Below are 72,089 nucleotides of genomic sequence, written 5' to 3'. Positions count from 1 at the left end.
AGCACCCCAGTGAATTATCCAAAAAACCATTCATTATGATCAAGTGTGATTGCTACTAGGAATGGAAGGATAGTTCAACTTTGGGAAAACAATGAGCATCATCACATTCGAAAACAAAACATCCAAAACCACAAAGTCAATACAAAATTTAATTAGAAGTATAGAACTAGTGGGACCAGAATTCTTGGAAAAATAAAAATTAGTTAGACATGCTTATCAATGGACTACGATTACTTGAGAAGAAACTAAATGGAAAAGAAATAAGTTTTGTTATAGAATCAAGGAGCTCATAAAACCTTTCCCACAGAGCAAACTTTCCACAAACAAGGGGTGGGGACATCTGAGGCCTGAACCTCAGTCATGTAGGCCAAGGAAGGAAGGACAAATACAAAGCAGAGCTGAATGGAGAAATGCTCCATTTTATTCACCATTGAAAAGGGAGGGAAGGAGAAAAAGGGGAGGGGAAGTTAGAGGGAAGATAGATTAAGTCAGGGATTAGTCCCTGTACAAGAATATAATTCTTTTTGAGGTGGTAAAGTAAATCAGTGGGATTACCTATAAATGGTGGGAGAATGCATGACTAAGGGCCACAAATAGCATACTATTTCTGAGGAACAGTGTTGAAACAGCTGGTCTCTACCACTTAGACACAAGGCTCTGGTGCATAAGAGAAATATGTTTTAGGACATAGGCACGTGGATTTTTGTGGATTTGCTTTTATTTGTATTTTCCAGTGGATATGGAGCAGGTGAAAAAAATGAGAAGATGGATCTTAGATACAAATGTGTATATGTATCTGTGTGTACACATATATGTATACATGCATATGGATAATGATCAACTAATTCCTGAGAACTCAAGATGACTGTTGTCTACCCCTTATTTATATGACCAATGACAAATAACATTTACCTTGAATATACACATGTGAACACAAATGCACATAAATGCACATGTGGGCACATACCCACAATACACACGTTTTTGTATCATCCCATGGCAACTCTGATCAATGCAATGGTCAGTGAATTCCTGAGTCCTGTTGATGACACACTGCCCACTTCTTGATAGAGAAGTGACATTCAGAGCACACATGGAGCTAATATTCTTTCAATATGAAAATAAGAGATTTTTAGCTTGATTACATACATTTTTGTGAAAGGGGGTTAGTTTGTCTTGCTTTCTCAATGGGAGAGCAAAGCATAAAGAAAAGAGAAGGTTAAACTTTGGGAGGTACGGGGGCGATGGCGGGCCCAAAGAGAGCAGACCTGATCCCAGTGGGCCAGAGATTCACCATGAAGTGGTGGACCTGGACAATCTGTTGTAATGGGAAGGGCACCAATTTAGGGGGGATGTGTGGTGTGTGTCTCAGTGCCCGAGATACTAAGAGCTCAAGAAATCAGCTGGTCACATAGAAGGAAACGGCAGTATTGTTCCTATTGTATTGCCCTGATTCCCCTTTTTGTAAAGAAATGACCCCCACAAGAGGCCCTGCCAGCTTCCCAGCCCATCCTCCATATAGATGGAAATGCCTGTAACCTGTAATGTTGGTCGGGTCTGGGGATGGACTGCACTCACCTGAGGAGGAGGTCCCGGGCTCCCAGTGCAAGTAGCAAAGCAACCATAATGACTCCTTTTGTCAAGTTCCTCCTTCTGGCCCCCCGTTTTTATACTGGGTCCTGTTGTTCCCACCCTTGTAAGACCCACAAAGTAGAAATAGTCAAACCTCTTACTGGGAGAAGTCGCACCTAATCACAGGGGGCTTTAATTCCAAGTCTCTTTGAAAACCAAGAGAAAGCCAGAAACCCCCAGGAAGATCCCTCCCTTTTCCTCTGCATGGAAAAGCCCAGCTTCCCCCCTCCATCTTCTTAGTCCCACACTGAGCGCCTTGATGTTCTTAGTCTGGGCAACGGCTATTTGGGGCTCTCACATTAAAACTTCTAATTTCACTCCACTTTGGGGGTCTGCCTTTGACCCAATCCCTGCTTTGGCCAGGTTCGGGTCCTCAGACGATGAAGATGGAGAGGAGAAGCATCCCAGAGGAGGAGAGGCCTTTCCCCTCTTTCCCTATGTGGGGGGCCAGGCTGCAGGGATTCAGGGAGTGAGGTCCTCCAGGAGGTACAAAGGCCCTGGGCCTGTCCTCAGGGGAGAGACTCTACCCTACAGAAGAATGCAGGGAGGGTCAGGATTGGAAAGGAAGGTGGGCTGAAGAGGAAGACTACTCCCCTCCCTTTTTTACTTCTCTCCTCTCCCCAAAGGGCTTTGAGATCCCAGATGGGATAAGACCAGTCAGAACCTCCCCCCACTTAATCCTCTGCCCCACCTGTGTCCCCCTCTCCCCAACTACCCCACACATCATCCTTCAGAGGACAGACCGCTTGCTGTAGGAAGGAGGAGAGCCAGGGGACTGGGGCATGGGGTGGGCTCTGGCATGAAGCCAATGATGACCCCTGGAAGCCTGAGCCCGAGGGACAAAATCCTGCCTGGGATTCAACTCTGAGAAGAAAGGGCTGGGGAACTAGGAGGCTTGGGGAGCAGGGGTAGGGTCTGGGAGGGAGGACAGACCTATGTAGGTCATGGCAGGAGGTCAGGGCCACTCAAGTGCTCCAGGGAAACAGCTGAGCCTGGGAAAACAGGAGGAATACCTAGGAGCTGCGGAGGACTGCTGGGACCCTCTCAGAGTTTAGGATTGGAGTCTCTAAAAGGAAAATGGAGACAGGGAGCCCCAAGACGGGGATCTGAAGGGGAACCAGCCAAAAAGCTAGAGGTTCAGAGAAGGGGGAACAGGAAAAGCTTTGGTAACTGTGTTCAAGGTGAGGTTTAGGGTAGGAAGGCAGGACTCTTGGATCCTTAAAGGGGGGGGGGGTCTGAAGGCAAGACAGCTGAATTTCACACATGATTTTAGCCAAAAAGCTGAGAAACCAGGAAAGGGAATCTCTAATCATGAGGGGGGCAGGGGATGGGACCCCTGGGCCCTGATCACAAGGCTGAAATCCGGACTCCTGGATTTCTCTGGGCAAAGTCTGAAGTCGGGAAACGTGTGACCCAAACCTGAGAAAGGATTGAGAGTGTGGAAAAGGTTCCAGCAGGAAGGCTTGATAGAAAGGTAGACCTTGGTAGACTTGGTGGACATCCACCACAAGGTCAGGAAAAAGAGGCCCCAATTTCGAGGAAATATTAGGGGGAAAGAGGGGGATGGGGAAATGCTGAGTCAAACTTACCTGGGACCTGCAAGCACGGGTCTGGCTTCTAGAAGACAGAGGTCTCAGGTGGACCAGAAGGCAGAGATCCCAGCTCAAAGGTTTCCTGCTTCCCAGCAGCTCACTCTGACAGGGTCTTCCTAGTCCCAAGAGCTCCGCCCTTTCCCTTCCCCAGGATAGATGGGCTCTTTCTTCCAATCAAACCCAGAGCCAAGACTTTAGTACTCTCACAATCTCTCCTACCTAAGCCCCGCCCCCCATCACTCTAGGATCCTTTCTTCGGCCCTAAACTCCTTTCAAACTCCTCCCCAGGACTCAAATTCCCCCTGGCCACCACTCCCAGGCTGGTTATCTGGGAGAGCTCCTCCTCCCCACGGCCTCCCCCAGCTCCTTCCCTCTCAGACTCAGCCCCCATCCTCCAGAGCAGAGAGACCGCCCTGCTAAACCTGCCTCCCCAGACCGAGCCAAAGTGAGGGACCCCATTGCTTGTGCAGGCAGCAGCCAGGGGCTCTGGGGAAGCTGGGGATGCTCCGCGCAGTTTGTCACTGTTAATCCGGATCGGATTTGGACTGTTTTTAAACCTTTACTGAGGGACCAGATCTTAAAGCAAAATATCCTGAAACTTCATCATTAAAACAATATGATGAGAAACTGCAAGAATAAAAATTAAAGGCATTTGGATAAGAATGACTCTGTTCTATTTTGAATGTGATCATTCTAGTGTAACAAATTGAGGGATGGAAGAAGCGAATTTTGTATATAAGATAATTCAGAAACGCACAGAACAGGACTGGTCCTGTTTAGGGAGTGTGTTTCACGCTTTAAATCTGCAATGTTGTTTGGGATGTCCCGACTTCGATTTTGCTGCTATTGGGATGTTTGGGGAACCACTGCATGAGAAATACAAGAATTTTTTAAATGGTTTCTAGATGGCGATACAGTTTAATTCATAGTTTCATGGTATTGAGATCACAAAAGGAAACTTCTAAGAATACCATTGTGAGAAAGTGTCATTCCAATGTTTAAAAACTCTTCCACACTCCCCTGGGTATATTTTGAGGAAAATCCCTCAATAATGTTATTCCAGTCAAGTGGCATTAGCAATGGGTGTTATGATGGGGAAATATCACTTGTATGTATGTTTTATGAGACGATTCAGGCCAGTTGCAATGATATTGTGATGACGAGAGCCATCTACAGCCAGAGAGAGAACTGTGGGAATTGAGTGTGGATCACAATGTAGCACAATATAGCAGACCTAGCCAGAGAGAGAGAGTGGGAAGAAGAGAAAAAGTGTCAGAAAGATGTGACGAGAAAGTGAGAGAAAAAGAATGAGAAAGAAGGAAACAGAGAGAGAAGAGAGAGTCTCAAAGGTACATATAGAGAGAGGCAGAGAGAACAAGCCATCATAAGCCAGAGGGAGGAGAGAGTGAATGTGCCTGAAGGAGAGAGAGCCAGTGAGTGAAACAGAATGAAAGAGAAAAGGAAACTGCAAGAGAGAGAGGTACAAAGAGAGCCAGAATGACAGACCGACAGAAACACAGGGAGAGGGGCAGTCAGAGAGTGAGAGAGATGGAATAAGAAACAGAGAAAGAGTCAAAGAAAGGGAGAAAAGGAGGGAGGAAGGGAGAGAGAGAAGACAGGGAGGGAGGAACAATGAGAGAGAGAGAGAGAGAGTGAGAGAGAGAGAGAGAGAGAGAGAGAGAGAGAGAGAGAGAGAGAGAGAGAGAGAGAGAGAGAGAGAGAGAGAGAGAAGAGACAGAGACAAAGACAGATGTGAGAAAGAGACAAGTGACAGAGAGACAGAAACAAAGAGTGATGGGAGCCAAATAATAAGACAGTGAGAAAGAGAAATGAAAAGAGTGATTTAAAAAGATAGAAAGATGCACAGAGAAAGAGAGACAGATTTGGCTAGAGTAAGGAGGTCAGAAAGAGCAGTGCAAGAGATCAGCAGACAAAGAAAATGCCAGAGGGGAAGAAAGCCAGAGTGTGAAAAAGAGAAGGTAAAAGAATCAAAAAAACAGATATAAACAGAAAACAAGAGTGGGGTGTTATGGGCCAGAACTTGGGGCAAACAGACAGAAAAAGACAGTGACAGAGAGAAAGAGCATAGACAGAGACAAACGGAATCAGAGTGACTGACAGGACTGACAGATGGGGAAAGCCAGAAAGTAAAACAGAGTGAGAAAGAGACAAAGATAAAGAGTGATTCCAAGAGACACGAATGATTAAGAGATAGAGAGAAAATGAGATAGAGAGAATAGAGGCAGAGAAAGAGACTGCAAGTCAGAGTGAGTCAGAGAGCAAAAAAAAGGAGATGTGAATGGAGATAGACAGAGAGAGAGAGCATGAAAAAATCCATTGTGAAAGAGTAAGAAAAAGACAAAGATAACTGAGTTTTAAGCTTGGCTTTGCCACTTGATGTCTATGGGATGTTCAGCAAGACATTTAACCTCATCTGAGGTTAAATGACATCTGAGACCTTTCATCTTTAAAAGGAGTCCAGTGGATAAGGTGATGTCTAAGTCCCCTTCCAGTTGTAATCCCATGATTTCATATTAAGCAAATGCAGTTTGCCTGCAATTTGTATTGTCTGACTTTGGAGGTATATCAAAAAGCCGTGTTCTTATTGCAGAGACATGTTTTAAAATGGAAATTATTTTTAAATTTACTTGGCTATTTCTGAGGAGGAGGGATATACCCTTTAAAAATATCTCAGTTGGGTTATTCACAGAACACCAACTCCAAAGGAAACAGAAAAAACAAAGTTTCCATAATCCTCAATTTCTTCCTCTAAAATAAAAGGTTTTACCTAAGAGGGCCCAAAACAGAAGCTCAGATCCAAGGTGGAGCCAAGTACTGATAGCAGTATCTGAGCCAGCAAAGGACAAGGAACAGAATGACTGAAAAAATCATGATATATGAATGCAATGGAATCCTCTTATTCAGTGACAAATGAAATGTACATGAGAGAAATATAAGAAAGACCTAGGGATATAGTTCTAAATATACATATATGGTGAAACATGCATACGCACATATAAATGTACATTATAAAATATATGTGAATATACACATATAACAGGGAACACACATATGGAAGTACCTGCATGTATACATACATATGGGAATGTGTATATATGTGCATGTGTGAATATATAATTGAATAATACATATACACACAACACATAAATGTGGAAAATTTGTATGAACCAATTTAGAATGAAAATGGGGACCAAATGAACATTATGCAGAATGAATATAACAGAAAGGCAATCAAACATTGAGTCATCAGCCTCAGACACTAATTAGCCATGTAATCCTGGGCAAGTCACTGAACCAAACCAAGCACTAAGTAATCAAAATCCACAACTGTCCTAGAAAACAGATAATGAAGCCCACATCCCTCCTCACAGAGGAGCAATAGGGATCCTATCTATATTTTCGGCAGCAGAACACTACTTAAACTGTCAGATGCAGGTATAGTATCCAGTGTTTTTGCTGAACTGTGTCTGGTTTTTTTTTGTTTGTTTGTTTGTTTTTGTTTGATTTTTTTAATGAGAGAATTTACCCTAAATTTGCGCCTTGGGGAAAGATTGGAAGAGAACAGGCTATAAAGACAAAAAACTTCAGCAAATATATATTTAAATAAATAACTGAAATTGGTAGGGTTATACTACATTGATCCTGTGCTCTCTTCTAGGCTCTTAAATTTCCAAGTTTTTACTTAAACAACAAATGCAAACCCTCAGGGAATTTTATGTGCTGTGGTGAATAGTGCGAAGTTCTCTGTCAGAACATTATATCAGAAATCTGAAAGAGGAATGCAGCAGACCAAATAGAGGATCATAAATACAGAGCCTACCCCTACCCCTAACCCTGCCTTCCTTCCTGTGGATGCCCTACAATTTATCCACATCTTGTGGTCACAGAGGTTGATACAAGTTTCAGATCTGGTACTGATCCCTCCTTAGTCAGATAGCTTCTGGTCTCAGGAAACTCCCACAGATCAAACTAGGGAGAAAATAGAGAATACGATCCCTCCTCAATTCTCAGCTGATTGATAATCTCGTCAGTAATAATCTGATCAATCAAGAACCACCCCTTCCTACCTAAGAGCCAGACAATTAGCATATCTTTGATTGAAAGCTGGATGAAAGATTCTCCGGGCCGGTTTCTCGGCTGAATTCCCTTAGAATTTAAGCCCCCTTTGTAAGGAAGTTACTTACAATAAAGCTTTGCCTCTTGACAAGGAGATGGGTTCCATCCAGCACATTCCCTGCACCAGTGGTCTGAGTTAAGCACCACGCCTAAATTTGAAAACCAGAAAGCCCTTAAAAATTAAAGGAGACTACTATAGGTTGGTTCTCCCAAAGCCCCGACAGCTGTGAATCATACCCACCTGAAGGAATTGCAAATCTGCCTTTATTGAGGCAGAAGTTGCTTGTGAATTGGGAATGAAATAAAGGGGAGGCAAGAGGAAAGAGAAGGAAGGCCAGAGAACACAACTGCCTCTCAGTCTCCTCGTAGTGTTATCAACCTGTCAGATGAAGGGATCTATTCTGCTTTGAGAATTAGATCCCCAGCAGCCAATAGCTCCTAAAACATCCAGAAGCCTCTAGCAGGTTGCCCCAGTAACAGGTCTGGGACGCCAAACATTTTGGGTATCCCATTCCCAACCTAACGCTTGGTGGCCTGATCCTTATCAATTTAAGACTCCCATTTATTTTTTTTTTTACCCACAATCCTAAATGGGGTCACCCTAAGCCACTGTGAGACTGTCTGGGTTGTCACGTGCTCCATGCATAGCAAGTTTTCTTTGACCGGGGACACCCAGATTGGGAAACTCTTGCAATTTTCAACAAAGTTCCTAGAGAACCTTTGCCACCCTCTTCTCTGAGATGCCAGAGAAGACAAGTGCTATAGGACAGTTTTAGGTACTATTGTATGACTTTTGGCAAAGATGGGACAGTCCAATTTCATGTCCTTCTGTGTGTGTCTGCGACTCTGTGAAGAACATCTGTGTGAAGTTAATTCTGTGAGCTAGATTAAAATTGCCAAAAAAATTTACTGAAACTTTTCATTTGCGGGGATTGTTAGCAAGATCAAGAGCCCAAGTGCCTCTTTTTGTTAACTCTTCTTATCTCAGAACTGTAGGCAAATTCAAATTCTGTCTCCCCTGCGGAAATAGGGGAAATCTCTCCATATTGGTTACATTCCTAAGGTTTCTCTCTGGGTAGTAAGAGGTGTTCTTTGCCTAAAGGCCTTTCCACACTGGTTGCATTCATGGGGTTTCTCTCCAGAGAGGACTCTGATGGAAAGATCTCCCCTTAGCCTAAAAGGGGCCTCAGGCTTATAAGAAAATGTTGCTTAACTAAATTAAGGGAAGTGTTAAGTTCAAACTGGGTCCCACCCCCCACTTCATGAGACCCTAGACTTTCCAAGAAATGTGTGTCTAACAAAGTCAGGACACCATCGCAAAACATGCTAACAGGTTCTGTTGTGTGCTCACTCTCGTCCAGACGCTTCCCCATTGTAAACCAGAAACTGTCAGCGATTTCCAAAAATTTGTAACCACAGGGCTGTACCAGGATGTGGCAAATGGGCTTAAAAGTGTACCTCACCAAAGGTTCGGGGCTGATCTCTACTAGCCTGTCTAGTGGGGTCAGTCACCGGCCGGCTAATAAATGATGCTTTAAATTGAATAATCTGGTCAGAGCTGTCTATCTCATGTCAGTCCATTTCATATACATTGGTCTCTTTACATCTTCTAGAAGTCCTTATGGACTTAACTTTTTATCTCAGATCATCTTAACCTCTATTTGTTAGAATTGTTTGGTGTTCTAGATTTTCTCCTCCATAAAAAGATGGGACCCTGCAAGTGACTCAATCTACTTCCATGGTCAGCAGGAAGTACTTTCAGAACATGGGATCATGCCTCCTGCTCCCGGAGGACTTTGAGCCACATTTGTTTAAAGCGGGAGTATTGGAACTGATTGGTGAATGGACACCAAGTTATCCTTCTCTGGATGGATTTCCTGTTACAATGTATTTGGGATTTAGAATAGCACATATTTTCACATCTCAGACATATCAGAGTCCAAGATGTTTTTAAGCTCCTCAGAGATATTTACAGCATATTTTAAAATAACTGCAGATACTGTTTTAAGGATTGGCACTAGAATATAAATAATGAATGTATTAGGATATATTGTAAAATGTTACAATTGTATTTTATTTCAATGTCTTACAAATTCACAACTTTTGGTTGTTATTATGTGATGTCTAATAAGATTAATCACAATTAGTACAAGTCAGGAGGTGAACAAGTTTAAGAGAACATCAAGGAAAATTAGAAAATTGTAGTAGTAGAAGAGATTTGTGGGATTACTCACTGATGGAATTCTAGCAAATTATCAATTATTACAACACTTGCTGTTTCAGCTGTAGCTCTTACAAAAACTATTCAGACTGTTCAATTTGCAGATAAATTAGTAAAAAGTATATTATAAGCTTTTTAGAACAAATTAATGAAGATTAAGAGTTCAAACAATAATTAAACTTAGTAGGACAATCATTAATATGATTAGGGAATCACATGAACAATTTGGAATCTCAATTACACCTAACTTTTTAGCAAAAATCATGGCAAGAAGTAATGTCCATGGAATCGATCCCAATAGTGTAACTAACCAAATATTTGAGTGGTTAAAAAGATAAATCCTGTAAGTCATCTGACCTTTATGCTTTTTCATTTTGTTCCTTTCCACATGTTTTATTTTGCTGCTGATGGGCTTAGCTCCTTGTGCTGTCAAGTATGTTCCGCAATCATTCTCAACTATGAGAATTGAAGTCCATAGACTTAATTTTTAATTTAAAAAGGGAAGAATTGGAGAGGGCCAGGAGGTAAGAATCCATTCCAGGTCTTACAATAACTTGGCTTACCAAAACAAACTTTTCTTATTACATGGACTGCTTGTCAATATAATAAATTAATAATCTAGTGACTGAAGCAAAATACAAACACTACTTATTGATTAAAGACAAACTTCAAAATTATGCTTAATTTTTTTTTTTTTCCTTTTCTGAGGCTGAGGTTAAGTGACTAGCCCAGGATCACATAGCTATGACGTGTTAAGTGTCTGAGACTAGATTTGAACTCAGGCCCTCCTGAATTCAAGGGTGGTGCTCTCTCCACTGCGCCACCTAGCTGCCCCTCCACTTCCATTTTATGTGAAAGTTGACACCATTCACATTCACAATAAAATGATAAATTCTTATGCCCAAAAAGTTATCAAACTGTGCATACCCTTTGATCCAGCAGTGGTACCACTGGGCTTATATCCCAAGGAAATACTAAAGAAGGGAAAGGGACCTGTGTGTGCAAGAATGTTTGTGGCAGCCCTTTTGGTAGGGGCTAGAAACTGGAAAATGAATGATGTCCATCAATTGGAGAATGGTTAGGTAAATTGTGGTATATGAATGTTATGGAATATTATTGCTCTGTAAGAAATGACCAGCAGGAGGAATACAGAGAGGCTTGGAGAGACTTACATCAACTGATGCTGAGTGAAATGAGCAGAGCCAGGAGATCATTATACACTTCAACAATGATACTGTATGAGGATGTATTCTGATGGAAGTGGATATCTTCAACATAGAGAAGAGCTAATCCAATTCCAATTGATCAATGATGGACAGAATCAGCTACACCAAAGAAACACTGGGAAATGAGTGTAAACTGTTTTCATTTTTTGTTTTTCTTCCCAGGTTATTTTTATCTTCCGAATCCAATTCTTCCTTTGCAACAACAACAAAATTTGGTTCTGCACATATATATTGTGCCTAGGATATACTACAACATATTTAATATGTATGGGAATACCTGCCATCTAGGGGAAGGGGTGCAGGAAAGGAGGGGAAAATTTGGAACAGAAGGGAGTACGAGGGATAATGTTGTAAAAAAAATTACCTATCCATATGCACTGTCAAAAAATGTTATAATTATAAAATTAATTTTAAAAAATGATAAATTCTGTATTTCCTACCATTTAATTTTCCTCAAGTTTGCTTTTCTATTTCCTTTCCCCCCTTCCATCCTTCCCAGTATTTTCCTTCTGAGCATCACTTCCCCAAAACAGCCCTCCAGCTTTATATCTTTTCCCTACTACTTCTGTTTTCCCTTCCCCTCCCCCTTTTCTCTTTCATGTCCTTATAAAGTGAGACAAGTTTCTCTGTGAAACCAAATATGCCTAATATTCTCTTTGAGCCAAATCTGATGAGAATAAGAATCACAAAATGTTCAACCCTCTTCCTTTTCCCCTCCAATTATAATAGTTCTTTGCTTCTTTACGAAATATAATTTCCTCATCTTATTTCCATTGTCCTCTTTTCCCAGTGCAATCCCCTTTCCACTTCTAGTCTCTTTTTATACGATCACGATAAAATAAAATTCAGCTCTGTGTAACTCTGGCCTTTTTATCAGAAATAAATGAAATTTACCTGCATCATTGAATGTCCATTTTCTTCCCTGAAATACTGTGCTCAATTTAACTGGATAATTGATTCTGGGCTGCATACAAGTTCTTTTGCTTTTTAGAAGATGAGATGCTAGACCGTTTCTATCCTTTAAGGTAGAAGCTGCTAGATCCTGGGTAATGCTGATTGTGGCTCCACGACATCTGAATTGGTTCTTTCTGGCTGCTTGCAATATTTTTTCCTTGACCTGATCGATGGGCATTTGATCACCTTTTAACAATTCCTAATATCAAATGAGTTTTTATAACACCTGGAGCAATTCATACTTACTCACATTTATTATTGTTCCTCTAATCCTTTAGAACTCTAAACCTGTTTCCAACTTTTTGGTCAACATAGCAAATTTGATTGATATAAACTGTTATCTCAGAAATGAAATCTTTAATCAAAATGTAGCCATCTTTACATTCCATCACACTTTCTTCACAGACGTGACCAGGTGGAAAAGAAGGGACCAATATGCATAAGAACCTATCTGCTCTCTCTAGTCACCTTTTATGTTTCCTTCCTCCCTATGTCCTTTGTGCTACGACTAGAGAAGACTAAATATAGAAGGATCAATACTACCACATCTTCTTCCAATATACCTAATTCATTTTCCTCCTTAAGGTAATATCTTTACTTTCTTGAGCTTTGGTACTAGCCAATCAGATTTTTATGAAGTCCTTTCCATATTAGATAAATTCATAAGGATCTTATACTGTGTGAACTTTCTGATGGGCAGTAAGACTTGTCTTATACCTAAAAGTCTTCCCACACTGCTTACATTCATAAGGTTTCTCTCCAGTGTGGATTCTCTGATGTACAATAAGACTTCCTTTTTGACTAAAAGCCTTTCCACATTGGTTACATTCATAAGGTTTCTCTCCAGTGTGGATTCTCTGATGTCCAGTAAGAGATGTTCTTTCCGTAAAAGCTTTTCCACACTGCTTACAATCATAAGGCTTTTCCCCAGTATGGATTCTCTGATGTCCAGTAAGAGAATACTTTTTTGTAAAAGTATTTCCACATTGGTTACATTTATAAGGTTTCTCTCCTGTATGGATTCTCTGATGTCGATTAAGGGTTCCACTTCCTATAAAAGCCTTTCCACACAGGTTACATTCATATGGTTTCTCTCCACTGTGGATTCTCTGATGTGCAGTAAGATTTTTCTTGTATTTAAAGGCTTTTCCACATTGGCAACATGCATATGATTTCTCTTCAGTATGAATTATCTGATGTACAGTAAAAGTAGTCTTATGTGTAAAGGCCTTTCCACACTGGTAACATTCATAAGGTTTCTCTCCACTGTGGATTCTTTGATGTGCAATAACATTGCTCTTTTTTGTAAAAGCCTTTCCACACTGGTTACAGTCATAAGGCTTTTCTCCAGTGTGGATTCTCTGATGTCCAGTAAGAGAATCCTTTTTTGTAAAATTCTTTCCACATTGGTTACATTTATAAGGTTTCTCTCCTGTATGGCTTCTCTGATGTCGATTAAGGGTTCCACTTCCTATAAAAGCCTTTCCACACAGGTTACATTCATAAGGCTTTTCTCCAGTGTGGATTCTCTGATGTCCAGTAAGAGAATCCTTTTTTGTAAAATCCTTTCCACATTGGTTACATTTATAAGGTTTCTCTCCAGTATGCATTATCTGATGTGCAGTAAGAGATGCCCTTTGCCTAAAGTCCTTTCCACACTGGTTCCATTCATAAGACTTCTCTCCAGTGTGGAATGTCTGATGTACACTAAGTGATGTATTGTCTGTAAAACCCTTTCCACATTGGTAAGATTCATAAGGTTCCTGTCCAGTATGGATTCTCTGATGGTCAGTAAGTCTTTCCATTTGCCTAAAGGCCTTTCCATCTTGATAATATGTTTTCTCCTCATTGTGGATTCCCTGATGTCTACTACATTCTCTAAAAGGTATTCCACCTTGCTTCTCTCCAGAGTAGATGATCTCACGTGTTACACAGATTTCTCTCTGAGGCAAGTCACAAGGACCATCACTCAAAAACCTTTGCTTGTGACTTTCTACCACAGAAAGACTTAGGTGTGCAGTAGTTTCCTTCATTTCATGTCCCATTGCATCTTCTGAAAAACCACAAGAACAATAAAACAAATAGAGACATGATATAGGCACATATATATTTATTTCCCCTTCCCTCTATCAGCAGAAGAGAAAGTCAGTTATTTCTATTTTCCCAAACAAAGAGAAAAATCTAAAATGGGAAGAATCAGTCATTTTAAAATCCCATTACTTTCATCCCAAGGATGACTGAATTTCTAATGAGTTTAATGCACAATAACTTGGATTCACACAATAAACCTGTGAAGACCCAGAAAGTGCCTTCATTCATATTACAAGCACCACTCAAATCATCAGTTCAGAATGGCTGAGTTGACTTGACCAAATCCCAGCAGCTAAGGCTAGAATCTACACCTTTGAATAGGTATGCTCTGCCTACAATATTTGATAAATTAACTCTACTCTCCATTTTTCCCTTTCCAATTCATTATCAGCATTTCAATTCTTTCTTCATAGACATGTCATTGGCTGCATATATACTGAATACTCAAATTATCTTACCAATAAACATAACCAATTTCCCTTATGAGCATTTTCCTTTTTTTTTTTTTCTATGTTTTCATTTTCCAGAGGTAGAAGTGATTTTGTTCTGAGCCATTTTTTTTTTTTTGAGACAGCTATTGCTCATTTCTTTCAGAAAAAAATAGCATCCAATATACCCTGCATATCACTGGAACAAGCACAACTTTAAGAAATTGGTGAAATTATCAATGTTTGAACATGTGTGTCATACAGAAAATGAAGTCCATTATGCTGTAGTATAGAAGAATAGGGTATGCTCCAGTATTGCAATACTTTCCCTTTTAGAAGTTTACAATTCCCTAGAAGGATTATATGTGCCTATTCCACCTGAAGAGCTCTCTTTCTGAAGTGATTTTAATCTATCAAGATCAAGAATGCACTGTTTTGGGGGATTTTGCAGTGATTACATCAAACTTTGACCAGTTCTAAGTGCAACGTATTCTTCTAGTTTCTGAACTTGACATGAAATAGTTTCCAAAATTCCAGGAAGGTTGGACTTTCATGCACAAATAGCCACAGAAGTGCAAAGATCCTAGGGGACTGTCTCTCACTGTGCCAGAATAAATCTCTGACTCCTGGGTTACCTAGCAACTCCAATTCAATAAATCTGTAATTACCTGACTAAGATGACTAAGATGAAAGACCTAGACTTTCATTCTTGCAGCAGTGCTGGCAGGCTACTTGAAACCCAGGGTCAGGATGGAAGGATAATAGAGACCATGAAATCATATTGGGAGACCACACCTTTCTACATTTTACCCTTTCAAAGGTTGTAAATGAGCTTAAGTCATGTGACTGTTTTCCCTCCTAGAAACCTGGGATGCAGAAAGTCACATTAAGTTAGTGAAATTAAAGGAAGTGACATGACCCTCAGGAAGCAGATACTATCCAATAAAAAAGCTTGGCCCTTTTACTAATTGACAGGATGTTCTACTTCCTGGTGCTCCTGTCCAGCACATGTCAGGATCTGGGATGCCTCCTGGGTATACTGGGCCTCTTCCTGCAGGGACTAAATAAATGCTTTCTCTTTGTACCTGAACATGTCTCTGATTAGCTAATTTGTGAAAGGGGGTCTCTTGTACCCATCCCACAGAGATGTGACTAAATAAATATTTTTAAAAATTCATAAAGCAATATTTGCAATTGACCCTCAAGTACATGTTTATCATGAGCCATTAGAAATATAAATTTTTTTAACTGTAATAAGCAATTCCTTTTTCCTGGTTAGAGTTTAAAGAATGGGAGTTTGTCCAATTCTCCTTCTATTTTTGACCTCACGTATGTGAGATCAAATATTTCCTCATATTTGTTTCAAAATCAGAATGCAGTTAGGAGGATTTGAGTACAAATCAGATCTCTGAAACTTCATACTTCCTAGCTGTGTGACCCTAGGCAAGTCCCAATTGCCCCAGAGATCTGTTAATCGTGAAGACCTGAGTTTCAACCATACCTCATAAAGGGGTAGTCCATTTACAGGACCCCTTCTCATCTCAGTTTCTTATTCTGTAAAATGAACATAACAAATGTACCTAATCCTAGGATTCTGGGGAGGGTAAAAAAAGATAGTACAGTACATGACATATAATAGGTGCTGTAGAAATGCAGAAAAGTCATTTGATTCCATTTTGACTATTTTCTCCCCACTTGTTGTCTCCTTCATTATAAGACTAACCATTGTTATCGTGACTAATAAATGATTTAGTAAGGCACAAAATTTACCTACTTTATCTGGCTTATGGTGAGTTTCTACATAGTTGTGGATACAGTGCCTGCCCTGCCCACTCTGTGGCCTGCAGGAGAACAGGAGAAGACCCTCGTTTCTCTCTATCTTCCTGGTCCTTAGCCCAGAGTCTGGCATGTAGCAGACTCTTAAAATCTTTGCTGACTTGAAGAAATTCTAGGAAATGGCTCACTTTGGAAAACCTAATGCCTTTTGGCACTTTCAACAGAATTCCCTTGATCCAATTCCAAACTTTTTATAGGGTCATAAGTGATCACTGGAAGGCATCTACAGAGCCACAGAGGACAACCCACTTATTTTATAGATGGGAAACTGAAATTCAGTGACTCAGGAAGGCACTGTCAAAAAATATCTGAAGAAGAATTATAAGACTGGTCTTTTTCCCCCAGACCTAGCAGTTATTTCTTAGTAACTTCTAGAAGTCTCTTGCAACCACAACTCACATACACCTGCTTCCACCTCACTCACCTGGAGCGCAGCTCCTCAGGCCTTCTTGGTCCAGCATCCATGGTGCTTCCCTTTGGTTAAAATAAAAGATGACATCTTCTCTGGGAACTGGAAGTCCTGGGTATGGAAATCAGGTGGGAATGAAGATGGAGAGAACTTTGTGAATTGCTTTTCCAATTTGAGATTTGCCTTGACATGTTTACCCATATCAATCTGTACTTACCCAATAGTGCTTATAAAGCAAGTAACCTCAAATGGGATGTGTTGCATTATCCTGCTGTCCTATTTGTTCTGAGAAAGGGCCAAACCCTCTGCCCCCCTTTCTCTGAATACAGATACCATCTTTTCTCATTTGTTCTTTATTGTTCATTTAGATATTTAGAGTAGCCAAAATAAGTTTTCTGCTGAAAGTTGTTCTGAAACAATATTGTTGCTGTGTTTTAAATAAATGACGTGGTACAGGACCTGGAAAATAATACTTGAAATGCTTATTCCCTTCCATTTTTTCCCCACCAGTTATGCTGGAATTGCAGGGAAGATTAAGAAGAAACAGCCTATACTAGACATAACTAGGAGCTATGGGCTACAAATTGATGCCTATTAAAAAGACGAATATTCCAAATCCTAGAGCCATCCCACACAGGAATGGGTTGTAAAGAAAAGCTGCCTGAGCAATTTTCAGAGCTTTGGAAAGCAAAATTTCCATCCAGATGGAGGTTAAATAAAATCACCTCTGACATTACTTCCATATTTGAGATGTTTCCATTCTGATTTGATCTTTGACCTGAAGCTGCTTAGATCTGGTAAGAGAGAGCTTCAGGAGAAACAAAAGGCACCCTCAAAGTCCTACCCAAGAATGCAAAGACCACCACTTTCACTTTCCTAATTGGTAACCTTCTTCCCCCCAAAATAAACCCAAACAAAAACCCTTCACACTGGGGATTGAAGATATTCCCTTTGATTATACACTTGGAATTATCAGGGGAAGTGCCCTTACCCAGGGAGAGCAGGTTCCTGGCATTCTCCAGCATGACCTCCTTGTACAGCTCCTTCTGAGAATGGTCCAAGAGGCCCCACTCCTCCTGGGTGAAGTCCACAGCCACATCCTTGAATGTCACCAACTCCTAAACCATCCAAAGTCATGAGATGTAGAGCTGAAAAGCACTTTAGAATTTAAAAGTCCAACCCTCCCTCAATCAATTTACAGGAGAAAACAAACACAGAGAAGGGATTGGCCCAAAGGTTATCTCTTTTATGAGTGTTAATTCCTGGGTCACTAAGAGCCAGACCGAGTGTTGAGAAAAGCAGTTTATAGGATCAGTTAGAAGAAAGCTGAGGAATTATGGAGTTATTATTATGGAGAATGTCTTCTGATGAGAAGTGTCATAATGGAATGGCCTACTCAGGCCTCATGGCATGTTCCTTCAATGGAGTCTTCCCAACCCTTTTCCTTGGTAACCATATTGCTCTCCCAACTCCATTTCATAATGGAGTTATTATGCCCGTGGCTTCATCATCTCTGCATTTTAGCAATAACTTCTCCTAAATAAACCATCTTTTGTCAAAGGGAATGGCCACTGTGAATTTTTCAAGTGTTTATGTTGAATTAGGAATTGGTTTCACTGACCTTGTTAAGGTCTTTGTATAAGCCATACCCACAGTTTATTTCCTTTATTCTATTATTTCACTTCTGAACAACTGAGGAATTTATTGCCTTTTTATACTTCTGAGATTTCCAAGGAGAAGATCACATGGATACTCAAGGAGGAAGGTGCAAAGTTGGAAAAGGTGGAGCAAGGAGGCCTGACTTTGGATTCCACTGCTGAATAGCCTTGTAAAACATAAAGGACCAAATCCTAAGGCACAGGGATTTAGAATTTATCACTCCGGGGAGGGAAGTAGCACTTGGAACAGTAGGATAGCATGAGCATAAAGTTGAGATTTCTAGGAAAAAGCCCTGAAGTCAGAACCTGAGATTGGTCCTTGTACCAGGACAGGGCTTAGAAGCACCAGAGTCTCAGGATGGCCCCAGAACTCTTTGCACCAGAACTTTTGGGCTTGGACCTCAAGCCTTTCTCAAAACATTTTGGCTAGACCAAGAAATGATCAAAGGGATTCGGGGAGACCTGAATAGGGTCAGGGGACCTGAAGCAGTAGCACATGAGCAGCCCCAGGAGGACAGTTCTTGCTCTGATGACCATACTGCCCAGGATATTGACCTGGGAAGTCTCCCAGAGCTGAAAAGCACTTTAGAATTTAAAAGTCCAACCCTCCCTCAATCAATTTACAGGAGGAAACAAACACTGAGAAGGGATTGGCCCAAAGGTTATCCCTTTTATGAGTGTTAAATCCTGGGTCACTAAGAGCCAGACCGAGTGTTGAGAAAAGCAATTTATAGGATCAGTTAGAAGAAAGTTGAGGAACTATGGAGTTATTATGGAGAATGTCTTCTGATGAGAAGTGTCATAATGGAATGGCGGCTGCAACAAGAGTCTGCAAAGGGTTTTCCAGGAGTTTCAAGGGCTACGAGGAGAGCTTGGCCATTGGAAATCAAGAGGAGGGGGAGGGACTTTGGGAGGTAGGGGGGCAATGTGGGCCCAAAGGGAGCAGACCAAATCCCAGTGGGATGGAGATCCACCATGAAGTGGTGGATCTGGTCAGTCTATTGTAATGGGAAGGGCACTAATTTAGGTGTGTGTGGTGTGTGCCTCAGTGCCCAACATACCAAGGGCCCAAGGAGTCACTTGGAAACATAGAAGGGCAGGGCAGTGTTGTTCCTACTGTGTTCCCCTGATGCCTCTTTTTGAAAAGAAATGAACCACACACACAGCCCTGCCAGCTTCCCAGCCGGTCCTCCATATTGATGAAAATGGCTGTGAGGGCTGATTTTGGATAGGTCTGGGGATGGTCTGCACTCACCTGAGGAGGAGGTCCGAGGCTCCCAGGGCCCATTCCCTCTGGCTCCAGGCTCCCTGTGCAGGTAGCAAAGCAACCAAAGTGACACCATTTTGTCAAGTTCCTCCTTCTGGTCCCTGGCTTTTATATGCAAGTCCTGTTGTTCCCACCCTGGAAGGACTCACAAATGTAGCAACAGCCAAAGCTCTTACTGAGAGAGGTCACACCTAACCAAGGGAGCTTTAACGTCCAGTATCTTTGAAAACCATGAAAAAGCCAGGAGCTCCATGAGACTCTGTCCCTTTTCTTCTGTATGGAAAAGCCCAGCTTCCCCCCTCCATTTTCTTACTTCTAGGCTGAGCACCTTGATGTTCTTAGTCTGAGAGATGGCTATTTGGGGCTCTCACATTAAAAATCTCTAATTACACTCCATTTGGGGTGTCTGCCTTTGACCCAATCCCTGCTTGGGCCAGGCTCGGGTCCTCAGACGATGAAGCTGGAGAGGGAGAAGCATCCCAGAGAGGAGAGGACTTTCCCCTCTTTCCCTATGTGGGAGGCCAGGCTGCAGGGATTCAGGGAGTGAGGTCCTCCAGGAGGCACAAAGGCCCTGAGCCTGTCCTCAGGGGAGAGACTCTACCCTACAGAAGAATGTGGGGAGGGTCAGGATTGGAAAGGAAGCTGGGCTGAAGAAGAAGACTACTCGCCTCCCTTTTTTACTTCTCTCTCCACTCCCCATCCTACTACAGAGACCCCCAGATAGGAGGAGACCAATCAGTGCCTCAGTGGCTCCTGAGTCAGAGCTCTCTCCCCTGACCTGGTCCTCTGCCCTCCCTGTGTCCCCAATTACCCCACACATCATCCTTCAGACAACGGACTGCATGATATAGGAAGGAGGAGAGGCAGGGGACTGGGGCATGGGGTGGGCTCAGGGCATATCATCCTAAGTGATGACCCCTGGAATACTGAGCAAGAGGTACAAATCCTGTCTGACATTCAACTCTGAGAAGAAAGGGCTAGAGAAGTAGGAAGTTTGGGAAGCAGGGGTAGGATCTGGGAAGGAGGACACACCTATGTAGGTCATGGCAGGGAGGTCAGGGCCATTTTGGTGAGAGAAGTGCTCCAGGGAAACTAGGAGGAATACCTGGAATCTGGGGAGAAGTGCTGGGACCGTCTCATAGAGCTTAGGATTGAGTCTCTAAAAGAAAAGTAGAGACAGGGAGCCCCATGACTGACATGTGAAGAGGAACCAGCCCAGGAGCTAGAAATTCAGTTAAGGGGGAACAGGAAAAGCTTTGGTAACTGTTTCAAGGTGAGGTCTTGGGGTAGGAAGGCAGGACTCTTGGATCCTTAAAGGGGGGTGGGTCTGAAGGCAAGACAGCTGAATTTCACACATGATTTTAGCCAAAATCTGAGAAACCAGGAAAGGGAATCTCTAATCATGAGGGGGACAGGCGGATGGGACCCCTGGGCCCTGATCAGAAGGCTGAAATCCGGACTCCTGGATTTCTCTGGGCAAAGTCTGAAGTTGGGAAACATGTGAGCCAAATCTGGGAAGGGAGTGGGAGTCTGGAAAAGGGTTGGGGCGGGAGCTCCTGCAGCAGGCAGGCTTGGTAGAGTTGGAGGACACTCACCACGAGGTCAGGAAAGGAGACCCAAAGGCCAGGAAATACTGGGGGAGAGGGGAGAGGGCGCTGTCTCAGGCCTACCTGGGACCTGCAAGCACGGGTCTGGCTCCCAGAAGACAAAGAGGTCACAGCTGCAGCAGAAGGCAGAGATCCCAGCTTCCCAGCAGCTCACTCTGACGGGGTCTTCCTAGTCCCAAGAGCCCCGCCCTTTCCCTTCCCCAGGATAGATGGGCTCTTTCCTCCAATCACACCCAGAACCAGGACTTTAGGACTTTCACAGTCTCTCCTACTTGAACCCTGCCCCCCATCACTCAAGGATCCCTTCTTCTGCCCTAAACTCCTTTCAAACTCCTCCCCACCACTGGCCACCACTCCCAGGCTGGTTATCTGGGAGAGCTCCTCCTCCCCTCGGCCTCCCCCAGCTCCTTCCCTCTCAGACTCAGCCCCCATCCTCCAGAGCAGAGAGACCGCCCTGCTAAACCTGCCTCCCCAGACGGAGCCAAAGTGAGGGACCCCATTGTTTGTGCAGGCAGCAGCCAGGGGCTCTGGGGAAGCTGGGGATGCCCCACGCAGTTTGTCACTGTTAATCCGGATCGGATTGGACAGAGGTGGTAAATGGCTGGTCTTTAAGCTTCTACCAGGGCCCAGACCTTAAGGCAATGTGCCCTGAAACTCCATCATGAAAGCAAGAAGATGGGACTGCGAGAGGACAAATGAAAGGAACTGGATAAGAATGCCTCTACTCTGTTTTGAATGCGGTTTAGAGTAACATGGAGAGATGCAGGAAGTGAGCTTTCTCTGGAAGATAATTCCCAAAGGGACAGAACAGCATGGAGAGTGTTCAGCGCGTGCGTCTCACACTTTGAATCTCTAATGTTTGGGATGTCCCGACTTCGATTTTGCTGCTATTGGAATGTTTGAGAATCCACTGCATGAGAAATACAAGAATTTTAAACATGGCTTCTAGATGGCGATACAATTGTATTCTTAGAAGTTTCCTTTTGGGATCTGGATACTATGAAACTAGGACTTCAACTGTAAGAGTGTATTCAAATGTCTCTCTGATCAATAAACTTTGAAGAGTCCATAATCAGGACTTCTCTGCCTGGCCCCAGGATGTTTCCACACCCTTCATCTTACTAAAGGAGCTGGACTCCAACATCTTAACTTGCTCTCTAAGAATTTGGATGCTATATCACTTAGTGCATATATGCTTAGTATGGATATTACATCATTATCAATGGTATCCTTTAGCAAGACAGTTTCCTTCTTTAACTCTTTTAATTAGATATGTTTTTGCTTTTGTTTCATCTGAGATCAGGATCATTAGCCCTGCTTTTTTTTTACTTCACCAGAAGTATAATAGATTCCACTCCAGTCCTTTTCCTTCACTCTGTATGTATCACTTTACTTTAAATGAGTTTCTTGTAAACAACATATTGTGGTATTCTGGCTTTAATTCAGTCTGCTATCCACTTCTATTTTATGTGAGAATTGACATCATTCACATTTAGAGTTAAAATAACTAATTCCTTATTTCCTACCATCTTATTTCCCTCAAGTTTGCTTTTCTATTACCTTTTCCCCTTCCCATCTTCCCCAGTATTTTCCTTCTGAGCATCACTTCCCTCAAACAGCCCTCCAGCTTTATATCTTTCCCTTACTACTTCCGTTTTCCCTTCTCTTAGCTTCCCCCTTTCCTTTCCCCTTTTGTCTCCCACTTCCTTATAAAGTGAGACAAATTTCTATGTGAAACCAAATATGCCTACTATTCTCTTTGAGCCAAATCTGATAAAAATAAGAATGACAAAATGCTCATGCCCCTTTTTTCCCTCAATTATAATAATTCTTCCTTGCTTCTTTATGAAATGTAATTTCCCTCCTTTTACCTCCATTGTCCTCTTTTTCCAGTGCAATCTCTTTTCCACCTCTAGTTTCTTTTTATATGATCACAAAATCATATTCAACTCTCTGCATCTCTGGCCTTTTTTATCAGAAATAAATGAAATTCACCTGTATCATGCAATGTCCATTTTCTTCCCTGACAGATGGTGCTTAATTTAGCTGCAGAGTTGACTCATGACTGCAATCCAAATTCCTTTGCTTTTTAGAACATCAGATTCCAGGCCCTTCAATCCTTTAAGGTGGAAGCTGCCAGGTCCTGGGTAATCTTGATTGTAGCTCCTCTTTATCTGAATTGGTTCTTTCTGGCTGCTTGCAATCTTTTTTCCTTGACCTGATAATTCTGAAATTTAACTATGCTATGACTTGAAGTTTTTATTTTGGGGTCTCTTCCAGGAGGTGAAAAAAATACAAAGTATATTTGACCAAACTAAAACTCTCCAATGTTAGTGTAGCTTGAACTAGAATTTATGCCTAGCAGTGGGGGTCGGGTCTCTTATTTCACAAAAGATGGGAATTTGATCACCTTTTAATAAATCCTAATATCAAATTATTTTTTTACAACAGCTGGACCAATTTATATTTACACACATTTATAATTGTCCTAGTCCTGTAGACCTTTAAACCTATTTCCAACTTTTGGAGTCAACATTACCAATTTGATGGATGTAAGCTGTTATATCCCAAGTGAAATCTTTAATTCTTAAAAGCACCTTAAACATAATTCTTTGCCTGAATGAAAATAGCAAAAAATCTATTACAGGAATTGGAGAGTTGTTACTTAGGAGTGACTCAATGATCTAGGTTTAGAATTCTCTATATCTTTCTGCCTCTCCAAACTCGTATGCAGAAGGCTTAGTGAAATAATCTGACTTATTAGCTCTAATCTGAATCTAGTGACCCAGAAAGAATTGGCAAAAGGGGTAGACTTCATCTTCAAAGCTGCTCTTTGAATAGCCCCACAGAATTTGGAATCAGAAGAGACCCTAATTCTTACTTAAATATCCCAAGTCCCATTAAGTGAGATTACTTTGCTAAAAAACACAGAGGTACAGAACCCACATATCAACCATGTCTTCAGAATCCAAATCTAGCTATCTTTACATTCCACCAGACTGCCCTTCAAATAGGTGACCAGGTGGAAAAGAAGGATCTAATATGCATAAGAATCTATGTGCCATCTCTAGTCATCTTTTATGTTTCCTTCCTCTCTATATCCTTAGAGTTATGGCTAGAGAAGGCTAAATATAGAAGGCGTCAGTACCCCCAAATCTTCTAATATTCCTTATTTTAATACATTGACCTTTCTTCATATTTGGCTCTAGCCAATCAGATTTTTATAAAGTCCTTTCCTTACTGGAGAGATTCATAAGGATTCTCTACTGTGTGAACTTTCTGATGGGCAGTAAGATTTGCCTTATACCTAAAAGTCTCTCCACACTGCTTACATTCATAAGGTTTCTCTCCAGTGTGTGTCCTCTGATGTCTAGTAAGAGCTCCTTTTTGCCTGAAGGCCTTTCCACATTGGTTACACGCATAAGGAATCTCTGATGGGAAGTAAGAGCTCTCTTTTGCGTAAAAGCCTTTTTACAATGGTTACATTCATAAGGTTTCTCTCCAGTGTGGATTTTCTGATGTCCAATAAAAACTCCCTTCCTTCTAAAGGCCTTTCCACACTGGTTACATTCATAAGGTTTCTCTCCAGTGTGGATTTTCTGATGTCTGATAAGATTTCCTTTATGACTAAAAGCCTTTCCACACTGCTTACATTCAAAATGTTTCTCTGCAGCGTGGATTGCCTGATGTACAGTAAGAGTTCCTACTTGCCTAAAGGTCTTTCCATATTGGTTACATTCATAAGGTTTCTTTCCACTATGGATTGCCTGATGTACAGTAAGAGATCCTACTTGCCTAAAGGCCTTTCCACATTGGTTACATTCATAAGGTTTCTCTCCAGTGTGGATTCTCTGATGTTCAGTATAACTTTTCTTATATCTAAAGGCCTTTCCACATTGGTTACATTTATAAAGTTTCTCTCCCGTGTGAATTTTCTGAAGTACAGTAAGATGTACAATGAGATTTTTCTTATATCTAAAGACCTTTCCATATTGGTTATATTCATAACGTTTCTCTCCAGTGTGGATTGCCTGATGTACAGTAAGTGATCTATTGTCTGTAAAACCCTTTCCGCACTGGTAAGATTCATAAGGTTCCTCTCCAGTATAGATTCTCTGATGGGCAGTAATACTTTCCATTCGCCTAAAGGCCTTTCCATCTTGATAATATACATATGTTTTCTTGTCAATGTGGATTCCCTGATGTCTAGTAAGAGCTCTTCTTTCTCTAAAAGCTATTCCACCTTGCTTCTCTCCAGAGTCAATGATCTCACGTGTCACATAGATTTTTCTCCAAGGCAAGTCACAGGGACCATCACTCATGAATCTTTGCTTGTGACTTTCAATCAGAGAAAGGCTTACGTGTGTAGTAGTTTCCTTCATTTCAAATCCCATTGAATCTTCTGAAAAACAACAACAATAAATAATAAAACAAATATAGTCATGATATAGGCACATATATATATTTATATATCCTTCCCTCTATCAGCAGAACAGAAACTCAGTTATTTTTATTTTCACAAGCAAAGAGAAAAATCTAAAATGAGCAGAACCAATCATTTTTAAATCCCATTAGTTTCATGCCAAGGATTATTGTGATATGGGGAGCCATCTGCCAGTGGCTGTTGGCATCCAACTCAATCCAGAATGGATTCCTTCTTGTGAGAGGATGATGGTGATACAAGGAGTCTGAGAGGCAGGCAGCCGCTGTTTTCCGACTTCTCTGACTGAGAGGCCTTTGCATTGTCTGACCTCTCTCCTCTTCCCTGTGCTTCCAATTTATTTCCCAGTCCACAAGCAACACCTCTGTCAGCAAAGCCTGCTTTGCAACTCCTTCAGATGTTAGGATCCACAGCAGTGGAGACTTTTGGACAATTGATCTGTCCCTAACAAAGGATAACTGAATTTATAATGAGTTTCATGCACAATAACATTGCATTCACACAAAAACATGTGAAAAGACAGAAAGTGCCTTCATTCTTATTATAAGAGCAACTCAGATGATCAATTCAGAATGGCTGAGTGACTTGATCAAATCCCAGCAGCTGAGACTAGAATTCATACCTTTCCCTGGGCATGCTCTGCCTACAATATTTGACAAATTAACTCCACTCTCCAATTTTCCCTTTTCAATTCATTATCAGTGATTTCAATCCTTTCTTCTTACACAGGTCATTGGCTGCATATATACTAAATACTCAAATTATTTCATGACAATCCTGCCAATAAACATAACCAATTTCCCTTGTGGGCATTTTCCATTTTCATTCAGAATGTTAACATTTTGCTTTTGTTTACCTGAGGTAGAAGTGATTTTGTTCTGATCCATTACTTTTTTTAAAAATACCTACTGCTCATTTCTTTTAGAAAAAAATGTCATTATAGGCCCTTTGCATATCCTTGTAAGAAGCACAATTTTAAGAAGTGATTGAAATGAATGACATTTGATAATACAGAAAATGAAGTTCATCACCCTGTAGTATGGAAGGGTAGGGCGTGCTCCACTATGGCAGTGCTTTCCCTTTAAGAAGTTTACAATCCCCTTGAAAGATTGAGACAGTGATCCAAAGGATTTGATCCACAAATTGGTTAATGGCACTTTAAGTGATAAATCATTGTCTGATTTGAGTGTAAAGATAGTGTCCTCTCAGACAATATGTATGTGCACATTTCCATTTCAAGAGCTTTCTTTCTGCAGTGATTTCAATCTATAATGATCAGAAATATACTATTTTTGGAGATTGTGCAGTAATTATATTAAACTCTGACCAGTTCTAAGTGCAACGCATTCCTCTCCTTTCTCAACTTGACCTGACATTGTTTGCAACATTCCAGGAAGGTTAGACTTTCCTGTACAAATGGCTATAAGCACGCAAAAAAACCTTGGGGGCTGTCTCTCATTGCTCCAGAATAGTTCTCTGACTTCTGGCAACCCCATGTCATCAAATCTCTAATCACCTGACTAAGAGGTTTCCTGGGCTTTCATTCTTGCAGCAGTGCTGGCAGGCTACCTGATACTCATGGTCAGGAGGCAGGAACAGTAGAGATTGTAAAATCATCATGAGAGACCACAACTGTGTTAGAAAAAGAGACCTTTAAGTAACACTCATTGAAATGTGTATGGTTGTTTGCTAATTTGAATTTATCCTCTGTTTATGTTACACTTCTTCTGTCTGGCAGTTTCTCAAAGGAATTGGTTGGCTACATGGCTTGGTCATTCAGTAGGGTTTCAATGAGAGTATAGCCACTTTACCAGTGGTAGAAAAAACAAAATTAAATCTGAAAACATTCTGTTTTTTCAAAAGCTGTGAAAGGGGTTTACTAGATGAAGTTTTCTCAGTTTGAGACTAAGTCACATGATTCCCATTCCCAGGCCTTGAACCCTGGGATAAAGGAAGTCACATTAAGTTAGTGAAGTTAAAGGAATTGACATGATCAACAGGAAACAGATACTATCCAATGAAAAAGCTTGATTCTTTTCCTTTTCAACAGGGTGTTCTACTTCCTGCTGATGAGGTTGAGCACATGGCTGGAAATGGGATACCGGCACTAAATAAATGTTTTTTCTTTGTATCTGAAGATGTCTCTGATTAGTTAATTTGGGAAAGGAAGTTTTACACAATCTCATACAGTTGTGACTAAATAAATATTTAAAAACATCATGAAGCAATATTTGCAATTGACCCTCCAGTACACTTGACCATCCAGTAAATTTGATGTTTGTCATGAGCCATTAGAAATATAAATCTTTTTAACTGTAATCAGCAATTCCTTTTGATTGGTTAGAGTTTAAAGAAAGGGAGCTTGTCCAGTTCCCCTCCTATTTTTGACCTCACATATGGGAGCATTTTCCTCATATTTGTTTCAAAATCAGAATGCAGTCAGGAGGACTTGAGTTTAAATCTGACCTCAGACACTTAATACTTCCTAGCTGTGTGACGCTGGGCAAGTCACTTCACCCCAATCAGATCCCCCCCAAAATAAATGAATAAATAAATAAATCAGAATGCAACTAGTGGTGCAGTAGATTTTATCATGAAGCACTGAATTTTAATTCCACCTAATAAATGGCCTAGTCAATTTACAGGACCCCTGTTTGCCTGTTTATTGTTCAGTAAAATGAGCATAACAATCATTCCTAATCCTATGATTCTCTTGAGGATAAAATAAGACAGCACAGTGCATAACAGACGGTAGATGCTGTAGAAATGCTACTCATTTGATTCCATTTTGACTAATCCCTCCCCAGTTGTTCTCTCCTTCACTAACCATTATTATCCTCACTAATAAATAATTAAGTGAGACACTACATTTATCCAATTTATCTGGCTCATCTGGTGGGTTTCTACATAGTTGTTAGTATAATGTCTGCCCTGCCAGTCTGTGGCCTCCAGGAGAGCAGGAGAAGACTCTAGTTTCTCTTTATGTTCCTGGTCCTTAGGCCAGGGCCTGGCATGTAGCAGGCACTTCAATCTCTGCTGACTTGAAGAAATTCTAGGAAATGGCTCACCTTGGAAAAACCTAATGCCTTTTGGTACTTTCAGCACAATTCCCTTGATTCAATTCCAAACTTTTTATAGGGTCAGAAATGATCACTGGAAGGAATCTACAGAGCCTCAGAGCACAAGCCACTTATTTTATACATGGAGAAATTGAGATTCAGTGACCCAGGAAGGCACTGTCAAAAAATTTCTGAAAAAGAATTCCAAGACTGATCTTTCTCCCCCAAACCTAGCAATTATTTCTTAGTAACTTCCAGAAGTTTCTTGTAAACACAACTCACATACACCTGCTTCCACCTCAGTCACCTGGAGGGCAGCTCCTCAGGCCTTCTTGGTCCAGTATCCATGGTGCTTCCCTTTGGTTAAAATAAAACATCACATCTTCACTGGGAACTGGAAGTCCTGGATATGGAAATCAGTTAGGGATGAAGATGGAGAGAAGTTTGTAATTTGCTTTTCCATTTTGAGATTCACCTTATCATGTTCACCTATATCAGAGTATACTTACCCATTAGCACTTATCAAGCAAGTAACCCCAAATGAGATGTGTCACATTATCCTGTTGTCCTACTGGTTCTGAGAAAGGGACAAACCCGCTGCCCCCCTTTCTCTGAATACAAATACCATCTTTCCTCTTTTGTTCTTTATTGCTAATTTAGATCTTTAGAATAGTCAAAATAACTTATTTGCTGGAAATTGTTCTTAAACAATATTGTTGGTACTGTATTTTATAGAAAGTACAGGGTACAGAACCTGGAAAATAGTAAGTGAAAAGAAATGCTTATTTCCTTCCATTTCTTTCCCATGACTTGTCCTGCAATTGCAAGGGAAGATTAAGACACTTCCTATCCTAGAGACCACAAGGTGCTTTGGGCTACAAATTGATGACTGTTTAAAAGATGAATATTCCAAATACTAGAAGCATTCAATAAAGGAATGGGTTGCAAGAAAAAGATGCCTGAGCAATTTGTGTCCAGATAGAAGTTAAATAAAATCACCTCAGATTTCTTCCATGTTTAAGATACTTCTATTCTGATTTGATGTTTGACCTGAAGCTACTTAGATCTGGTAAGAGTAGCAAAAAACACCCTCAGGGTCCTACCAAACACTGCAAAGATCAGTACTTTCCTTTTCTTAACTGATAACTTTCTTCCCCCCCCCCCAAGAAAAAACAAAAACAAAAACACTGGACACTGGGGATTGAAGATATTCCCTTTGATTGTAGACTTGGAATGATCAGGGGAAGTGCCCTTACCCAGGGAGAGCAGGTTCCTGGCATTCTCCAGCATGACCTCCTTGTACAACTCCTTCTGAGAATGGTCCAAGAGGCCCCACTCCTCCTGGGTGAAGTCCACAGCCACATCCTTGAATGTCACCACCTCCTAAACCATCAAAAGTCATAGGATGTAGAGCTGAAAAACACTTTAGAATTAAAAACTCCAACCCTCCTCAATTCACAGGAGGAAACTGAAACACAGGGAAGGGATTTGCCCAAAGGTCATCCCCTTTTTATGAGTGTCAGAGTCAGCTCTTCAATCCTTGGTCACTAAGAGCCTGACTGAATGTTGAGGAAAGCATTTTATAGGATCAGTTAGAAGAAAGCTAAGAAATGATAGAATTATTATGGAGAATGTCTTCTGATGAGAAGTGTCATAATGGAATGGCCTACTCAGGCCTCATGGCATGTTCCTTCAGTGGAGTCTTCCAAACTCCTTTCCTTGGTAACCATATTGCACTCCCAACTCTATTTCATATTCCCACTCCCTGTGGCTACTTCATCTCTGCATTTTAGCAATAACTTCTCCTAAATAAACCATCTTTTGTCAAAGGGAATGGCCATTGTGAATTTTTCAACTGTTTAGGTTGAATTAGGAATTGATTTCCTGACCTTGTTAAGGTCTATATATAAGCCATATCTCACAGTTTATTTCCTTTATTCTATTATTTCACTTCTGAACAACTGAGGAATTTATTGCCTTTTTATACTTCTGTGATTTCCAAGGAGAAGATCACATGGATACTCAAGGAGGAAGGTGGAAAGTTGGAAAAGGTAGAGCAAGAAAGAGGCCTGACTTTAAAGGTGGATTCCACTGGTGAATATTCTTAAAGGAGATAAAGGACTCTACTCTGAAGTATGGGGAGTGTTGTCACTCCTGAGAGGGAACTAGCACTTGGAGAAGTAGGACAGCTTGGACACAGGGTTGAGATTTCTAGGAAAATGTGGAAGAAAAATGAAAGGACAAAAGAGGATGAATATCTGGAGGGGATAGTCCCTCCTAAGTAGCACCTCTCTGATACCTACTCTGATACACAATATTCTGAAAGGAAGGCATCTGTGGGCTTGGCTTATAGTCAGTGGCAGAAAGTACCTATAGCACAGAGCTCAGAATGGAAACCTGGGAGGCTTTGATTGTATGAAGTAGAGTAAAGGAGCTATGAAAGAGAAAACAAGGATCTAGGCAAAACAGAAAGGGAAGATAGACAAAGAGAAGAGGGAGAGAAATCTGTTAAAAAGGGGAAGAAAATGGGTGAAATAAGAAAACTAATTAGCAGCACTAGTCAAAGACCAAGAGAGGAAGGGGAATCTACAAGAGAACTTAAAGGAATAAAGGGAGATGGAGAAATATAAAATGAGATGAAAGTAAAAGGGATGAGAAATATCTTGAGATGGTAGAGGTAAAAAGACTTATGGCATCATCTTAATGGGATAAGAAAGGAATATGCATATTTCTTTGCAACACAAGGAACTTCTACAAAAATTAACTACTAGGATACAGAGATATTGCAGACAAATGTAAAAAGGCAGAAATAGTTATTCTTTTCATTCCTTAATTAAATGAAAATGTAAACTGTTTCAGGGATCACCAATAAAACATACAAACCTGTATAGAAATTTGCCAGTATAATGTTAAATAATGGCTGAGTCGGAGAACAAATTTTACAAAAGATAACTTTGCAAAAGAGAATAAGAATGATTAATTAAATAATAACTCATAATTTCTGGAATTCAAGCAAAGCAGTCCTCAGTGGGGAAACAAAGACTTACCATCAAACATTATGAATATAGAAAAAGAGAAGATTAATTGAATATGCATTACAAAAATATTAGAAAAATAAATTGGAGAATGGCTTGATTTCTTATAAATTAAAGTCAATTCTCTGTATATTTTGGAGATGAGGCCTTTATCAGAACCTTTAACTGTAAAAATTTTTTCCCAATTTGTTACTTCCCTTCTAATCTTGTTTCCATTAGTTTTGTTTGTGCAGAAACTTTTTAATTTGGTGTAATCAAAATGTTCTATTTTGTGATCAATAATGGTCTCTAGTTCTCCCTTGGACACAATCTCCTTCCTCCTCCACAAATCTGAGAGTTAAACCATCCCATGTTCCTCCAATTTATTTATTATTTCGTTCTTTATGCCTAAATCTTGGACCCATTTTGATCTAATCTTAGTATGTGGTGTTAAATGTGGGTCCATGCCTAGTTTCTGCCATACTAATTTCCAGTTTTCCCAGCAGTTTTTGTCAAATAATGAATTCTTATCCCAAAATTTGGGATCTTTGGGTTTGTCAAAGATTAGATTGCTATTTTTATTCACTATCTTGCCCTATGAACCTAACCTATGCCACTGATCAACTAGTTTATTTCTTAGCCAATACCAAATGGTTTTAGTGAATGTTGCTTTATAATATAGCTTTAAATCAGGTACACTTAGACCACCTTCCTCTGACTTTTTTTTCATTAGTTCCCTTGCAATTATCGACCTTTTATTCTTCCATATGAATTTTGTTGTTATTTTTTCTAGGCCATTAAAATAGTTTCTTGGGAGTCTGATTGGTATAGCACTAAATAAATAGATTAGTTTGGGGAGTATTGTCATCTTTATTATATTCGCTCGGCCTATCCAAGAACACTGAATGTCTTTCCAATTATTTAAATCTGACTTTATTTTTGTGGCAAGTGTTTTGTAATTTTGCTCATATAATTCCTGACTCTCCTTTGGTAGATATATTCCCAAATATTTTATACTATCGACTGTTATTTTGAATGGAATTTCTCTTTGTATCTCTTGCTGTTGGATTGTGTTGGTAATGTATAAAAATCCTGAGGATTTATGTGGATTTATTTTGTATCCTGCGACTTTGCCAAAATTCTGAATCATTTCTAATAGCTTTTTAGCAGAGTCTTTGGGGTTCTCTAAGTATACCATCATGTCATCTGCGAAAAGTGACAATTTGATTTCTTCATTTCCTACTCTAATTCCTTGGATCTCTTTCTCGGCTCTTATTGCCAAGGCTAGAGTTTCTAGTACTATATTGAATAGTAATGGTGATAGTGGGCAACCTTGTTTCACTCCTGATCTTACAGGGAAAGGTTCTAGTTTATCACCATTACATATGATGTTTACTGAAGGTTTTAAATATATGCTCCTTATTATTTTAAGGAATAGTCCATTTATTCCTATACTCTCAAGCGTTTTTAGTAGGAATGGATGTTGGATTTTATCAAATGCCTTTTCTGCATCTATTGAGATGATCATATGGTTTTTATTAATTTGATTATTAATATGGTCAATTATACTAATAGTTTTCCTAATATTAAACCAGCCCTGCATTCCTGATATAAATCCCACTTGGTCATAGTGTATTATCCTGGGGATGATTTTCTGAAGTCTATTTGCTAATATCTTATTTAAGATTTTAGCATCAATATTCATTAAGGAAATTGGTCTATAGTTTTCTTTCTCAGTTTTCGATCTACCTGGTTTAGGTATCAGTACCATGTCTGTGTCATAGAAGGAATTTGGTAGGACTCCTTCAATCCCTATTTTTTCAAATAGTTTACATAGCATTGGAGTTAGTTGTTCTTTAAATGTTTGGTAGAATTCACCTGTAAATCCATCTGGTCCTGGGGACTTTTTCTTAGGAAGTTGGTTCATAGCTTGGTCTATTTCTTTTTCTGAGATGGGACTATTTAGACTACTTACTTCTTCCTCTGTTAATCTGGGCAAGCTATATTTTTGAAGGTATTCTTCCATTTCATTTAAGTTATCGAATTTATCGGCATAAAGTTGAGCAAAGTAGCTCCTAACTATTGTTCTAATTTCCTCTTCATTAGTGGTGACAATTTTCAGATGATTAAATTAAAACTATTTCCACTCATATGAAAGAGTGTTCCAAATCACTATTGATCAGAGAAATGCAAATTAAGACAACTCTGAGGTATCATTACACACCTGTCAGATTGGCTAAGATGACAGGAACAAATAACGATGAATGTTGGAGGGGCTGTGGGAAAACTGGGACACTGATGCATTGTTGGTGGAGTTGTGAAAGAATCCAACCATTCTGGAGAGCAATTTGGAATTATGCCCAAAAAGTTATCAAAATGTGCATACCCTTTGACCCAGCCATACTACTACTGGGCTTATACCCCAAGGAACTACTAAAGAAGGGAAAGGGACCTGTATGTGCCAAAATGTTTGTGGCAGCCCTTTTCATAGTGGCTAGAAACTGGAAGTTGAATGGATGTCCATCAATTGGAGAATGGTTGGGTAAACTATGGTATATGAATGTTATGGAATATTATTGTTCTATAAGAAATGACCAACAGGAGAAATACAGAGAGGTTTGGAGAGACTTACATCAACTGATGCTGAGTGAAACAAGCAGAACCAGAAGATCATTATACACTTCAACAATGATACTGTACAAGGATGTATGCTGATGGAAGTGGATTTCTTCAACATAGAGAAGAGCTAATCCAATTCCAATTGATTAATGATGGACAGAACCAGCTACATCCAGAAAAGGAACACTGGGAAATGAATGTAAACTGTTATTTTTACCTTCTGAATCCAACTCTTCCTGTGCAACAAAAAATTCGGTTCTACACACATATATTGTATCTAGAATATACTGTAATATATTTAACATATATAAGACTGCTTGCCACCTGGGGGAGGGGGTTGGGGGAGGAAGGGAAAAAAATCTGAATAGAAGTAAGTGCAAGGGATAATGTTGTAAAAAATTACCCATGCATATGTACTGTCAAAAAAATGTTATAATTATAAAATAAAATAAAAATTTAAAAATAAATAAATAAATAAACAAGTAAATCCAGAAGACAAGATATTGAAATTAGAAGGGAATTAATTGATGGATTGATTGTTTTAATAATTAATAAATTACAAGTAAAAAATCAAAATGACAAAACTAAAATTGGCTTTTTTGAAATGACTAATAAAATGGAGAAAGCACTTAGCTAATCTGATCTAAAGGAAGAAAGCAGAAAACTCCAGTCAAAGTAAAATCACAAGAACGTTAGAAGAAATAAAAGGAATAATTAGACCATATTACACCCTTTCATACTAAAGAAATGGGAAAAGACAAGCAAAAAGAAATACAGCCAATAGCATGAAATATTCACATTGTCAGAAGACAGGAAAATTCTATCCAATTGACAAAGAACAGCTAGTATCCAGATTTTATCACTAATTCCTCCAAATAAGAAAGTATCCTACAAGAATTTGTTTAGGAGTCTAACAAACCCAATACTGGACCAAGGGAATTACAAACACAGAATAAATTATAAATTAAGGAATAAATTTTGTCTCCTCCCTCCAATTTTAAACAATATTCTATCAAGAAACTACAGAGTCGGGAGTCGGGAGAAATCACTGAAGAAACCATTCATTAAGATAAAGTGGGTAAGATACTAGGGATGGAAGGATAGTTCCACACTGTGAAAACAATGAACATTATTGCATTCTAAACCAAAATCATCAAAATGACACAGTCAATACAATAAAGAGAAGTACAACAATCTTTTGCTAAAAATTTAATTAAAAGTATAGACCTAATAGGAGCAGAATTCTTGAGAAGAAACTAAATGGAAAAGAACTTGGTAAAGAAAGAATCAAGGAGCTTATAAAATCTTGCTCACACAACAAACTATACAAACAAGAAGTAAGTGGGGACATCTGATATCTGAACCTCACTCAGGTAGACCAAGGAAAGATAAATACAACACAGAGCTAAACTAATACAATTTACTCACAAGTGAAAAGGGGAGAAGGAGAAAAAGGGAAGGGAAGTTAGAGGGAGGACAAATTAAGGAAGGGATTAGTCCTAAGCAAAACAAACCCAAAGGTAGTACAAAATTATAATTTTTGAGATGATAAAGGAAATCTGAGGGATTACCCATGAATGAGAAATACATGAATAAGGACCATAAATGTACGGGAATACAATTTCTGAAGAACAATGTTGAAATATGCTTGTCACTAGTACTAGATGCAAGGCTCTGGTGCATAAGAGAAATATGTTTGGGGGCAGCTAGATTGTGCAGTGGATAGAGCACCAGCCCTGAATTCAGGAGGACCCGAGTTCAAATCTGCTCTCAGACACTTAACACTTTCTAGCTGTGTGACCCTGGGCAAGTGACTTAACCCCAGCTTCAGGGGGGAAAAAGAGGAAATATGTTTTAGTACATAGACAAGTAGAATTTTTTTTTTTTTTAAATTTCAGACAGTTTGAACATTGTGTGCAATGGGTTTGCTTTTATTTGTGTTTCCAAAGGATATGGAAATCCTTTGGAATAAAATCTTTTGGTGATAAAAATAAGAAGATGGATCTTGCTTGATACACATATGTATATATATATATATATATATATGGACACTGATCAATTAATTCCTGAGGACTCAAGATGACATGTTGTCTACCCCTTGAGATATAATATTCCTTCAACATGAGCAATGAGAAATTTCCCTTAGCTTGACTACATACATTTCTGTGAAAGGGGATTCGTTTTTCTTGCTTTTTCAATGGGAAAGCAAAGCATAAAGGAAAGAGAGAGAAGGCTCATTTTTGTTTACCAAAAAAAAAAAAAAAAAGCCCTAGAGCACCAGCCCTTAAGTCAGGAGTAACTGAGTTCAAATCTTGTCTCAGACGCTTAACACTTCCAAGCTGTTTGACCCTGGGCAAGCCACTTAACCTCAATTGCCTCAGCACAGGAAAAAAAAAAAAAAAAAAAAAAAAAAAAAAGCCAAAATTTGAATTTAATAAAGCAAATCAATACAAATCAAATGCTCCCACACAATCTTTCTGACTACTGGAGTAAAAATAAAATGTGGATAAACACTCCTCCCTTCCATTGTTTATTGTGAGGATCACAGCAGATATTGGTAAGGTGCTTCATGTGTGTCTGGCACTTAATAGGTTCATCAAAATAATTGCCACTTTTCTTCTTTCAGGCAGTCTTGAAATTAGATTGACTATTTAGGAGATGGCTGTCAAAGGCAGCACCCTCCCCATTGAGCCTGTCAGCCTTGGGGGAAGGGCCACCATGTCCTGGAGTTCTGTCTTTCCCATGCCACATGGTTGGGTCAGTTTTGTTATTTACCCAGAAAGGAGACTTAAATAGTGGGCAAATCCCCATGTGTCTCCCTCCCAACACTATCCTGAGGGCCTCTGGACAAATTAGCATGGCTGCCTGGAAACCTAAAGATCTAAAGATCTGCCATTGTGCATCCAGAGTCCTTCAGATATGACAGATTTCCCAGGATGCCACATTGCCATCCCCTGCTCTCCTGAACACAGGAGCTCCCACGTGGAGGCAAGAGGGGCCTTGTGTATTGAACCTAAGGAACTCGTGTCCATACTGAATGCCCTTTCTAGGCTATACTCATTAATCTCCTTTTCCCTGTAGATGAATAAGAATTTCTGATGTTTGCTGAACATTTAAACTAAACATTGGCTGGAGTCAGTTCCCTCATTTAATTCTTCCAGGGAAACCCAAGACCTGTTGCAGCCAGTGGCACAGTCACATTTTTTAAGGAAACTGTCTCAAGTGCCATGACACATGAATGTGGCTCTTTCATGCTTCTTTTTCTCTCTGTGCCATTGTCTCTGCCAATTCCTGGCACTCTGCCTGGGGGAGCCCAAATTAAACCACCAGAAAACCAGTTTGTATAGTACCAGGGCACACAGTCTTGGTGCCCAGGAACAACAGAATCCCAGCAGCCTCTTTGAAATGGTAGAGATCAGTCCTTGTGTCACGGTGGGGCTTAGAAGGACTGGAGCAGAAGGATGGTTCCAGAGCTCTTTGTACTGGAACTTCAGGGTTTAGATGAAGAGCTTTTCTCAAGGCTTATTGGCTGAACCCAAGAAGTGGCCAAGCTGAGAGACTGGGGAGATGTGCAAAGGCCTGTGGAACCTGAGGTGGAAGAACAGGAGCAGCCTCAGGAGGACAGTTTGTATAGTAACTTGCAACCCACGAACAACAGAGGCAAGGGGAATCCTAGCAGTCTCTTTTAGACAGGAGAGGCCCTTGTACCAGGACAGGGCTTAGAAGCACCAGAATCTCAGGATGGCCCCAGAGCTCTTTGCACCAGAACTTTTGGGCTTGGACCTCAAGCCTTTCTCACTACATTCTGGCTACACCAAGAAATGATCAAAGGGATTCGGGGAGACCTGAACAGGCTTGTGGGACCCGAGGCAGAAGGACATGAGCAGCCCCAGGAGGACAGTTCCTGCTCTGATGAGCTGGGAAGTCTCCCAGACTCTGCTCCCAGGCGGCTGTGACAAGAGTTTGTGAAGGGTTTTCCCAGGAGCTTCAGGGGCTACAAGGACAGCTTGGCCATAGCAAATCAAGAGGAGAGGGACAGACTTTGGGAGGAGGCAATGGTGGGCCCAAAGGGAGCAGACCAGATCCCAGTGGGATGGAGATTCACCATGAAGTGGTGAGCAGGTCAGTCTGTTGTAATGGGAAGGGCACCAGTTAGGGGGTGTGTGGGGTGTGTCTCTGTGCCCAAGACACCAAGGGCCCAAGGAATCACGTGGAAACATAGAAGGGCAGGGCAGTTCTTACTGTGTTCTTCCTAATGCCTATTTTTGTAAAGAAATGACCCACACACAAGGCCCTGCCAGCTTCTCAGCCCGTCCTCCATATCCATGGCAATGGCTGTGACGGCTGATTTTGGGCAGGTCTAGGGACGGTCTGCACTCACCTGAGGAGGAGGTCCGAGGCTCCCAGGGCCCATTCCCTCTGGCTCCAGGCTCCCTGTGCAGGTACCAAAGCAACCAAAGTGACTCCATTTTGTCAAGTTCCTCCTTCTGGTCCCTGGCTTTTATATGCAAGTCCTGTTGTTCCCACCCTGGAAGGACTCACAAATGTAGCAACAGCCAAAGCTCTTACTGAGAGAGGTCGCACCTAACCATGGGGGCTTTAGTTCCAAGCCTCTTTGAAAACCACGAGAAAGCCAGGAGCTCCCAGGAGAATCCCTCCCTTATTACCTGTGCATGGAAAAGCCCCCTCCATTTTTTTAGTCCCACACTGAGCGCCTTGGTGTTCTTAGTCTGGGCGCCGGCTATCTGGGGCTCTCACATTAAAGCTGTTCTAATTTCACTCCCCTTTGTGGTACAAAGGCCCTGGGCCTGTCCTCAGGGGAGAAACTCTACCCTATAGAAGAATGCAGGGAGGGTTAGGATTGGAAAGAAAATGGGGCTGAAGAGGAAGACAACTGCCCTCCTCTTCTCCCTCTTCTCCCCATCCTCCTACAGAGACCCCAGATATACAAGGGATCCCAGATGGGATGAGACTAGTCAGAAGCTCAGTGGTTCCTGAGACAGCGCTCTCTCCCCCCACCTGGTCCTCTGACCTCCTGTGTCCCCTCACACATCATCCTTCAGACAACAGACTGCTTGGTGTAGGAAGGAGGAGAGCCAGGGAAGTGGGGGATGAGCCAGGGAAGTGGGACCTTAGAATTAAACCTTTAGGGGGTGACGGGGGAAGCCTGAGCCTGGGGGACAAAATCCTGTCTGGGATTCCACTCTGAGGGCTCTGAGAAGAAAAGGCTAGCAAAGTAGGTTTGAGGAGGAGGGGTTAGGCTCTGGGAAGGAAAAGAGACCAATATGGGTCTTGGCAGGAGGTCAGAGACCCTCAAGTGACAGAAGTGCAGCAGGGGAACAGCTGAGCCTGGAAAAACAGGAGGTCTACTTAGGAGCTGGGGAGGACTGCTGAGACCATCTTGGAGAGTTTATTCTTGGAGTCTCTCAAGGGAAAGGGGAGACGGGGAGCCCCATGCCTGGGAGCTGATGGGCAACAAGCCCAAGAACTATAGGATCACATAAGGAAGAGCAGGAAAGAGCTTTAGTAACTGTGTTTAGGTGAGGTCCGGGAGGCAGGAAGGCTGGACTCTTGAATGCTTAAAGGGGGCTGGGTCTGAAGGGAGGACACTTGAATTCAACACTTGATTTAATATAAAAGGTTGGAAAGCCAGGACGGGGAATGTGAAAAATGAGGTGGAGACGGGGAGATGGGAGGCCTGGGCCCTGATCGGAAGGATGAAATCCGGACTCCAGATTTCTGTGGACTAAGTCTGAAATCTGGTCAAGTGTCACTCACATCTGGGAAGGGAGTGGAGTCTGGAAAAGGGTTGGGGCGGGAGCTCCTGCAGCAGGCAGGCCTGGTAGAGAGGTAGGCCTTGGTAGAGTCGGAGGACACTCACCACGTGGTCAGGAGGAGGCCCGATGGCCAGAGGAGTCAGCTGAAACCAGGATATAGGTATGTGTGGTGGGGGAGGGGGTGCGGATTGGAGGGGGAACTCTGCCCACACCTACCTGGGACTCCAAGCTCGGGTCTGACTCTTGGGAGACAAAGAGGTCACAGCTGCAGTGGAAGGCGGAGATGTCAGATCAAGCATCTTCTGCTTCCCACCCATTCACTCTGCTCTGATCTTCCTAGTCCCAAGAGCCCCACCCGGTCCATTCCCAGGCGGCTGAGCACACCCCCACCCACCTGAGGGCCAGGACTTTAGGAGTCTGGTACCTTCTCCTACCTAAGCCCTGCCATCCATGACTCAAAAATCCGCTCTTCTGTCCTAAACTCCTCCAAACTCTGCTCAAATTCCTTCTAGGTCAAGCCCAGACCCCTCTTCCCTCCCTCCAGGCTGGTCATCTGGGAGAGCGCCTCCTCCCCACGGCCTCCCCCGGCTCCTTCCCTCTCAGACTCAGCCCCCATCCTCCACAGCAGAGAGACCGCCCTGCTAAACCTGCCTCCCCAGAGCGAGCCAAAGTGAGGGACCCCATTGCTTGTGCAGGCCACAGCCAGGGGCTCTGGGGAAGCTGGGGATGCTCCGCGCAGTTTGTCACTGTTAATCCGGATCGGATTGGACTGTTTTAAACCTTTACTGGGGGACCAGACCTTAAGGCAAAATATCCTGAAACTTCATCATTAAAGCAATATGATGAGAAACTGCAAGAATAAAAATTAAAGGCATTTGGATAAGAATGACTCTGTTCTATTTTGAATGTGATCATTCTAGTGTAACAAATTGAGGGATGGAGGAAGCGAATTTTGTATATAAGATAATTCAGACACGCACAGAACAGGACTGGTCCTGTTTAGGGAGTGTGTTTCACGCTTTAAATCTGCAATGTTGTTTGGGATGTCCCGACTTCGATTTTGCTGCTATTGGAATGTTTGGGAATTCATTGCATGAGAAAAAAAGGATTTTAAAAAACGGTTTCTAGATGGCGATACAATTGTATTCTTAGAAGTTTCCTTTTGGGATCTCGATACTATGAAACTAGGATTTAAACTGTAAGAGTGTATTCAAATGTTTAAAACTTCTTACCTACTTTTATTTGGATACGTTTGGGAACTGCCCTCCTATAATGGTTACTCTATTCCAAATATTCCCACCTGCTATTCCATTCCAATTATGAAATTATGAACTGTGAGAAAGTGTCATTCCAATGTTTAAACATTCTTCCACACTCAATTGGGTACATTTTGAGGAAAATCCCTCAATAATGCTGCCATGTTATTCCAGTCAAGTGGCATTAGGAATGGATTATGATGGGGAAATATCACTAATATGTGTGTTTAAGAACATTAATGCTTGAATAACCAATAATCCTTGCTATTGTCAATCTCTTTCCCTTAATGATTGGTTTGAGGCCATTTATCAAATAACTTAACAATTCAACTTTTTAAAGACTTCATCCTAATTCACTCTTCTCTTGAAATGCCTCATTCTTTATTTATTTTCAAGTGCAAGTACATTTTTAAGTGTAACCCTTAGATCCACTCCAATGTCCCGAGCAGGTAATTTTATTCAGGCAACAAGCAAAATCCCAGAAGAACAGGCGTCTAGAATTTTCACTATCGTATGGGATTGCCTTTCATCTAGGGGAGGGAGTAGAAGGAGGGAGGGGAAAATTTGGAAAAATGAATACAAGGGATAATGTTATAAAAAAAAAAAATTACTCATGCATATGTACTGTCAAAAAATTTATAATTGTATAATTATAAAATTAATTAAAATATGAAATTATGAAAAAAAATAAAATGAGCTGGAGATGGAAATAGCAAAACACTCCAGTGTCTTTGCCGAGAAACTCCAAATGGAGTCACAAAAAGTCAGATACAACTGAAAAACTATTCAACAAGTGACTCAAAATTCTAAGAATCAGTGACTATTCAATTACAGTATTTCTTGAAATAAAGCAGAATCAGAAGGTCTGTGTTTAAAAAAAAGAAAAAGAATTTTCACTATCATTAAGCAATGGCAAAGGCAGCAATAAAATTAGTCAATAATCATGAGACCAGAAACTAGAAGAAATTCTACAAGAACTCTTGGAGAATTGGAGTCACTGATTCTCAGATTGGAAGGGAATTCAAAGGTTGTGTCATAAAAGGTGAAACCCAAAGAGAGACCCTTCTACCTCTTGAATCAGACAACTTCATATCTAGAAAGCTAAAATTTTAGAAAATTTATTTATTATTTTTGTAACCTGAAAAGTGAATCTGTCTTGCCACCCTCTTGCCCCCATTGCTTCTTATTCTGGTCATCCTGGGTCAGACAGGAAAAGTCTAAGAAGACTGGGTAAGATTTCACATGCTTGAAGAGGGCAATCCTGGTTCTGACTGCCATGAATTTAGATTCTAACAGGTCTCCTAACTAAAGCTCCTTAGTTCTTCCAAATGATCCTCCTGGCACAGATTTAAGGTCCTTCACCATGCTGGCTTCCTTCCTGTGGATGCTCTATAATTTATCCACATCTTGTGGTCACACAAGTTTCAGATCTGGTATTGATATATGATTTTGTGGCCCCCTGATTCTAGAAGGGCTTCTGTTGAGGCAATAAGTCAGTGATTTTAGATTCTCTGCCTCAGAAAACTCCTAAGCCCAACCTGTCAGATTCTGACCCCTCCTTAGTCAGATAGCTTCTGACCTCTGGAAACTCCCACAGATCAAACTCCTGAGACAATAGTGAATAGGACCACTCCTCAAATCTCCCCGGTCTGATAATCTCCTCAGTAATAATCTAATCAATCAAGAACCACTCCTTCCTATCTATGAGCCAGAGAATTAGCATATCTTGGATTGAAAGCTGGATAACCCTAACTCTTGCTTGTTTCTCTGCTGAATTCCCTTCGAATTCCAAGCCCCCTTGGTAAGGAAGTTACTTACAATAAAGCTTTGCCTCTTGACAAGGAGATGGGTTCCAGCCTGCACATTCCCTGCACCAGTGGTCTGAGTTAAGCACCACGCCTAAGTTTGAAAACCAGAAAGCCCTTAATAATTAAAGGAGACTACTATAAGTTGGTTCTCCCAAAGCCCCGACAGCTGTGAATCATACCCACCTGAAGGAATTGCAAATCTGCCTTTATTGAGGCAGAAGTTGCTTGTGAATTGGGAATGAAATAAAGGGGAGGCAAGAGGGAAGAGCCACTAGGACAGAGAATGCAACTGCCTCTCAGTCTCCTTGTGGTGTTATCCACTCAAATGAAAGGATCTGTTGGTCAGAATTAGATCCTCAGCAGCCACTAGCTCCTGTCTCACCCAGAAGCCACTAGCAGGTTGCCCCAGTAACGGGTCTGAGACCACACACAGACTTTTGGGTTACCCTATTCCGAACCTCAACATTTGGTGGCCTGATCCAGAGAGAGTCTGGCCTTCCCTAGCTTCACTCCATCCTTGTCAATATAAGACTCCCATTTTTTCCCCCCACAATCCTATAAGGGGTCACCCCAAGCCACCGGAGAAGACTTGTCTGGGTTGTCATGAGCTCCATGCCTAGCAAGTTTTCTTTGACTGGGGACACCCAGACTAGGAAACAATGGCAATTTTTCAACAAAGTTCCTAGGGAACCTTTGCCACCCTCTTCCCTGAGACACCAGAGGAAGGTTACCCCCCCCCCCCCAATGCACATGGCCAGTATGGGTTTGACAATATCTTGATCTGCAGCCCCACCCCAGAGGCTTCTCTGCAGCCACACACACCCTTAACTTTCAGCCCCGTCCCCCTCCACAGGGCTATGAAGTTTATTGTTTAAAGGTCCAACACATCAGTTTTTTAAGACCCTGAAAGCTCATCTAGTCTCTTGCTCCTGCCTTATGAAAGGTGGGGCCAATCTCAGACCACTTTTCAAAGCAGCTTGGGTGACCCTCCTTGGAATTAGCAGCCACATTCCCTCTGATTGGGGAAGCCTCTAGGCTCAGCCCAGGCCAACCTCCCCACCAGCTTCCGAGCATGGTTGCCCTCCCAGAGTTTCAGAATTGGGGAAAGGAATGAGGAGGATCTATAGAGACTCCAGGTCTGCTTTTCATATTTGCAGGCTCATGGGGTTATATAAAAAAGGGACTTTAGAGAGCAAAAAGTTCTCCTATTAAATATGCGAGGGAAAGAGATTTGCAGATCTGCCTGGCCTACTTCCCATTTGCACCTGAAAATGGCACTCTCTTTCTTTCTCACTTTCATTTTCTGCCTTTCCCCATCAGTCTATCTGTCTATCTTATACTCTCCATATTCTCTTTCTCACTCTCTTTTATTCTTTCTTTCTTACTCCCCTTTGCCTAAAAGCCTTTTGTATTGTCTGGTGTGCACTAAGAGAAGCCTTATATCTAAAGGCCTTTCTATGTTGGTTACATTTATAAGGTTTCTCTCTCATGTGAATTTTCTGATGGACAGTAAGATTTGGCTTATACCGAAAAGTCTCTCTAGACTGCTTACATTTACAAGGTTTCTCTCTAGTGTGGATTCTCTGATGTGAAGTAACATGGCCCCTTAGTTTCTTTTTTGGAGATAGTTACAACTTATTTCTTTTAGAAAAAATTATCATTATAGGCCCCCTGCATATCCTTGGAACAAGGAAATTTTTAAAAATTGCTGAAATTATCCACATTTTAAAATGTGTCCCATACAGAAAATGAAGTTCATCATCCTGTAGCATGGAAGGATAGGGCATGTTCCACTATTGCAAAACTTTCTCTTTTTAGAAGTTCACAATCCCCTTGAAGGATTGAGACAGTGATCCAAGGGATTTGATCCACAAATTGGTTAGTGGCCTTTTAAGTGGCAAAACATTGTCTGATTTGATTATAAAGATAGTTGTCCTATCAGAAAATATGTATGTGCACATTTCCACTTAAGAGCTCTCCTTAGGAAGTAATTTCAATGTCATGATCAGGAATACACTGTTTTGGGGATTGTGCAGTGATTACATCAAACTTTGACCAGTTCTAAGTGCAACACATTCCTCTGGTTTCTCAACTTGACATGAAAATGTTTCCAACATTCCAGGAAGGTTGGACTTTCATGGAGAAATGGCTACAGACATGCAAAGACCCTCAGGGACTGTAACTCACTGGGCCAGAATAATTCTCTGACTCCTGGGTTCCCTAGCAACCCCATCTCATCAAATCTCTGATCACCTGAGCAAGATGTTTCCTGAGCTTTCATTCTTGCAGCAGAGCTGGCAGGCTACCTGAAACCCAGGGCCAGGAGGCAGGGACAGTTGAGACCATGAAATCATAATTGGAGACCACAACCTTGTTAGAAAAAGAGACATTCATTGAAATGTGTATGGTTATTTGCTAATTTGAACTTACCCTCTGTTTATGTTACATTTCTTCTGTCTGGCATTTTCTCAAAGGAATTGGTTGGCTACATGTGCTGGTCATTCAGTAGGGTTTCAGTGAGAGTATAATGACTTTACCAGTGGTAGAAAAAAACAATATTAAATCTGAAGAAATTCTATCCTTTCAAAGGTTGTGAATGGGACTGATTAGATGAAATTTTCTCAGTTTGATTCCTATTCCCAGGCCTTGAAACTCTTCATGCAGGAAATCACATTGAGTTAGTGAAGTTACAGGAATGGACATGACCCTCAGGAAGCAGATGCTCTCCAGTGAAAAGCTTGGATCTTTTCCCATTTAACAGGGTGTCCTACTTCCTGCTGGTCAGTCAAGTGGAAGACGTCTCCTGGGTGTGTTGGGCCTCTCCCTGCAGGGACTAAATAAATGGGACCTTGGCCACTTCTCCTCGGATTTTTGACCTCATACATGTGTGAGCATTTTCCTCATTTATTTCAGAATCAGAATGCAGTCAGGAGGACAGGAGTTCAAATCCAGCCTCAGACATTTAACACTTCCCATCTTTGTGAACCTAGGCAAGTCATTTAACTACAATTGCCCCATAAAAAAAATAATAATAATAAATCAATTAGAATACAGTTAGTAGTACAGTGGATAAAGCTTTAATCATGAAGATCTGAGCTTTAATCCCACCTCATAAATAGGCTAGTCAATTTTCAGGATTCCTGTTTGCCTCAGTTTCTTATACTATAAAATGAGCATAACAATTACACTTAATTCTAGGGTTCTCATGAGGATAAAATGAGAGAGCACAGTGCACAGCATACAGTAAACGCTGTAGAAATGGTAGTCATTTTTTTAAATCAATTTTTACAATTATAAATTTTTTGACAGTATATATGCATGAGTAATTTTTTTTTTAAATAACATTATCCCTTGTATTCATTTTTCCAATTTTCCCCTCCTTCCCTCTACTTCCTCCCCTACATGACAGGCAATCCCATACATTTTACATGTGTCACAGTATAACGTAGATACAATATATGTGTGTAAATCCAATTTTCTTGTTGCACGTTAAGTATTGGATTCTGAAGGTATAAGTAACCTGGGTAGATAGACAGTAGTGCTAACAGTTTACATTCACTTCCCAGTGTTCCTTCTCCAAGTGTAGTTGTTTCTGTCCATCATTGATCAACTGGAAGTGAGTTGAATCTTCTCCATGTTGAAGATATCCACTTCCATCAGAATACGTCTTCATACAGTATTGTTGTTGAAGTGTATAGTGATCTTCTGATTCTGCTCATTTCACTCAGCATCAATTCATGTAAGTCTCTCCAAACCTTTCTGAATTCATCCTGCTGGTCATTTCTTACAGAGCAATAATATCCCATAATCTTCATATAAATGGTAATCATTTTAATGAGGGAAAGGAAAGGGGGAACCCCATTTCAACCCCCATCAATTTGATTCCATTTTGGCTATTTCCTTCCTCCCCAGTATTTTGCTTCTGACCATCACCTCTTTCAAATAGCCCTCCAAATTTACATCTTTCCCCTACTACTTCTGTTTTCCCCTCTCTTAGCTTCCCCCTTGCCTTTTCCCCTTTCTCTCCCACTTCCTTATAAAGTGAGTTTTCTGTGAAACCAAATATGTCTAATACCCTCTTTGAGCCGAATCTGATGAAAATAAGAATCACACAATGTTCATTCTTCCTTTTTTCCCTAAATTATAATAAGTCTTCTTTGCCTCTTTATGAAATGTAATTTCCCTAATTTTATCTCCATTGATCTGTTTTCCCAGTGCAATCCCCTTTCCATCTCTAGTCTTTTTCTATATGATCACGATAAAATCAAATTCAACTCTAGCTTTTTTATCAGAAATAAATGAAATTCACCTATATTATTGAATGTCCATTTTCTTCCCTGAAATATAGTGCTCACTTTAGCCGGATAGTTGATTCATGGCTACATTCCAAGTTCCTTTGCTTTTTAGAACATCAGATTCCAGGCCCTTCAATCCTTTAAGGTGAAAGCTGCTGGGTCCTGGGTAATCCTGATTGTGGCTCCTTAACATCCAAATTGGTTCTTTCTAGCTGCTTGCAATATTTTTTCCTTGCCCTGATAATTCTGAAATTTAGCTATGCTATTCCTTGTAATTGTCATTTTGGGATCTCTTTAAGGAAAGGGAAAAAAAAATAAAGCAAATTGAAGCAAACTAAAACACTTTAATCTTAGTGTAGCTTGAACCTGAGTTAATCCCTTGCAGTGGGGGTCTCTCATGTCAGAAAAGATGGGCATTTGATCACCTTTTAACAAATCCTAATGTTAAATGGTTTTTTACAACAGCTGAACCAATTCACACTTACACACACTTAATTATTGTTCCTCTAATTCTTTGGGCATCTAAATCTATTTCCAACTTTTGGATCAACATAGGAAATTTGATTGATATAAGCTTTCATCTCATAAGTGAAATGTTTAATTCTTAAAAGCACCTTAATTAAACACAATTCTTTGTTTGAATGAAAATGGCAACAAATCTATTCCAGGAATTGCAGAATTGTTCATTTAGGAATGACTCAATGATCTAGGTTCAGAATTCCTCATATCTTTCTTCCTCTCCAAACTCCAGTCATATGCAGAAGGCTTAGTGAAGTAAAGTGAGTTATTATCTCTAATCTGAAGCTGATAACCCAGAAAGAATTGGCAGAAGGAATAGACTTCATCTTCAAGCTGTTCTTTGAATTCTTAGATTCCCCCACAGAATTTAAAATCAGAAGACACCCTAATTCTTACTTAAATGCCCCAAGTCCCATTAAGTGAGATTACTTTGCTAAAAATACAGAGGTACAGAATCCAAATTTCAAACCATGTCTTTAGAATCCAAATCTAGCCATTTTTACATTCAGTCACATTGCTCTTCAAATAAGTGAGCAGGTGGAAAAGAAGGATCAAATATGCATAAGAACCTATCTGCTATCTCTAGTCGTCTTTTATGTTTCCTTTCTCTATATATCCTTAGGGTTATGGCTAGAGAAGGCTAAATATAGAAGGCATCAATATCACCACATCTCCCAATATACCTGATTCATTTTCTTACTTAGTTTAATATGTTGACCCTTCTTCGGATTTAGCTCTAGCCAATAAGATTTTTATAAATTCCTTTCCCTATTGAATATATTCATAAGGATTTTCTACTGTGTGAACTTTCTGATGGGCAGTAAGACTTGTCTATACCTAAAAGTCTCTCCACACTGCTTACCTTTTTTTTTTTTTCATGTTAAATATATTACAATATATTCTAGATACAAATTATGTGTGTAGAACCGAATTTCTTGTTGCACAGGAAGAATTGGATTCAGAAGGTAAAAATAGCAGTTTACACTCATTTCCCAGTGTTCCTTTTCTGGATGTAGCTGATTCTGTCCATCATTGATCAGTTGGAATTGGATTAGCTCTTCTCTATGTTGAAGATATCCACTTCCATCAGAATACATCCTCGTACACTATCATTGTTGAAGTGTATAATGATCTCCTGGTTCTGCTTATTTCACTCAGCATCAGTTGATGTAAGTCTCTCCAAGCCTCTCTGTACTTCTCCTGTTGGTCATTTCTTACGGAACAATAATATTCCATAACATTCATATACCATAATTTACCCAACCATTCTCCAATTGATGGACATCCATTCATCTTCCAGCTTCTAGCCACTCTGAAAAGGGCTGCCACAAACATTTTGGCACATAAAGGTCCATTTCCCTTCTTTAGTATTTCCTTGGGATATAAGCCCAGTAATAGTATGGCTGGGTCAAAGAGTATGCACATTTTGATAACTTTTTGGGCATAATTCCAGATTGCTCTCCAGAATGGTTGGATTCTTTCACAACTCCACCAACAATGCATCAGTGTCCCAGTTTTCCCACATCCCCTCCAACATTCATCATTATTTGTTCCTGTCATCTTAGCCAATCTGACAGGTGTGTAGTGGTATCTCAGAGTTGTCTTAATTTGCATTTCTCTGATCAATAGTGATTTGGAACACTCTTTCATATGAGTGGAAATAGTTTTAATTTCATCATCTGAAAATTGTCTGTTCATATCCTTTGACCTTTTATCAATTGAAGAATGGCTTGATTTCTTATAAATTAAAGTCAATTCTCTGTATATTTTGGAGATGAGGCCTTTATCAGAACCGTTAACCGTAAAAATATTTTCCCAATTTGTTACTTCCCTTCTAATCTTGTTTGCATTAGTTTTGTTTGTGCAGAAACTTTTTAATTTGGTGTAATCAAAATTTTCTATTTTGTGATCAATAATGGTCTCTAGTTCTCCCTTGGACACAAACTCCTTCCTCCTCCACAAGTCTGAGAGGTAAACCATCCCATGTTCCTCCAATTTATTTATGATTTCATTCTTTAGGCCTAAATCTTGGACGCATTTTGATCTAATCTTAGTATGTGGTGTTAAATGTGGGTCCATGCCTAGATTCTGCCATACTAATTTCCAGTTTTCCCAGCAGTTTTTGTCAAATAATGAATTCTTATTCCAAAATTTGGGATCTTTGGGTTTGTCAAACACTAGATTGCTATTTTTATTCACTATCTTGCCCTGTGAACCTAACCTATACCACTGATCAACTAGTCTATTTCTTAGCCAATACCAAATGGTTTTCGTGACTGCTACTTTATAATACAGTTCTAGATCAGGTACAGCTAGACCACCTTCACTTAATTTTTTTTTTCATTACTTCCCTTGAAATTCTCAACCTTTTGTTGTTCCATATGAATTCTGTTGTTATTTTTTCTAGGTTATTAAAATAGTTTCTTGGAAGTCTGATTGGTATAGCACAAAATAAATAGATTAGTTTAGGGAGTATTGTCATCTTAATTATATTCGCTCGGCCTATCCAAGAGCACTGAATGTCTTTCCAATTATTTAAATCTGACTTTATTTTTGTGGCAAGTGTTTTGTAATTTTTCTCATATAATTCCTGACTCTCCTTTGGTAGATATATTCCCAAATATTTTATACTATCGACCATTATTTTGAATGGAATTTCTCTTTGTATCTCTTGCTGTTGGATTGTGTTGGTAATGTATAAAAATGCTGAGGATTTATGTGGATTTATTTTGTATCCTGCAACTTTGCTAAAATTCTGAATTATTTCTAACACTGCTTACAATCCTAAAAATTCTCTCCAGTGTGGATTCTTTGATGTGTAGTAAGACTTTTTTTATATCTAAAGGCCTTTCCACACTGTTTACATTCATAAGGTTTCTCTCCAGTGTGGATTCTTTGATGTGTAGTAAGACTTTTTTTATATCTAAAGGCCTTTCCACACTGTTTACATTCATAAGGTTTCTCACCAGTGTGGATTCTCTGATGTCCAGTAAGATTTTTCTTATACCTAAAGGCCTTTACACATTGGTTACTTTCATAAAGTTTCTCTCCAGTGTGGATTGCCTGATGTTTAGTAAGAGAGCCTACTTGCCTAAAAGCTTTTCCATATTGGTTACATTCATAAGGTTTCTCTCCAGTATGGTTTCTCTGATGTCTGATAAGATTTCCTTTACGACTAAAAGACTTTCCACACTGCTTACATTCATAAGGTTTCTCTCCAGTGTGGATTTTCTGATGTCTGATAAGATTCCCTTTATGACCAAAACCCTTTCCACACTGCTTACATTCATAAGGTTTCTCTCCAGTGTGCATTGCTTGATGTGCAGTAAGAGTTCCTACTTGCCTAAAGGTCTTTCCACATTGGTTACATTCATAAGGTTTTTCTCCAGTGTGGATTGCCTGATGTACAGTAAGAGCTCCTACTTGTCTAAAGGCCTTTCCACATTGGTTACATTCATAAGGTTTTTCACCAGTGTGGATTCTACGATGTACAGTAAGGTAGTTCCTATATCTAAAGGTCTTTCCACAGTGGTTACATTCATAAGGTTTCTCTCCAGTGTGGATTCTCTGATGTGCAGTAAGACATGGCATTTGCCTAAAGGCCTTTCCACACTGGTTACATTCATATGGTTTCTTTCCAGTATGGTTTCTCTGATGTAAGATAAGATTTCTTTTACGAATAAACACCTTTCCACACTGCTTACATTTATAAGGTTTCTCACCAGTGTGGATTCTCTGATGTCCAGTAAGATTTTTCTGACACCTAAATACCTTTCCACACTGATTACATTCATGTGGTTTCTCTCCAGTGTGGAATGCCTGATGTAGATTAAGTGATCTCTGGTCTGTAAAACCCTTTCCACATTGGTAAGATGCATAAGGTTCCTGTCCAGTATGGATTCTCTGATGGGCAGTAACATTTTCCATTGGCCTAAAAGCCTTTCCATCTTGGTAATATGCATATGTTTTCTCTTCAATGTGGATTCTCTGATGTCTAGTAAGAGCTCTCCTTTCTCTAAAAGCTCTTCCACCTTGCTTTTCTCCAGAGTCAATGATCTCATGTGTCACACAGATTTCTCTCCAAGGTAAGTCACAAGGACCATTACTCATGAAGCTTTGCTTCTGACTTTCTACCACAGAAAGGCTTAGGTGTGCAGTAGTTTCCTTCATTTCAAGTCCCATTGCACCTTCTGAAAAACAACCACAACAAAGAATACAACAAATACAGACATGATATAGGCACATATATATATTTATATCCCCTTCTCTCCATCAGCAGAACAGAAACTCAGTTATTGCTATTTTCCTAGGCAAAGAGCAAAAATCTAAAATGGGCAGAATCAATCATTTTAAAATCTCATTATTTTCATCTTAAGGATGACTGAATTTCTAATGAGTTTTACCCACAATAACATTGAAATCACATAACAAATCTGTGACAATATAGAAAGTCTTCATTTAGTTTACAAGTAAAACTCAGATCATCAGCTCAGATTGGCTGAGTTACTTAACCAAATCCCAACAGGTGAGAATAGAATTCACACCTTTGAATGGGCATGCTCTGCCTATAATATTTGACAAATTAACTCTGCTCTCCATTTTTCCCTTTCCAATTCATTATCAGCACTTTCAATCCTTTCTTCATAGACATATCATTGGATGCATATGTATTAAATACTCAAATTATTTCATAATATCCTACCAATATGAATAATCAATTTCACTTATGAGCGTTTTCCATTTCATTTTTTTTTCTGTTACATGATTTGAGGTCACATTCAGAATATTAACATTGTGCTTTTGTTTATCTGAGGGAGAAGTGATTTTGTTCTGACCAATTACTTTTTTTTTTTGGAGACAGCTATTGCTCATTTCTTTTAGAAAAAAATTAGCATCAAATGCCCTTGCATATCACTAGAACAAGCACAATTTTAAGAAATAGATGAAATTATTGACATTTGAACATGTGTGTCATACAGAAATGAAGTTCATCATTCTCTAGTATGGAAGGGTAGGGCATGCTCCACTATTGCAATCCTTTCCCTTTTAGAAGTTCACAATCTCCTTGAAGGATTGAGACAGTGATCCAAGGGATTTGACCCACAAATTGGTTAGTGGCACTTTAAGTGGTAAGTCATAGTCTGATGTGATTATAAAAATAGTTGTCCTCTCAGACAACATGTATGTGCACATTTCCACCTCAAGAGCTCTCTTTCTGAAGTGATTTCAATCTATCATCATCAGGCTTTGGGGGGTTTTGCAGTGATTACATAAAACTCTGACCACTTCTAAGTGCAACACCTTCCTCTGCTTTCTCAACTTGACATGAAATTGTTTCCAACTTTCCAGGAATGTTAGACTTTCATGGATACATGGCTACAGGAGTGCAAAGACCCTCTGAAACTGTCTCTCACTGTGCCAGAATAATTCTCTGACTCCTGGATTACCTAGCACCCCCATCTCATCAAATCTCTAATGACCTGACTAAGAGGTTTCCTGGGCATTTATTCTTGCAGCAGTGCTGGCAGGCTACTTGAAACCCAGGGCCAGGAGGCAGGGACAGTAGAGACCATGAAAACGTCATGGGAGATCACAATCATTCTATATTCTACCCTTTCAAAGATTGTGAGTAGGTGTGATTAGATGAAGTTTTCTCAGTTTGAGCCTAAGTCACATGATCCCTTTTCTCAGGCCTTGAACCCTGGGATGCAAAAAATTACATTAAGTTAGTGAAGTTACAGGAAGTGATATGACCCACAGGAAGCAGATACTATCTATTGCAAATCTTGGGTCTTTTCCTCATTAACAGGCTGTTCTACTTCCTGCTGCTCAGGTCAAGCACATGGCAGGATGTGGGATGCTGTATATGTTGTTGTCTCCAGAAGCTGCCTATTGCTCTCTGGGAGGAGATCTGCTGTGTCAACTCAAATCTCTCGGACAGATTCTTCTTCCTGTAGAGAGCCAACTTCCCTTCCTGTAGAGAGCAGCCTCAAGTCTCCTCCAGAGAGCCACTCTAACTCTGACCTAGAGCAGAGACTGACTTTTTCCTTCAGAGCTGCCCTCTTTATCCTCCCAGAGAATGGGCGTGGGATAATGCAAGGGCTTCTGGGAAGAACCACTTCAACCAATGAACTTGCTCCTCCTAAGCATGCATGCTCTTCCCCAGGAATTCACAAGTCAAACTCCCAGGAAAGGCCAGAACTAGAAAATTGTTAAGTAGGGACTTAGCACTTAGTAAAAACCTAATATCTCATTAGCACTTAGTAAGAGCCTAACAGGATGCCTCTTGGGAATGTTGTGCCTCTCCCTGCAGGGACTAAATAAATGCCTTCTCTTTGTACTTGAAGATGTCTCTGATTACTTAATTTGGGAAAGGAGGTCTTGTACCCATGGCACCTAGTTGTGACTAAATAAATATTAAAAAACATCATAAAGCCATATTTACAATCGATCCTCAAGTACATGTTTGTCATGAGCCATTAGAAACATAAATCTTTTAAACTGTAATCAGACAATGCCTTTTGACTGATTAGTTTAAAGAATGGAAGCTTGTCCCCTTTTTCTCCTATTTTTGACCTCATATATGTGTGATTTATTTCCTTATAATGGTTTCAAAAGCAGAATGCAGTCTGGAGGACTTGAGTTCACACTTAGTCTCTGACACTTCACACTTCCTAGCTTTGTGACCCTGTGCTAGTCACTTAACACCAATTGCCCCAGCAAAAAAAAATAAATGAATAAATAAATAAATCAGAATGCAGTTAGTGGTAGGGTAGATAGAGCTTTTGATCATGAAGACCTGAGTTTTAATCACACCTCATAAAGGGGCTAGTGTTAGGATTCTTACAAGGTACTTATGTACTGAATTCACACCTTTAAAGGAGTTCAAAGTTTAAAGGAGTTTACAACTTTAAAGGAGTTATCTCATTGGTTCACACATTAGACTTCACACCTTTAGAGAGCACATAAAGGGACAAGCTCACTGGGAGGAGATGGGAGAGTCAGAACTAGGATTGACTTCCAGGAGCTCCCACAAGCCCACTGTAACCCACAATCCCACTCTCAGAGGCGGAGTCTGATTCATTCCAACTTCCATGTTTATGCTGGCTGGAGACATTAGGAGGAGGAGAGGTGGGAGGCTGAAGGAAAAACCTTTGGATTCAGAGACATTCGGACAAGAGCTCTCGGGAGTAAAGAAGAGAGATAGGCCTCTACTAAAGCTAACCAGGCCCCAGGAAAAGATTCAAGACTTTGAAGGACACAATAAAGGATCTGGACTTTCATTCCTGGCTGCATTTTGGAATTATTGAACTGAACTGAACTGAAACTAAGGCTACCTCCAGAAGCTCTCCAAGAAATCCTGCTCCCAGAGAACGATTACAATCTAGAGAAAAAGAACACTACAGGCTAGTCCATTTACATGACCACTGTTTGTCTCAGTTTCTTATTCTGTAAAATGAGCATAACAATCGTTCCTAATCCTAGGTTTTCATGAAGAGAATAAAATAATATAATAAATTAATAAATAATAATTAATAATAAATAAAATAATAATATAAAATAAAATAAGAGAGCTTAGTGTATAACACATAGTAAATGCTGTAGAAATGCTACTCATTTGATTCCATTTTGACTAATCCCTCCCCAGTTGTTCTCTCCTTCACTAACCATTATTATCCTCACTAATAAATAATTAAGTGAGACACTACATTTATCCAATTTATCTGGCTCATCTGGTGGGTTTCTACATAGTTGTTAGTATAATGTCTGCCCTGCCAGTCTGTGGCCTCCAGGAGAGCAGGAGAAGACTCTAGTTTCTCTTTATGTTCCTGGTCCTTAGGCCAGGGCCTGGCATGTAGCAGGCACTTCAATCTCTGCTGACTTGAAGAAATTCTAGGAAATGTTTCACCTTGGAAAACCTAATACCTTTTGGTACTTTCAGCAGAATTCCCTTGATCCAATTCCAAACTTTTTATAGGGTCAGAAATGATCACTGGAAGGAATCTACAGAGCCTCAGAGCACAACCCACTTATTTTATAGATGGGAAACTGAGATTCAGTGACCCAGGAAGGCACTGTCAAAAAATATCTGAAAAGAATTCCAAGACTTTCTCCCCCAAACCTAGTAGTTATTTCTTAATAACTTCTAGAAGTCTCTTATGACAACTCACATACACCTGCTTCCACCTCACTCACCTGGAGGGCAGCTCCTCAGGCCTTCTTGGTCCAGCATCCATGGTACTTCCCTTTGGTTAAAATAAAAGATGACATCTTCTCTGGGAACTGGAAGTCCTGGGTATGGAAATCCGTTAGGGATGAAGATGGAGAAAAGTTTGTAATTTGATTCTCCATTTTCAGATTCACACTATCTTTTTCACACATATGAGTCTGTTAGTTTCACTAACACTTATAAAACAAATAACCCCAAATGAGATGTGTCACATTATCATGTTATACTAAGTTCTAAAAAAGAGCCAAACCCATGTGCTCCCTTTCTCTGGATATTGTTATGGGCCAGAACACTGAACTTGAAACAAGGAGCTAAGTCAGTTGAATTGATGAGACAGTGGTTCTCTATTTTAGCATGGTTCAGTATGGTTGATTTAATTTTACAACAAATAATGGTTTCCTAGTGATACAATGATTGGTTTGAATTCAGTATGGAGCACATAAGCAGGGACTGAGAGCCACAGAAGATATATATGGGAACTACATCACCATGCTTTCAGAGGGCAGAGAAGACAGGCAGGCTCAAGCTCTCCGAATCAAGGACACACATTCATTCAATCTTCAGTCAGGCCACATGTGGCAGGCTCACCTCCAGCATTTCCCCACTGAGACCAAGGCTAGTCTGAAAGGCTCTCCAGAAAGCTGCCCAGCCCCAGGAAGGAGATAATAAAGAATCTGGGTTATAAGAACGCTAACCAGGCCCCAGGAAAGGAGACAAGACTTTGAAAGAGACAATAAAGGATTTGGACTTTAACACCTGGCTATACTTTGGTGATTGCTGAACTGAAAAAAAGGCTGCCCCAGGGACCCCAAGAAACTTTCTGCTGAAAGTTGTATTTAAACAATATTGTTGCTGCATTTTAAAGAAATGGCATGGCATAGATCCTGGAAAATAGTACTTGAAAAGAAATGCTTATTCCCTTCCATTTCTTTCCCACCACTTGTGCTGGAACTTGAGGGAAGATTAAGGAGAAACTTCTTATATTAAACACAACTAGGAGCTTTAGGCTCCAAATTGATGCCTGTTAAAAAAGATGAATATTCCAAATACTCCTATAGAGGAAAGGGTTGTAAGGAAGAGAAGCCTGAGCAATTTTCAGAGCTTTAGAAGGCAAAATTTGCATCCAAGTAGAGGTAAAATGAAATCACTTCTGAGATTTCTTCCATGTTTGAGATGCTTCCATTCTGATTTGATCTGTCACTCGAAGCTGCCTAGATCTGGTAAGAGAGAGCTTCAGGAGCAACAAAAGACACCCTCAGGGTCCGACCCAACAATGCACTTTTATTTTCTTAATTGATAACGTTTTTACTCCCCCCCAAAAAAAGTCCAAACAAAAACATTGTACACTGGGGATTAAAGTTATTCCCTTTGATTGTAGACTAGGAATGATCAGGGGAAGTGCCCTTACCCAGAGAGAGCAGGTTCCTGGCATTCTCCAGCATGACCTCCTTGTACAGCCCCTTCTGAGAATGGTCCAAGAGGCCCCACTCCTCCTGGGTGAAGTCCACAGCCACATCCTTGAATGTCACCACCTCCTAAACCATCAAAGTCATAAGATGTAGAGCTGAAAAATAATTCAGAATTGAAAAGTCCAACTTCCCTCAATTTACAGGAGGAAACTGAAACACCAAGGAGGGATTTGCCCAAAGGTCATCCCTTTTATAAGTGTCAGAGTCAGCTCTTCAATCCTTGGTCACTAAGAGCCTGACTGAATGTTGAGGAAAGCATTTTATAGGACCAGTTAGAAGAAAGCTGTGAAATGATGGAATTATTATTATGAAGAATGTATTATGATGAGAAGTGTCATAATGGAATGGCCTACTCAGGCCTCATGGCATGTTCCTTTAACAGAATCTTCCAAACTCTTTTCCTTGGTAACCATATTTCTCTCCCAAGTCTATTTCCTATTTCCCACTCCCTGTGGCTACTTCATCTCTGCATTTTAGCAATAACTTCTCCTAAATAAACCATCTTTTGCCAAAGGGAATGGCCACTGTGAATTTTTCACCACTGTGAGGTATGGCTTATACATAGACCTTAACAAGGTCAGTGAAACCAGTTCGTAGTTCAACATAAACTACGAACTGGTTTCACTGACCTTGTTAAGGTCTATGTATAAGCCATACCTCACAGTTTATTTCCTGAATTCTATTATTTCACTTCTGAACAACTGAGGAATTTATTGACTTTTTATACTTCTGAGATTTCCAAGGAGAAGATCACATGGATACTCAGGGAGGAAGGTGGAAAGCTGGAAAAGGTGGAGCAAGGAAAGAGGCCGGACTTTAAAGGTGGATTCCACTGATGAATATTCTTAAAGGAGATAAAAGACCCCACCCTGAGGCATGGAAATTTAGGAATTATTACTCCCTGGAGGGAGCAGGCCCTTGGAGAAGTAGGACAGCTTGGACACAGGATTGAGATTTCTAGGAAAATGTAGAAGAAAAATGAAAGGACAAGAAAGGATGAATATCTGGAGGGGATGGTCCCTGCTAAGAAGCAATGTTCTCTCTGACACTTGCCATGACACACAGGATTCTGAAAGGAAGTCATCTGTGGGCTTGCCTGCAGCCACTGGCAGAAAGCAACTACAGCACAGAGCTCAGAATGTTTCAGGGATCACCAACAAAAAATACAAACCTAAATGGAAATTTATCAGTATCATAAACTTTGTTTCCTCCCTTCAATTTTAAACAATATCACATGAAAACACCAGACAATTATCCAAGAAACCATTCTTTATGTCCAAGTGGGAATGTTACTAGGAATGGAAGGATAGTTGGACATTGGGAAAACAATGAACATAATCTCATTCTAAACCAAAATATCCAAAACCATACAGTCAATACAATAAAGAATATGTCTTGCATAAAGTACAATAATGTTTTGTGGTAAAAATTAAATTAGAAGTATAGAGACCTAGTGGGACCAGAATTCTAGGGAAAGTAAGAGCTAGAGTGAGACATGTTATGAATGGAGTAAGAATACTGATAAGAAACTAAATGGAAAAAAACAAGTTTACTTAAAGAAAGATCAATGAGCTCATAAAACCTTGCCCACACAGCAAACTCTATACAAACAAGGAGTAAGTGGGGACATCTGATGCCTGAACCTCACTCATCTAGAACAAGGAAAGAAGGATAAACCCGACACAGAGCTGAACAAAGAAATACAATTTGCTCATAAGCTAAAGGGGAGATGGAAAAATGTGGAGTGGAAGTTAAGGGAGGACAGATCAAGGGAGGGATTAGACCTAAGCAAAACAAATCCAAAGGCTGCACAAAATTATGTATTGCTCTTTTAGGGGGTAAAGGCAATCTGAGTGATTACCCATGAATAAGTAATGCATGAATACTGCCATAAATGCTATAAAATACAATTCCCGAGGAACAATGTTGAAACATGCTGGTTTGTTGCACAATGAGAAATGTGTTTTACGTCATAGGCAAGTGGATTATTATAATTTTTTTTTCCATAGTGATTGTTTTTCCAGTGGATATGGAACAGGGGCCATGACACACGAATGTGGCTCTTTCAATGCTTCCTTTCTCCCTGTGTTTCTCATCATCTTTGCCAATTCCTGGCACTCTGCCTGGGGGAGCAACCACCAGGAAACCAGTTTGTATAGTACCAGGGCACACAGGCTTGGTGCCCAGGAACAAAACAGGTAAGGAGAATGCCAGCAGCCTCTTTTAGAGAGGAAAGATTAGTCTCTGTGCCAGGGTGGGTCTTCAAGAGTGGGAGCACCAGTGCAGCAGGATGGCCCCAGAGCTCTTTGCACCAGAACTGTCAGGCTTGGACCTAAAGGCTTTCTCAACGCATTTTGCCTACACCAAGAAATGGTCAAAGGGATTCGGGGAGACCTGAACAGGCCTGTGGGACCGGAGGCAGGAGTACATGAGCAGCCCCAGGAGGACAAGTCCTGCTCTGATGACCCCACTGCCCAGGACATGAGCTGGGAAGTCTCCCAGACTCTGCTCCCAGGCGGCTGTGACAAGAGTTTGTGAAGGGTTTTCCAGGAGTTTCAAGGGCTACAAGGAGAGCTTGGCCATAGCAAATCAAGAGGAGGGGAGAGACTTTGGGAGGTAGGGGGGCAATGGTGGGCCCCGAGAGCAGATCTGATCTCGGTGGGATGGAGAATCACCATGGCCAGTCTATTGTAATGGGAAGGGCACCAATTTAGGGGCTGTATGGTGTGTGTCCAAGATACCAAGGGCCCAAGGAATCACTTGGAAACATAGAAGGGCAGGGCAGTGTTGTTCCTACTGTGTTCTTCCCAATGCCTGTATTTGTAAAGAAATGACCCTCACACAAGGCCCTGCCAGCTTCCCAGCCCATCCTCCATATTGATGGAAATGATTGTGACCTGCTGAGGCTGGGCAGGTCTGGGGATGGTCTGCACTTACCTGAGGAGGAGGTCCAAGGCTCCCAGGGCCCATTCCTTCTGACTCCAGGCTCCCTGTGCAGGCAAGAAAGCAACCAAAGTGACTCCATTTTGTCAAGTTTCTCTCTCTAGTCTCTGGTGCTCCTACTCTTGAAGGACCCCCAGCTCTTACTAAGAGAGGTCACACGTAACAATGGGAGAGTCTGTCCTTTACCTCTGCATGGAAAAGCCCAGCTTCCCCCCTCCATCTTCTTAGTCCCAGACTGAGCGCCTTGGTGTTCTTAGTCCCACACTGAGCGCCTTGGTGTTCTTAGTCTGGGCGACGGCTATTTGGGGCTCTCACATTAAAACTCTTCTAATTTCACTCCACTTTGGGTGTCTGCCTTTGACCCTGTCCCTGCTTGGGCCAGGCTCGGGTCCTCAGACGAAGAAGCTGGAGAGGGAGAAGCATCCCAGAGGAGGAGAGGACTTTCCCCTCTTTCCCTATGTGGGAGGCCAGGCTGCAGGGATTCAGGGAGTGAGGTCCTCCAGGAGGCACAAAGGCCCTGGCCCTGTCCTCAGGGGAGAGACTCTACCCTACAGAAGAATGCAGGGAGGGTCAGGATTGGAAAGGAAGGTGGGCTGAAGAAGAAGACAACTCCCCTCCCTCTTTTATTTCTTCTCTCCTCCTCCCCTCCTCTCCCCTAGCCTGGGGGACAAAATCCTGTCTGGGATTCAACTTTGAGGGCTCTGAGAAGAAAAGGCTAGCAAAGTAGGTTTTAGGAACATCTTTTAGGGGCTGGGAAGGAAGACAGACCAATATAGGTCTTGGCAGGAGGTCAGAGACCTTCAAGTGACAGAAGTGCAGCAGGGGAACAGCTGAGCCTGGAAAAACAGGAGGTCTACTTAGGAGCTGGGGAGGACTGCTGAGACCATCTTGGAGAGTTTATTCTTGGAGTCCCTCAAGGGAAAGGGGAGACAGGGAGCCCCATGCCTGGGAGCTGATGGGCAACAAACCCAAGAACTATAGGATCACATAAGGAAGAGCAGGAAAGAGCTTTAGTAACTGTGTTTAGATGAGGTCTGGGAGGTAGGAAGGCAGGACTCTTGAATGCTTAAAGGAGCCTGGGTCTGAAGGGAGGACACTTGAATTTAACACTTGATTTAATATAAAAGGCTGGAAAGCCAGGACGGGGAATGTGAAAAGTGAGGTGGAGACGGGGAGATGGGAGGCCTGGGTCCTGATCAGAAGGCTGAAATCCGGACTCCTGGATTTCTGTGGACAAAGTCTGAAATCTGGAAAAGTGTGACCCAAATCTGGGAAGGAAGTGGGAGTCTGGAAAAGGTTTTAGCTTGGGAGCTCATCCAGTAGCCAGGCTTGGTAGACTTGGAGGACACCATGAAGTCAGGAGGAGACCCAATGGCCAGGCGAGTCAGCTCAACCAGGAAATATGGCGGATGGGGGGAAGCCAGTCCTGAGACCTACCTGGGACCTCCAAGCACGGGTCTGTCTCCCAGAAGATAAAGAGGTCACAACCACAGGGGAAGGCACAGATTGAGATCAAAGATTTCCTGCTTCAGGATCAGGTTCACAGATCAGCTCACTCTGATCAGGTTTTCTTAGTTCCAAAAGCCCCACCCAGCCCACTCCCCCAATGGATGATCTCATTCCCATACACCCACCCCAGGGACAGGACTTTAGAACTCTTACATCCTCTCCTACCTAAGCCCTGCCATCCATCACTCAAAGATCCCCTTTTGTGTCCTAAACTCCTTCCAAACTCCACTCAAATTCCTTCTGGGCCGCCCCTACTGGCTGGTCATCTCTGAGAGCTTCTCCTCCCCACTTCTTCCCCCAGCTCCTTTCCTCTCAGACTCAGCCCCCATCCTTCAGAGCAGAAAGACTTCCCTGCTAAAACTGCCTCATCAGACTAAACCAAAGTAAGGGACTCTGTTCTTTGTGCAGGCAGCAGCAAGGGGCTCTTGGGAAGATGGGGATGCTCCATGTAATTTGTAACTGTTACTCCAGATTGGATTGCACTGTTTTTAAGCCTTTAGCAGGGGACCAGACCTTAAGGCACAATATCTTGAAACTTCATGAAAGCAATATGATGATAAACTGCAAGACTAAAACTTAAAGGATAAGAATTACTCTATTCTATTTTGAATGCAATCATTCTAGTTTACAAATTGAGGGATGGATGAAAAGATTTTTGTATATTAAGGTAATTCAGAAATGAATGCATAGAACAGAACTGATATTGTTTAGCAAATATGTTTCACTTTTTAAATCTGCAATGTTATGATATATCAACTTCGGTTTCTTCTGCTGTTGGAATGTTTGGGAAACCAATGCATAAGAAATATAAGAATTTTTTTTTTTCAATGGTGATACATTTGTATTCTTAGGTGGTGATACAATTGTATTCTTAAAAGTTTCCTTTTGTGATCTGGATACTATAAAACTAGGACTTAAACTGTAAGAATGTTATTAAAATGTTAAAACTTTTAAATGTTACATACTTTTATTTGAATGCACTTGGGTACTGTACTCCAGTAATATTTATTCCATTCCAAATTATGAAATTATGAACTGTGAGAAAATGTCATTCCAATGTTTAAACACTCTTCCACACCTAACTGGGTATATTTTGAGGAAAATTCCTCGGTAATACTGCCATGTTATTCCAGTCAAGTGGCATTACTAATGTATTATAATGAGGAAACACCACTAGTATATGTGTTTAAGAACATTAAAGCTTGAATAATCAATAATCCTTGCTATTGTCAATGTCTTTCCCTTAATTATTGGTTTGAGGCCATTTATCAAATAATTTAATTCAACATTTTAACGACTTCATCTTAGTTCACTCTTCTCTTGAAATGCCTCATTCTTTACTTATTTTCAAGTGCAAGTTGTAACCCTTAGATCCACTACAATGTCCTGAGCAGGTAATTTTATTCAGGTAACAAGCAAAACCACTGCCTCTAGAGATCCCAGAAGAACAAGGGTCTAGAATTTTCACTATTAAGTAATGGCGATGGCAGAAATGAAATTAGTCAATAATCATGAAAGCAAAAACTAGAAGAAATTCTACAAGAACTTTGAGGTTTTAAGTATAAGTGGAGAATTGGAGTCACTGATTCTCAGAGTTGGAAGGGAATTCAAAATTTGTCTATCCAAGGTAAAACCCCAAAGAGAGATATTCTACCTCTTGAAGTAGACAACTTCACATCTAGAAAGCTAAAATTTTTAGAAAGTTTTTTTCAAATTTATTATTGTTTTCAAATGATTTAGTGAGGCACTAAATTAATCCACTTTATCTGGTTTGTAGTGGTTTTTTACATAGTTGTTGGTGTAGTGTCTGCCAGTCTGTGGCCTCCAAAAGAGCTGGACATGATCTTTGAATATCTTTAGTCTCTCCACACTGCTCACTTTCCTAAGGTTTCTCTCCAGTGTGGATTCTCTGATGTTTAGTAAGACCTCCCCTTTCCCCAAAAGCATTTTTACATTGGTTACATTGATAAAGTTTCTCTCCAATGTGGATTCTCTGATGTCCAGTAAGATCTTTCTTATATATAAAGGCCTTTCCACATTGGGTCCATTCACAAGTTTTCTTTTCAATATGGATTTTCTGATGTTCAGTAAGACTTTTCTTATATCTGAAGACCTTTCCACATTGGTTAAATTCATAAGTTTTCTCTCTTGTGTGAATATTCTGATGTACAATAAGACTTCTCTTATACTGAAAACTGCTTACATTCATAACATTTCTCTCCAGTGTGCATTATCTGATGTAGAATAACATTGCCCATTTTTTGTAAAAGCCTTTGCACATTGTTTACATTCATAAGGTTTCTCTCAGTGTGTATTCTCTGATGTGCAGTAAGATTTGTCTTGTATTTAAAAGCCTTTCCACATTGGTTACATTCATCAGGTTTCTCTCCAGTGTGGATTCTCTGATGTGCAGTAAGAGTTCCACTTCTTGTACAAATATTTCCACACTCCTTACATAAGGTTTGTCTCCAGTGTTCATTACCTGATATGCAGTAAGATATGCCCTTTACCTAAAGGTCTTTCCCCACCAGTTACATTCTGTCCAGTATTTTCTGATGGGCAGTAAGGCTTTCCATTCGCCTAAAGACCATTCCCCTTGGTAACTGGCATATATTATTTCTCCAGTGTGAATTCTCTGATGTACAATAACATTGCCCTTTTTTGTAAAAGCCTTTCCACATTGCTTACATTCATGGATGTTCTCTCCAGAGTGGAATCAAGTATGAAGTATATACAGGAAGTAGAGAAGCATGATATCACATGCTAAGTATATATAGGAATTATACAACCATTACATCACCATGCTAATTGCTAAACAAATATGGGAACTAGAGAACCATGACCATGCTAAGTACTAAGTATATATGGGAACTAGAGAACCGTGACATCACCATGCTGAACACTAAGTATATATGGGAACTAGAGAACCATGAGTACTAAGTATATATGGGAACTAGAGAACCATGACTACTAAGTATATATGGGAACTAGAGAACCATGAGTACTAAGTATATATATATATATATATATATATATATATATATATACTAGTGTACTGTCATCTCATCAATTCCACTGGGTTAACACCTTGTAAATATCCTTGTTTCAAGGATAAGTCTCCAGAGATCTGACCCATTACGAATTGCCTTGGTGTTCTTACTCTGGGTGACGGCTATTTGGGGCTCTTACATTAAAACTGTTCTAATTTCACTCCACTTTGGGTGTCTGCCTTTGATCCAATCCCTGCTTGGGCCAGGCTCGGGTCCTCAGAAGATGAAGCTGGACAGGGAGAAGCATTCCAGAGGAGGAGAGGACTTTCTTTACCTATATGAGAGACAAGCTAAAGTGATTCCAAGAGTGAGGTCTTCCAGGAGTTACAAAGGTCCTGGGCCTGTCCTTAGGAGAAAGACTCTATCCTACAGAAGAATACAGGTAGGGTTAGGATTGGAAAAGAAGGTGAGCTGTAGAGGAAGACTACTCCCCTCCTTCTTTTACTTCTTTTTTCTCCCCATCCTCCTAAAGAGAGCCCAGAGGTACAAGGGTCTTTGAGATCCAAAAGGTGATGAGACCGTTCACTGTCTTAGTGACTTCTGAGTAAGAGTTCTCTCCCAGACAGCTCTCTCTGTGTCCCCTCTCCCCAAATACCACATATATCATCATTCAGACAACAGAATGCCTTGGTAGGAAAGAGGAGAACCAAGGAAGTGGGGGATGAGGAAGACTTTAGAATTAAGCCTTTAGGTGGTGACCAGGGAAAGCCTGAGCCTCGAGACAAAATCCTGCCTGTGTGGGATTCCACTCTGAGGGCTCTGAGAGAAGAAAAGGCTAGGAAAGTAGGTTTTGGGGAATGGGAGGGAAGAGAGACCAATATAGCTCAAAGTAGGAAAGAAATAAATGGGAGGCAAGAGGAAAGAGGAGGAAGGTCAGAGAATGCAATTGTCTCTCAGTCCCCTTGTAGTGCTATCAACCTCTCAGATGAAGGATTCTGTTCTGCTGGTCAGAATTAGATCCCAGAAGCCACTAGTTCCTATAACACCCAGAAGCCAGTAGCAGATTGCCCCAGCAACAGGTCTGGGACCCCAGTGTTTTGGGGTACCCCATTCTCAACCTCAACATTTGGTGGCCTGATCCAGAGAGAGTCTGCTCTCCCAGGCTTCATTCCCTCCTTATCAGCTGGAATGCCAAAGGTTGCGAATTTGAGGAGAAAATTATTTTTATAGCTGAGGGTTCTCTGAGGAACTAGCTGAGGCACATGTAAATGACCATTGTATATCTATGGAAACATGCACATAACCAAGGTGTCCAAAGGTGGAGATATGAGTAACATCAGCTTGCCAGAGATCATTAGGGAAATGAAAGGGCAAACAAGCAGGACATCTTTTCCTTATCTGTCTAGCTTGCTCTCTCTTAACGTGGAACAGGCCTTGAAGTGATTTTGCTGAGAGATGTAAATGCACATGTGCAAGCTGAGCTTCTTGGAGAGTACCTAGGAGAAGAGTGTTTGCAATGGCAATCAATTCAGACATTGGGCCAGGTAGATTTGTGTGAGAGAGAATATGAATGATCTAGAATGGAGAGGTCCGGGAGCATATTAACGCTTGAAGGTCAGAAAACAATTGCAATATGGAGGATAGCCTTTTCTGATCATCTAATGGCATTTACTGCACACAAACTGTCAGAGATAATACTGAGAGGAGCAGACACAAAGTTTAGTCCCTGAAGAATTGCAGAAAGTTCTTTAATTTGTGTAGATGTAAAAGGTGTGTTAAAGATGGACCCCCAGGAGCAAGTCATATAAAGGCTTTACTTGAGCATTAGTTAATGGCACTCTCAGACATAACCACTGGCTAATCCCCAAGAGCTTTTCAAAGTCATTAAGAGTAATCAGTCGGTCTGTTCTTATTTGTAACTTCTAAGGTGAAATGAATTCCAGGGACACTTTGAAACCTAAGCAGTTAACAGTAGTAGTTTCCTGTATTTTGTCAGGAGCAACATATATTTGTACTGCTTCTAAGGCTCCAACTGTGTGATGTAGCATGTCCTAAGCAGTTGAGGATGTTGGAGCAGCACCAAAAATATCATCCATATAATGGATTATTATAAAACCTGGATATTTTGTCCTAATAGGTTTAACAACTTCTGCAACATATGTCTGGCATAGTGTGGGACTATTTTCATGCCCTGTGGCAAAACTGTCCACTGATAAGAGTTGAGGTTGGGAGATTGTGTAAAACATGGTCTGCTTAGACGTGTGAACTTTATGTACTCAATCAAGCAAACCCTGAAGTTACTGGAAAAGAAATGAGGTACTATTTATACTGATTCTAAACATGGTTGGGGCAAGGTGCATGTGTTCAGAAAAATTAAGGAAGAAAGAGGTATGGTCAACATTAAAGGTAAGGAATTAGCCCACACTACATTGTTACTGCAAGTCTTAAGAAACCTCTTCCTGAAACAAACTGTGAAAACTTTTTTACATTCAAAAGTTCTGATAAAGGCCTCATTTCTAAAATAGAGAGTTGACTCAAATTTATAAGAAATTGAGCCATTCTCCAATTGATAAATGGTCAAGGATATGAACAATTTTTAATTGAAGAAACTATTTCCACTCATATGAGTGTTCCAAATCACTATTGATCAGAGAAATGCAAATTAAAACAATTCTAAGATACCACCTTACACCTGTTAGTTTGGCTAAGATGACAGGAAAAGATAAGGAAGGGGATGTAGGAAAACTGGGACACTGATACATTGTTGGTGGAACTATGAATGGATCCAACAATTCTGGAGAGCAGTTTGGAACTATGCTCAGAAAGTGATCAAACTGTGCATACCCTTTGATCCAGCCGTGTTTCTGCTGGGCTTATGTTCCAGGAAGATTTTAAAGGGGGAAACAGCAGCTGTATGTGCAAAAATGTTTGTAGCAGCCTTCTTTGTAGTGGTTAGAAACTGCAAATTGAATGGATGCCCATCAATTGGAAAATGGCTGAATAAATTGTGGTATATGAATGTTATGGAATATTATCGTTCTGTAAGAAATGACCAACAGGATGATTTCAGAAAGGCCTGGAGAGACTGACAGGAACTAATGCTAAGGGAAATGAGCAGAACCAGGCAATCATCATGCATGGCAACAAGACCCTATGATGATCAACTCTGATGGACGTGGCTCTCTTCAACAATGAGATGATTCAAACCAGTTCCAATAGTTCAGAGATGAAGAGAGCCATCTACAACCAGAGAGAGGCTTGTAGGAACTGAATGTGGACCACAACATAGCATTTTCACTCTCTGTTGTTTGCTTACATTTTGTTTTCTTTCTCAGATTTTTTTCCCTTCTTGATCCAATTTTTCTTGTGCAGCAATGTAATTGTATAAATATGTATACATATATTGGATTTAACATATATTTTAACATACTTAACATATATTGGATAGCCTGCCCTCTAATATAAGGAGAGGGAGGAGAAAATTTGGAACTAAATGTTTTGCAAGGGTCATTATTGAAAATGAAAAATTGAGGAAGAAAGAGGTATGGTCAACGGTCATGGTAAGAGGTTAGCCCACACTACATTGTTAGTGCAAGTCTTGAAAAATCCTCTTCCTGTCTGAGACCACTGCTATTGTACATGTGAATGGGCATCAACCTGGCCAGTCCTGTGACTCAAGAGGAGACTGTCTTGCATATGAGGATGCAAGAAATGGGAGTTTATACTTCTTGGCACCCTTCTTCCTCAGGTAAGATGGAAAGAATGAATCAGGAAATCAAGAGACAACTCCATAAATTAGTATTAAAATCGTGATCCAGAGAGAATAAGATACAACAAACCAGAGAGAAAAAGTAGGAGAGAATGCAAGTGCCAGATAGAAAATGAGAGCCAAGGTGAGAGAAAGAGAATTTTAAAAAAAGAAAGAGAAACAGAGGCAGAGAGTGACAGAATAAGAGATAGTGAAAAAGAGAGAAAAACAGTCAGTCTTAGAGAAAGAGAAAGATAGGCAGGCAGTAATGGCGAGAGAGACAGTCAGATAGAGCTCGCAGAGAGAAGCAGAGAAATAAGGTATCAGAGGGAGAGAAAGAGATTGTCAGGAAGATATAAAGAGAGACACAGTAAGAGAGAGAGTCAAAAAGAAACTACCGTGAGACAGAGAAAAAAGAGAAACAAGTCAGAGAGAGAGAGAGAGGTTGTCATAGGTATAAATAGAGAGGGGCAGAGAGACTGACCCAGCATAAGTCAGAGAGAAAAGGAGAGAGAGAGAGAGACAGAGACAGAGATAGAGACAGAGACAGAGAGAGAGAAAAGTTGAAAAGAGATATAGAGACAGAAAGACAGATAAACAGAAATACTTGGAGAGGGGAAGCCAGAGAGTGAGAGAAAGGGAGTGAGAAAGAGAAACAGAGTCAAAAAAAAAAAAAAAAAAAAAAGAAGAGAAGAAAGAGAAAGAAAGAAAGCTATTAAACCAGAGACAGAGAAAGACAGAAAGAAAAAGCCAGAGTGAGAGAGAGTGAGAAAGAGAGGAAGAAAAGTAACAATTAAAAGAAATTGAGTAAAAAAGGGACAGAGACAGAGTCAGAGATAGTAGAATAGACCTAAAAACACCTAAAAATAGAGAAATTAGAAAGAAAAAAAAAGGAGAAAGAAACAGAGTCAGAAGGAGAGAAATAGAGTCAGTCAGGGAGATTAAGCAAAAGAAAGCCAGAGAAAGAAGGAGAATGAAAAAGAAAAATCAGAGAAACAGCCATGAGCGAGAAAGAACAAGCCACAGGGAGCCAGATATTGAAAAAGAGAGTGAGAAAGACAAAAAGAAACAGAGAACAGCAGACAGAAATATAGGAGAGAAAGAAATTGTAATCCCCTTCTCCATGAGTGATTTATTCAGGTGTATATTTCAGCAGTTTCATTTAGCTGCTCTTACAGATTGCTACCACTGGAGGGAGACAGTCACTTTTGGACATTTAACACCATCCACAGACCTCTTTCTTAAACCAGCAGGGAGAAACCTGTGCTTTTAGTGTTTAATTTTTTTATTTGAGTTTTGACATCAGAGACTGTTCCACGCAACTTATTGTTAATGATGATTCTCTGACAAAAATTAAGAAAGACAAAAAGAAACTCAGGTCAGAGAAAGAGAGAAAAAAAAGAGAGAAATAGAAAAGAATCAGAAAGAAAGAGAAAAACAGACAAAACTGAGAGAGAGAAGTCAGTGAGAAAGACAGGCAAAAGAAAGTAAAAGAAAGAGTTGGAGAAACAGATATAAACATAAAGAGAAAGGAACAGAGTAAAAAGGAAAGGAAGAGATAGACAGTGAAACACAACGACAGAAAGACAGACAAAGAGAGCATGAGAAAGAATGAAATAGAGGGCCAGAGACAAACAGAACCAGAAGGAAGTAGAAGCCAGAAGTTGAGAGAGTGAAGAGAGTGGAGAGAGAAACACCTCTTTGTTAAAAGAGAGACAGAGGTAGGTAAGAGACTGCAAGCCATGGAGAAAGAGAAAGAGAGCAAGCAATTGAAACAGTGTGAAAGAGAAGAAAAATGTGGGAGAGACAGAAAAACAGAGGAGAAGCCAGAGAGTAAAAGAGAGAAAGAAAGAGAGAGAATGAATGAATAAAAGAGATAAAGTGGAAAAGAGATGCAGAGAAATAGATCCAGAGTCAGAGAGAATAAATCAGAGAGAGAGAAAATGAGCAAATAGAAGTGTCAACTGGAGAAAGAGCCAGAAAGTGACAGAGAAAGGATTTAAAGAGAAGAAATAGAAGGATTTAAAGAAATGGAGAGAAAGAAAGAAAAAAGAAACAGAGAATGTCAGAGACACACAGAGAGAAACAGAAATGCAGAAAGTGACAGAGTAAGAAAGAGAACGAAACAGATAGAATCAAAGAGAAAGAAAAAGACAAGAACAGTGAGCGAGAGAATCAGAGCGAGCAAGCAAAGAGAGGAGAGAAAGAAAGTGCCACAGGGAGAGAGTGAGAGAGAGAAAAAAAAGTCAGAAAGATGGAGAGAAAGAGACAGAAAGAGAGTGGTAGAAAGAGACACACAGAGAGAGGAGGAGGAACAAAGAGAGAGGGGGCAAAGAGAAAGAGAAAGAGTCAAAAAAAGAGGAGAAGAAAGGGAAACAGAGAGAGCCAGAGAGCCAGAGCCAGAGAAAGACAGAAACATAGATAGAAAGAAAAAACCAGAGTGAGTGAGTGAGAAAGAGAGGAAGAAAAGGAACAATTAAAAGAAATTGAGTAAAAAAGGGACAGAGACAGAGTCAGAGATGATAGAATAGACCTAAAGAGACCTAAAAAGAGAGAAAAAGAAAGACAGAGAATTTAATGAAGGAGAAAGGAACAGAATCAGAAAGAGAGAAATAGAAAGTCAATATGAGAGATTAAGCAAAAGCCAGAGAGGGAGAAAGAAAAAAAAAAAAAAATCAGAGAAACAGCCATGAGCAAGAGAGAATCACACCACAGAGAGCCAGATATTGGAAAAGAGAGTGAGAAAGACAAAAAGAAACAGAGAACAGCAGACAGAAATACAGGAGAGAAAGAAATTGTAATCCCCTTCTCCATGAGTGATTTATTCAGGTGTATATTTCAGCAATTTCATTTAGCTGCTCTTACAGATTGCTACCACTGGAGGGAGACAGTCACTTTTGGACATTTAGCACCATCCACAGACCTCTATCTTAAACCAGCAGGGAGAAACCTGTGCTTTTAGTGTTTAATTTTTTTATTTGAGTTTTGACATCAGAGATTGTCCCAGGCAACTCATTGTTAATGCGAATGATTCTCTGACAAAAAAGTAAGAAAAACAAAAAGAAACTCAGGTCAGAGAGAGAGAAAAAAAAAAGTGAAAGTGGAAAAGAATCAGAAAGAAAGAGAAAACAGACAAAACTGAGTGAGTGTGAGTGAGAAAGAGAAAAAAAGAAAGTAAAAGAAAGAGTTGGAAAAACAGATATAAACATAGAGAGGAACAGAATAAAAGAGTAAACACATACAGATAGAGACAAAGACTCGATGAGCTAGAGTGAGCAGGTCAAAAAGAGGAGAGTAAAAGAAAAGGAGAATAAAGCAGAAGAAGAGAAAGAAAGTCAGAAAGTGAAAAAAGAG

General features: G+C 40.6%; 2 protein-coding genes across 2 annotated transcripts; both read right to left on the bottom strand.

The window, feature by feature from the left end:
- Positions 1-24,295: 24,295 nt before the first annotated feature.
- LOC141551540 (uncharacterized) lies at positions 24,296-25,197 on the bottom strand. The gene is made up of 2 exons (XM_074283283.1): positions 24,518-25,197; positions 24,296-24,449 (listed from the first exon to the last, which is right to left on the bottom strand). Exons 1-2 carry the CDS (start codon positions 25,195-25,197, stop codon positions 24,296-24,298), a joined length of 834 nt encoding a protein of 277 aa, XP_074139384.1.
- A 14,764-nt stretch (positions 25,198-39,961) lies between these two features.
- Positions 39,962-51,902, bottom strand: LOC141551531 (uncharacterized). The gene is made up of 5 exons (XM_074283272.1): positions 50,910-51,902; positions 50,694-50,825; positions 45,286-45,338; positions 40,185-40,233; positions 39,962-40,111 (listed from the first exon to the last, which is right to left on the bottom strand). Exons 1-5 carry the CDS (start codon positions 51,771-51,773, stop codon positions 39,962-39,964), a joined length of 1,248 nt encoding a protein of 415 aa, XP_074139373.1. The 5' UTR covers positions 51,774-51,902.
- Between the last annotated feature and the right edge of the window lie 20,187 nt (positions 51,903-72,089).

The sequence above is a fragment of the Sminthopsis crassicaudata genome, chromosome 1, assembly GCF_048593235.1.
Source record: "Sminthopsis crassicaudata isolate SCR6 chromosome 1, ASM4859323v1, whole genome shotgun sequence".
In the NCBI taxonomy this organism is placed as follows: Eukaryota; Metazoa; Chordata; class Mammalia; order Dasyuromorphia; family Dasyuridae; genus Sminthopsis; species Sminthopsis crassicaudata.
Note: the sequence above shows the minus strand (reverse complement) of the source record. Positions and strands in the feature narration are given on the sequence as shown.

What these genes read in the sequence shown, in the direction of transcription:
- LOC141551540 (XM_074283283.1), bottom strand. Translation starts at nt 25,197, where the DNA reads ATGGAAAGTATTACTGCCCATCAGAGAATCTATACTGGAGAGGAACCT. An exon ending in CATTGTAAAAAGGCTTTTAC is followed by an intron (nt 24,450 to 24,517) that starts GCAAAAGAGAGC and finishes AAAGGCCTTCAG; the next exon opens with GCAAAAAGGAGCTCTTACTA.
- LOC141551531 (XM_074283272.1), bottom strand. Translation starts at nt 51,773, where the DNA reads ATGGAAAATGTTACTGCCCATCAGAGAATCCATACTGGACAGGAACCT. An exon ending in GCTCTCTTACTAAACATCAG is followed by an intron (nt 50,826 to 50,909) that starts GCAATCCACACT and finishes ACTGGACATCAG; the next exon opens with AGAATCCACACTGGTGAGAA. An exon ending in TCAGGAAACATCTTGCTCAG is followed by an intron (nt 40,234 to 45,285) that starts GTGATCAGAGAT and finishes CTTCCACTGCAG; the next exon opens with CTGTGACCTCTTTGTCTCCC.